This window comes from Poromitra crassiceps, assembly GCF_964638095.1.
Source record: "Poromitra crassiceps genome assembly, chromosome: 5".
In the NCBI taxonomy this organism is placed as follows: Eukaryota; Metazoa; Chordata; class Actinopteri; order Beryciformes; family Melamphaidae; genus Poromitra; species Poromitra crassiceps.
Genome location: NC_139642.1, coordinates 17,239,111 through 17,311,199, shown reverse-complemented (window position 1 = coordinate 17,311,199; position 72,089 = coordinate 17,239,111). Strand labels below are relative to the sequence as shown.

Genomic DNA, 72,089 nt, shown 5'->3' with positions numbered 1-72,089 from the left:
CAGCTATAGTGTGTAGAAGTCTGGAGTGTGGCTCTGCTGTTTCCACAGAAAGGAGAAAGTATTCCTCAGAAAGATCTGTATGGAATATCAATTCTGACTGTCTTCACTCTGGGTCTACACTGAGGAAGTGTATATCAGGACATTCTGGCTCCACTTCATCCAATATCCTGCAGATCACCTGCTCAGGTAACACCATCAATGACATCAACTATGACAGTAATGTTTCCAGTCTCTTCCTCCCTCTGTCACAGGGACAGTCGGTGGTTTACATTGGACTGAACTGTAAAGTTATCCAGGACAATGGCATCCTAAAGGGAAGAGAAGTGAGCTTGTTGCTAGAAGCTCACTGGTTCAAATCCTCCTCTTCTTTTTTTTCTTCTGTAGTGCCCTTCAGCAAGGCAGCTCCCGCTAACTGCTATAGAGAGCCAAAGTTGACGTCACTTCCTGCTTCAGCATGCTCACCAAGAGATTTCAGACAGATCGTAAAAGGCTTAGATAGCTTTCCTCCATCAAACCAAGTGATTCAACTACATTTGCAATCAGGAGAGACCATAGAACATTTCACTCGGACCAAAACTTAATAGCAGCTTAATAGCTCAATAGCAGGGGCCAGGCCCGGCGTTAGGGGGGGGCCTGACCGGGCCGGGCCCCCCCATTCCCCAAACTGCCCCCCCCCCATTAAATTTTTTTTTGGCTAAAAACGTTTTTCCGTTTTAAAGTTTTAAAGTTTAAAACGGAATCTGGCTGTCATTAGGCATTGATTAACTGAATGCTATTGCTAACTGTTACTTTGAACATCCATTTGCAATGATTCTGGCTGGATATTCACTATTGTAAATTTGTCACAATGAATGCAATTTGTGCACAATGTGTAAATACATTTAATATTAATTGTTTAGGCCTAATTATTTGTAAAGTCACAACACATTAGAGATGTGTGTAGTTCTTCATAGATTTAGCCTCTTCATTTTGCTCTCAAATGCACCAGGTTGACGAATTTTATTTTAAAATGTACAAAATCTTCTTCCGGGGGAGAATCCCCCGGACCCCCCTTGGGTAGCTTGGCCCCCCCAAGCTAGGGGCAGGCCCCCTCTTTAACTTGGGTCTGGAGCCGGGCCTGGCAGGGGCTGCATGAACTCAACTTTCCAACTGTCTGCTCATCTTATGATGTAATAGCTAATTATCATAAAGAACAAAACAATGTTGATGTTTTGGTGGAAATGTTAACAATTCTGGTTTGATTTAGTCAACAAAGGGGTAAACATGGGGTTAAAGTGAGGCACTAATGGTTGGAGAGGGGTGGTGTAGGATTCAAATAAGCACTGGGAACATCAGAATCAGAATCAGAAACACTTTATTGCCAAATGCATTACAAGGACACAGCAATTCATTCTGGTGAATCAGCACACTCGACAAGATACAAATAACAGACAGTGAAGACAAGACACTCAGTACATGAAAGAGCATGTAATAGCAATAGTTTTGACTAAAAAAGGCAACTATATGCACTCATAAAATACAACAAAATCACCAGAGACTAGGATAAAAAATCAAATTATAGAAACGCATGGATTTTATTAAAATAGTAGGATAAAGTGCTCTAAAAAGAGTGACTGGAACAACATGTTTTAATGTATACAAAGCTGGATGATATCTTATCAAATAGAGATGTGGACGGTTGAGTGTTCAAGGAAGAGACTGTATATGGCCTGACTCTCTGTACTGGCTTTTAAAGGAACTATGGAGGATGTTTATTCACAACCTGTAAATTTGGCCCTGCAGTCTTACAACTGTTCTACTCTCTCTCTCTCTCTCTCTCTCTCTCTCTCACTCTCTCTCTCTCTCTCTCTCTCCAGAGTCTGTGAGGCTGGTGAATGGGACTAGTCTGTGCTCAGGCAGACTGGAGGTGAAGTCTAACCAGACGTGGTCCTCAGTGTGTGAAGCTGACTTTGACCACCAGGATGCCGAGGTGGTCTGTAGGGAACTTGGCTGTGGCGCTCCTTCAGTCCTCCAGGGGGCGCTCTATGGAGAAGTGGAGGCTCCAATCTGGAACAAAGAGTTCCAGTGTGAAGGCAATGAGTCTGCTCTCCTGGACTGTGGAAGCTCAGGCTCAGCTAGAAACACCTGCTCACCTGGCAAAGCTGTTGGACTCACCTGCTCAGGTAGCAGAGGAGCTGCAGCTTGGATTTGGCTTCATTTCTGTTCTAATCAAAGTGACTTTAATTTACTTTCTTTTACTAATTACGCATTTACTCTTACTGTTGTCTCTGTTCAGAGCTTGATAATGTCAGGTTGGTGGGAGGAGCCAGCCGCTGTGCTGGTGGACTGGAGGTGAAACAATATGGAGACTGGAAACCAGTGAATGACAGGTTCTATAACTGGAACCTGACGTCGGCAGCTGTGGTGTGTAGACAGCTGGACTGTGGCTCTGCCGTCTCAACAACAAAAAAAAGCGACGATGATGGGATCAATGTCTGGACGATCATGTCTGACTGTCTTCACTCTGGGTCTGCACCGAGGGAGTGTGTACTAACAGACCCTTCCCTTGACATTAGCAGCCTGCAGATCACCTGCTCAGGTAACACCAACAATGACATCAACTACAGTATGACTGTCAGGTTTCCAGTCTCTTCCTTCCTCTGTCACAGTGACAGTCAGTGCTTTACGTTGGAATGAACTGTAATGTTATCCAGAACAATGGCGGGCATCCTAAAGGGAAGAGAAGTGGGCTTAAGCTCACTACTTCAAATCATATGTCAAGTATGAATAGTAATATAGTGTATTAATAATCTATACTTAAAATAATTATTAAATTTCTTTAACTCATTGAGTGTCAGAGCGTTTTCAGTGATTTCTCGAGGCCCACAGAATATTGTGTGATATTACTATGTAAACACCGAACACGCACAAAGAACGATGAGACTCTCTTCTATCATCTGCAAAAAAAAGTTTATTGATCCCATTTTCCGTTCTTTAGTTATGAGCCGGAGAAGATAGGCTGTTTTGAGCAAAAAGACACTTTTCAAATTAGAAGCTGAGTTATTCCGCCTTTTGTGAAATGCAGCATTTCAAGCACATTCACTGAGTCTGAAGATAATATTTTCTGATGTAGTGACGTGGTGTAGTTGTGTGGTGCCTGCGTGCCCCACCCCCCTCTCCCCCCCTCAGCTGCAAACTCCTCCCCACACTAACACACAGCCTAAACACGCACCCAGTCTATTTTCGGAGCTCTCCGTTTTTTTGTGCCGGCTCCCAGCGCGACACGGAAATGCCAAACCGGACTGCAGGGAAAGGTTTGGCCCTTCGGCGTCGGGTGCTGCCTTTCTGGCGGCTAATCGTGTGAAGAAACTATGCAGACAGACAGACAGAGGCAGAGGGGCTCAGTTGTGGGCGCGGATTGACTGATGTTCGCAGCCAACATCAGCTGCAGTCAGAGCCATCTATATGGCTCTGGCTGCAGCATGAGCGGTTTCTCTTTGATCACGGGGGTTTTTCCTGCTGTTTTCCGGACCTTATACACATTCAACATGCCCCAAAATTTTACAGGAGATATATTAGGCTTTGATCCACGTCCCACCGTCAAAAAACGCAATTGACGACAATCGTCGTCATTGGCACTCAATGAGTTAATTGTAAATATGAGTTTATGGATAAATAGGCTACTTAAGCATGGGTAGGATTAAATAAGTGTATACTTCTTCCTACACCTTTTTTAACATGTAATATTTCATTTGTGTTGTGTATGAGAATTTGCTCATTGCACTTTCCAAAGTGTCGTTTCCAAAGTGATGTGAGTCAGCCTCTGAAACGCTACCTCTCAGGTGACCCACACCCCAGGTCGCAATGGGCTGAATTTTGATATGAATGCACGCCACACTCCTAATGGATGCAGGATAGTGGGATACGCACGCGAACGCAAAAAGCGAGTGCATCTCTGACCTTAGTCTTATTACCACACCGTCCAGTATATACTAGGTTCGACCTAGTCTTGTTTTCTTATCTATTGTCATTCTTGCTTTTGTTTGATCTGCTTTTTATCTTTACATGTTCAAAATAAAAACGATCAAATCAAAATTCCCGTTCCACTTCAGCAAGGCATCTCCTTCCCCCTCTGGAGGTAACATCATAATGTATTACGTTTGTCAAGGCAGCAGTTTGTCTCGGAGTCTTTTAATGCATTTTGAAAAACAATAAGAGTCTATGAGTTCTAGCCTGCAGTAGAACAGACAGTAGGAGCTTCTGACTAATGGAAATACATCAGAGGAGATTTAGAGGTTTCATGGGACATAATGGAGACAGGAAAAAATGTATCTGGTATTATCCTTTCAACAAATAAGAACTGAATCAAGATCAATATTGCAACTTGACTTTCTCCCTGTCTCTGTTCATCTATCTGTTAAATTCCAAATTTGAAGCTTATCGAGCAAGTTTCAGGAGCAGGACACACCTCCTCTGCATTACCATAATCCATAATATACTTTCTGGTTAGAGTCCAAATAGTAGATGTCGGAGGTATGCTCTCAGAGCCCAAAAACCTTAGCCTACCTGTGGTGTCCCTCAAGGAACCATTATTGGTCCTTGATTGTTGGAGGCAGCTTATCCATGTTTTTGTATATGGATGATTCTGCTTTGTTGGTAACTGGAGAGTGCCTAGAATCAGTTTAGATTATCACTCGGTAAAGAGCCCCAAAAAGTAAGCAGTCGATGTTGGTTATCAAATAAGTTATCCTTTATTTATCCCCTTGGGGGGGAATTCATCCTCTGCATTTGAGCCATCCTCTACTAGGAACCTTCCTAGAACTAGGAGCAGTGAGCAGCCACTGTGCATCAATCAATCACAGTTATCACACAAATCCTCTCCCTCCTCTTTAATCTTGTATTCTGCGCCCCTCTCCCTCCCCTCACCCTATTCTCTTCATGTCTTTTCTCTCCTCTTCTTTGTAGCGTCCTGAGCATAGCTGCCACATTGACTGCTTTGGCCTGTTGCTGCGATACATCAACGTCGCCGCCATATTGAAGGGGCAAGTAAATATGGGAACTGCGGTTTTTCTGGATAAAAAAGCACTATAAACGTTTACATTTCTCAACCAATGTGAATGAGTGGTTTTATATTCAGGGGTTTATGATATACTCATTCACTTTGTAATACTGGTGGGGGGGGGGTTTATCATATTTTTAAGCGAGTGGAGTGGACTCTCACCTAAAAGCCTCCACAACACATTCAGCAAGCAGAAACATAAGCTCATCGATCATGTTCAATAAATCATTGAAACGAGTCTTGTTTTGGGTGTGCTCCTTGCTAGTGGAATTCTTTATTGTCATTAGTAAAGAAATGCATGTTGTAATAACAGTGTTGGGGGTAACTCTTTACAAAAGTAACATATTACATGTAATATATTACTTTTAGCAGTAACTCAGTAATACAACTCATTACTTATAGGATTTCAGTAATATTATACCAGTTACTTTGTCAAGTAACTCAAGTTACAAATTTAGTTACATTTTATTAACACGTTGACTGCCACTGACGTATTAATACGTCAAAAATACGTCGTTTTTTTTTTTTTGACGGTGCTACGTGGATCAATGCCCCCCGCGTCTCCTATGGAGATATTGGAAGTATTGAATGTGTATAATCTATTTTACCGACCAGCTAGGTGGCGACGGTCCTCTCCCGACAGAGATAAAGTCAACCAAAAGCAGCCGCCTCCCGCGGCTGCTTCCTCCATTCTCAAGGAAATGGCTTGGCGATTTTACAGTCAGAAACGAACGAGCCTCATTCTCATACTGTAGGCGGGGACGCTTTCGCGCTGCTGCGGTGGGGGGTTCCAGAAATGGACTGTGTGGGCAGCATAAAGCCTAGAGTCGCACGGGGCTTCATCGGGGCTCTCAAACCCAAGAGACGAGTGAGACCTATCCACACTCGCTGCCAGGGAGGGAGGCTGCTCAAACTCGCTGCCAGGGAGGGAGGCTGCTCAAACTCCCAGCAGCAGAGCACTCGCTTGTGACAAACGCAGGCTGAAAGCCACTAGACACGCCCACGGAGGGAGGACTTGAAGGAGAGGGCGTTCGGAACTATATTGTTTGGATGTCTGATCTCTCACTGATGCCAAAAATAAATGGTTAAAGTGACTGTTCTGCCTGTTTGATTGAATTTCACAAAACTGCGATTATCTCAGCTTTCACTCTCAGACGCTAAAACCATGCTGTACTCAACGGCTAATATCTACATAACTACTAACTCTACAAACTAACTCTTTTAGACAGAGAAAGCACACATTCTATTAGTACTTTTGTGAACTTTGTGTTGACAAACTCCAAGCAGAAAAGAATCCTCGGCTCTTGTAAAATGAGCCAGAATCCTCAAAAAAACGGCTTGGCAAAAGCTACCTACAGCAAAAAAAAAACGGCTGGCAGTCAATGTGTTAAATCAAATCACATAATAAAAAAGATACAATCATTTCCTAATCAAATTGTGTGTTTTTATGCAAATAACCACTATAGATGACAATAACAAAGGAAAAGAATAACATTTAGAATTTTGGATTGTTTACACTGACTTCAATATGGTTTAAATAATTTTTCGGGATGCTTCCGGGGCAGCAATGTCATTCTGCTGCTGCTGTTGTTTTAGTAAAAGTAATGCAAAAGTAGTGTAATAAGTAACCAGTTACTCTACACAGAAAGTAATATTTAACAAATTTAACACGAGAGGGAGGGGGTTGTGGGCACATTTACCACTGGTACAGGGTTGTGGCACGAGGCGAAGGCCGTGCCACAACCCTCGAGTGGTAAATTTGTTTTCTACAACAGCTACCAAATAATATAAAAAATACACAATTGTAACATCCAATTCATTTATTTACAATCATTACTGGTTTCAGAATACATTTATCCTTCCGCCACAGAATATAGTTCCATACACAAGATCAATGATTGCACTAAACATTTAGTTGCCTTTGAGCCAAAAAACAACTAACCTATTCCTTAACGGGATTCACAGTTATTGATACATTGCCTGTAAAAGTACAGTTATTTAAACAGTTATTTAAAGCAGCCCGTTTTGGTGGTGGTGTGTTGATATCTGGTGACGGCAGAGGGCGTTTGTTTGTTTGACAGTCCCAGGTTCGGGGTCCGGGCGCTAGTCCGACCTCCCGCTAGTCCGAACTCGTGACAACTCAAGCTCAGCCAGTTCTCTCTCCCCAATTTCACCATGTCGTTCTTTGTTCACTTCACCTTCATCTTCATCTAACCACTGCTCAAAACTCAATCCACCCAGTAAATCAAACGTTACTACGAAATCGGACATTTCCTTGTTAGAGATCGGCCATTTCCTTGTTAGACATTTGTAGACTGACAGGCTAACAGTGGGCGGAGTCAGCACAGGGAGCGGAGTCAGCATCAGGGAGCGGAGTGATACTGCGGTTGGAGCCGAACTGTAGATTGTTGGCCTATTTACCACTGTTGCTAGCCAATCAGAATCCAGTATTCACTCATGCTGTTGTAGAATAGCAGCTTTAATATAAATCCCTTATTGAACATGTTTTAGATCAATGGTTCCCAAACTTTATCTGTCAGGCCCCCCTTTTGTGATAAAGGGAACATTATTTAGCCGCCCTCCCGACAAGCTAGCATGGTTGGCACCAATGGATGCTTTAGGTCATCTAGTTTCATATGATACCAGAAACTTCATTCTGGCTTTAAAACTAAGCGCGCTACAGCCTCTGAAAAATAGTAACAGGATAAATGACCAAGTAAAGGTTAATAAAAATAGGGAGCAGGGATGCTTTCATTCATGGAGAATGAAAAAGGTGATAGATACCAGGGCCGACCATAAAACCACTCAGAGATCCTCCTATTTTGGGATGAAAATAGTGACTGTCACATAGACTAGTTTGCATCCCTGAGGGAAACTCCCGTGAAACTCGGGAGTGTTGCCCCCAGTTTGGAAGCCACAGTTTTAGATAATACAACAGAGCCTCTCTCTGGGAGAAGGGCCCGACAGCAGAGCCTCTCTCTGGCAGAAGGGCTTGACAGGAGAGTCGAGCTCGTGACCTGAGGGTTGTGAGCTTAAATCCCGACTAGGGAAAATGCGGAGTCCCAACAACAAATTAAACGCTTGGACCACAATTTCACTGTCATACCTAACCATAGGTAACTGAACCACTCAAATACAGTAGTCACTCACATCAATAGTGATCACGCTAGTTACCATGACAATAGACATGCTAACTGCTTTTGTAAGCTCCAATATTTGTCTTTAGCCTATTAAAGATGGCCGCCCTGTGCTGGAGTGGAACGACATGTTTATGACATGTCAGATAGTTGTTGAATATGATCATGCAGAATAAGTCATTAATAAGTGCTTTATCATGCTAACAAGCAGCTAGTAGTTAGTGGTTAATAAGTGTACCTTAATATAAAGCAGGCATGCAAAGTGCGGCCCACAGGCTGATTTTAAGTGGCCCTCGGCTTGTCTCTCAAAATATTCTGTATGTGGCCCTCCACACATTATTGGTTAATCAAGCAAGTTCACTTTGCGTTTTTTCCATTCACCTAACGATGAGAGCACTATTATACAGTTTGTAGACAAGCACCATGTAGGAACTACGCAGATGGAACTAATGTTTTCAGATGGTAAACAAAATCCTTAGACTACAATTGTATTGTATGTGATTTATTTTTTTAAATTGTCCATATGATGCGAGAAGCAGCTGGCCGGCCCCCGCGGTATTTTCACATGATCTAATCTGGCCCCCATTCAAAAAACTTTGGACTCCCCTGATATAAAGTCTTACCCATTTTTACATTTAAATTGTTTATTTTCAACTGGAATTCTGTAACCCCTGGAAATAAAATGTCATGGCAACTGCAAGGCTACACTACAGTATATTTAATGCGTACAAGAGGAGAGCGAGGTAATTCTTGCATGATATGCTTGTGTGTGTACAGTATATGCATGCACATGTATATATTTACATGTACTCATATAATGGATGTAAAAGTCTTGCTCTCCTGAAAGAAAATAGAAATATTTGATCACAAAAAAAGTATGTTTAATACTTGATGAATGGACTTCTAAACAACTTTAAAAATTTCCATTTGATTGTTCTCTATAACACATTAGTTAACATTACATTGTTATCAAATAATGCTGCCAAGTAGTCTGCGTCCATATTTTTTTAATGTAGAAACTGTGATAGCAGCATTAAACAAAACTCTGAACATCAAATCTCCTGATCTGAATGTCAACATATTAAAAGCTAATTTATTTGTTGATTTAAAAAAAAACGATTAATATACAAACATCTTTAGTTATTATCTTAATTTTCCAGGAGTATCGCACGAGGCTGATCATTGCTCTATTCATAGCTGGAGGTATTTTGAAGGTGATTGTCAGTTCTGCTATCATCCTTATGAACAATGGGGAAACTGCAATCCAGAAACATTGTAGAACTCAGCAGGGAAGCCATCCGAAAAGTATGGCTATCAACATTAAAGGAGACCTTAATTCCAGCTTAAAATATTATGTTTTACTCACCCAGATAATTTTGGTTTCATTCGGATCCCCATAGAAGATATTCAGCTCCAAGTAGAGTCCTGGAACTGGCCAAAATGGGCAAAAACAGGGGATATGTAGTACACACTGTAAATAACGTATTTTCTGCAACGTAGCGGTTCATATCCTCATAATATCGTTCATAAATGAACGTGAATCCATCAATTCTCCTTCGGGCTGCTTCAGGCAGCCTCGGTTTGCTGCAGGCGAACGGAGCAAATCACGTCATGTTCTAGACCGGACCTTGCACCCATAATTATTCTACAGCGGGGCATTCAAAAATAAGGTGGATAGCCCACCTTTTATGCTAAAGGTGCCTCTTTAGTTTATATGCTCTCTTCTCGACCGCAGCAGTCTATCGCTATTGTTGCTCTTACCTAGCTTAACTGTTCGCAGTAAGTTAGCCCTTACAAGGAATGCTAGTCTGAGCAACTGTAACCTTTCTACATGTCCCTTACCCGAAGAGAATGTTCAGAAGTGCCGCATCGATAGCAACCCCCTATCGTCTCTTCAGCTTCCCCTGAGGGAACTTGGACATAACCCCCCTTTTTCCCTACTCTACTCGTGGGATGTCTTCATCCTCTCTGTCCTGTCTCCCCAGGACATCTGCAGGGTGGCAAGTTGGGTCTGGGCTCTCTCTTTTGTCCGGTTCTATAGACTGGACGTAGACCTCAGCCCCATGCACCCCACTGCACAAGTGGTTTTAGCGGTCCCAGCACACGGTTCTGGCGTAGATATAACTTCTGTCTGAGGCCAAGCTGAGCTCTCAGCTCTGGTACTGTAACGTGTCCATGCATGTAGGCTATCAGGCTCTGCTGCAGGACTTTGACGATGCCATGTTCCTAAATAAATAGGTAAATATTTGGTCTGATTTGTGAGTCAGAGGCTGAATCAATAGAAACTCTGGAGTATGTCTCTGTGTTGTTGTGTTGTCCTGCCTCCAGCTTGCCGGGTCAAGGTAAGCACAGGGTCCTAACCAGGATTTTAGAAATACTGAGGCCATGAATCCTAATCCCACTAGAGGCGGTTTGGGGACATGTGGAGAAATATGAGGACATGACCTGACTGGAGAGAGAGAGAGAGAGAGAGAGAGAGAGAGAGAGAGAGAGAGAGAGAGAGAGAGAGAGAGAGAGAGAGAGAGAGAGAGAGAGAGAGAGAAGGGACAGATAGCACAGGGGTTGGAGGTTTGGATCATGATGGAGCCAATATCTAAACCAGCTGCTGTTCTTCTGCTGTTCCTGCTGCAGACCTGCCTGGCTAGTTATTACCGGCCAGTATTTGTCGATGGTAAGGAACATTATGGTTGTTTTATTATTAATAGCAGGCTACTAAAAGCAGTCATATCAGTAGTAATAGTATGATTAAAGTGCTATTTACATAGCACTTTTCTAAGCAATTACAATGTGCTTTCCAAAAATAAGATAACTAGGCACTCTGAGAGTGCAGACATCCACCAAGGACTGCCAAGGTCTGCTGTGATATGCTAATTCCATGAGTCCAATTGGATCTTTTTTATGCTAATTCCATGAGTCCAATTGGATCTTTTTTATGCTAATTCCATGAGTCCAATTGGATCTTTTCCTAAATGTAACGGGTTCTTTCCTTGGCCCATGCTACACCCTTCATGAAAATCCACCCAGTCGTTTTTTTTTTGTAATCCTGCTGACAAACAAATAATAACAAAGAACCTGAGACCAGAGTAGATAAAAAAGGAAACCAGACATGGGAATAAAGACAAAATAAAATACAATGACAAAGAAACAGACGTGCAGGGTTACAAACTGGGATAACATAGAACATAAAAGAACATTATAAAAAGGCTTCTATAAATGTACTTTGAGAGGTGCTTCACAAGATGAGAGTGATCTGGCTATCTGGAGTTCCTCCAGCAGGGACGTCCAAAACTTTGAGCTCCAACAGCAAAGGCCCGGTCACCTTTAGTTACCAACCGCCCGAGCTGCTACAATTCATGGAATGCACAATGGTTCCAACAGATAATTGAAATGCTTGCATAACACAACAGGGTGTTCAGTGCACCAGCGTTTCTGTTTAAATAAACATTTTGCTCCATTCTGCCGGGGCTGAACGTAGGATGAAAGCCATGTATGGACAGAAATAATAGTGTCACTGAAACTGAATTTGAACTATTTACATGAGAAAACGAATCATCAAATCATGATACAATTTTTTTTTTCTGCTCAGGACCCCAGCCTGAAGAAAACCAAACAGGTAAATATTGGAATAAAAAAAAACTGCAAATGCCTGGGTGTTCACCTCAACGATAAACTGGACTGGGATGAAGAAAGTTGATCTGATCATCTGATCTGATCTGATCTGATCTTAATGGAGAATAGTTTTTTTTAGAAACAGCTGTCTGATTTGGTTGGATTCCCCCCCGCCCTCCCAAAGTAAAGTTACTGATTACCTTTTAACAATTACTCTCTTATCTGTTGAGATGTGAGGTTGGTGGGAGGAGCCAGCCGTTGTGCTGGTCGACTAGAGATGAAACACCAGGGAGACTGGAGACCAGTGGATAGCCAGGACTCTGACTGGAACCTGAAGTCAGCAGCTGTAGTGTGTAGACATCTGGACTGTGGCTCTGCTGTTTCCACAAAAAGCAAAGAGGATTCCTCATCAAGATCTGTATGGAGGATCAAATCTGCCTGTCTTCCCTCTGGGTCTACACTGAGGGAGTGTGTCGAACCCCAGTTTCTAGATAAGCCATATTATTCCTCTTCCATCCTGCAGATCACCTGCTCAGGTAACACCATCAATGACATCAACTATAACAGTCATGTTTCCAGTCTCTTCCTTCCTCTGTCACAGTGGCGTTATTTCGAATCGCACATAGGTTACGCAAAAACCACGCCCTGTGCCCCTTCCTACGCAGCAGTCAAGCGCCGGGATTGGCCAGGAGCAAGTCTTTTGTCTTCTTTTGACAGCTGGAATCTCCCACACCACAACCACTGCACGGCACGCAGCCCAGTGATTTCATGAACCAACTGAATTGCTCTTGATAGCGGACATTGAAATTAATTATTAGTGTATTAACGCTAATGAAAACGTAACACACAAGCTTTTCAAACAAACATTTCCCACACACCAAAAAACACTGTGCCCAGCCTTACCCCGCTAGCCGGGCGCTTCTCGCTCATACTGAGCATTAGCGCCCGGCGAACGTCAACGCATTTCCCATCAAACAATTGTGCTGCTCTCACGTCTAGGTATAAAAGATAACTCTTACCTGAGCCAAAAACGTGAAGTGAAGACGCTATCCGATGCGCAACATCCTCTTCTTTTAATGACATATAGTTGACTCTTCCAAATTGTTGCATAAAATCCACTTTTCTGTCTTTGAAAAACCGAAAATGTAGGTGCAATACCATTTTGGAAGTGTGGGGGGCATTAGTGAGTATACAGTGAGTAAACAGTGAGTCGTCGTTCCGGGTTGCTCCAGATGAATGATTTTCGGTTTTTCAAAGACAGAAAAGTGGATTTTATGCAACAATTTCGAAAAGGCAACTATATGTCATTAAGAGGATGTTGCGCATCGGATAGCGTCTTCACTTCACGTTTCTGGCTCAGGTAAGGGTTGGCTTTCATACCTAGACGTGAGAGCGGCACAATTGTTTGATGGGAAATGCGTTGACGTTCGCCGGGCGCTAATGGTGAGTATGAGCGAGAAGCGCCCGGCTAGCAGGGTAATGCCCAGCCCAGCGATTTTATTAACCAAATTGCTCTTAATAGCGGACATTGAAAATAAATTACTGTAATAACGCCAATGAAAACACAAGCTTTTAACACACAATCGATGTTTAAACATTTATTTCAAAACATCATTGTAAAATTCAGGCCTTTAGCCAAAGCTTAAATAACAGAGCTCAGCTGCTAACCTGCAAATGAAAAATATAAAAAATATAAAATTAAAAATACAATAGGCTACAGCACATAGGCCTAGCCCCCCCCCCCCCCCCTTTCCCAGGCCAGCCGTTTGTTCCAGGCCAGTGAAGTCCCAACAATCTACAAAAACAAGCAATAATATAAAATCATAGATAAAAAGTTGAATCATACACAATAAATAAAAACAAAAGTAAAGGGTTAGCCTTCCCAATGGCCAAGGGCAGCATCTGTTATTTTGGCCTCATAATAAGCACTGAGGCGGGTGGTCAGAAAGTCAAATAACATTAAAATACATTGTATGCTTTGGTGCGATGTAGGATTTTGTCTTTCAATATCCTCATTGCAGCCTCGCTTGGTGACGTTGCTTCTCACAGGAATGGTGTCCCTGTAACAGAGAGCCCAACATGAGCATGAGCGCCTGGCCAACCCCGGCGCTTGACTGCTGCGTAGGCGGGCACAGGGCGTGGTTTTTGCGTAACCTATGTGCGATTCGAAATCACGCGTCACAGTGACAGTCAGTGGTTTACGTTGGACTGAACTGTCAAGTTATCCAGGACAATAACATCCTAAAGGGAAGAAAAGTGGGCTTGTTGCTGGAAGCTCATTAGTTGAAATCCCCCTATTTTACTGTAATGCTCTTCAACAAGGCAGTTGTACCCCCCATCTAATATACAGGGTTAATGCACGACGAGGTGTCCATTATCACTTTTTAAGGGACGACGCAAGAAGCGTGAACCGGTCTGAGGCGCCAGCCGACACCTCAAAGTGCATTAACGCGCTTATACCATGGTCACTTGCAAACAAAACAAGACCATTCATTTATATTTTCATGTGTTTTGCAATCAAAATTTAGTTTTTATAACCTTGGAGATGATTTAAGAACAGCAGAGAAAATAGTCCCCTCGCTCAGACCGCAACATGGGACATGATGCTCACACGTGTTCAGAGGGCAGTTTTTATCAGCTGATAACTGTCAAAGGCCTTTGCAGCAACCTGCGCGAGCGCCGGGCTCGCCCCCGCAGGGCGCAGCTCGCCCCCGCTCAGCTTGCAGAGGCACGCGCGTCACTTAATGGCTCAGAGCCGGCTTCTGTCAGGGGAGGGAAATCTCCGAAACGAAAATCTAAATTGTAAATACGAGTTATTTTTGATAAACTGAGCACACAGGTGATTTAAATACTTACTTTGACCGACTCAATTTTTTTTCTCAACTTACAAAAGTGCCATATTAAACCTTAACGGGGGTATCTGCTCAAACTGCTCTCTTGATAACACTGTTGAAACTATGGCGCATTGATATGAATGGTGAACAGACCATTTGGCTGAACCACTTTACCAACTGTACATTATCACTTTTTAACACGTTGAGTGCCAAGGACGAGATATCTCGGCTTACATAATCCAACCGTTGAGTGCCAAGGACGAGATATCTCGGCTTACATAAACATTTTTTTTTTTTGACGGTGGGACATCGATCAACCCCTTTTACGTCTCCTATACCACTATTGGAGGAAGAGAATGTGTATAATCTATTTTACCGACCACTAAGTGGCGACAGTGCCCTCCAGACAGAGAGAAAGCCGAGCAAAAAACAGCCACGGGTCCGCGGGAGAAAGCCATTCTAATTTTCAAGGAAATAGCTGGGCGAAAACTCTTTCGATTTCACACACACACACACACACACACACACACACACACACGCGCGCGCACACACACACACTCGAGTACCTTTGCGCATAAATAAGACCAGAATCACAAAAGCTTCTTCAAAGCTCTCAGCCGACACCTCAAGAAACGAACAAGCCCGTTTTACAGTAATCCAGACTGCCCGAGAGCGCCAGCAGGAGCCAGCAGCAGCAGCACAGACGGAGGGAGGAGTTTGGAGACACACACACACACACACACACACACACACACACACACACACACACACACATTCTGTATTCTGGTTTCAGAATACATTTATCCTTCCGCCACAGAATATAGTTCCATACACAAGATCAATGATTGCACTAAACATTTAGTTGCCTTTGAGCCAAAAAACAACTAACCTATTCCTTAACGGGATTCACAGTTATTGATACATTGCCTGTAAAAGTACAGTTATTTAAACAGTTATTTAAAGCAGCCCGTTTTGGTGGTGGTGTGTTGATATCTGGTGACGGCAGAGGGCGTTTGTTTGTTTGACAGTCCCAGGTTCGGGGTCCGGGCGCTAGTCCGACCTCCCGCTAGTCCGAACTCGTGACAACTCAAGCTCAGCCAGTTCTCTCTCCCCAATTTCACCATGTCGTTCTTTGTTCACTTCACCTTCATCTTCATCTAACCACTGCTCAAAACTCAATCCACCCAGTAAATCAAACGTTACTACGAAATCGGACATTTCCTTGTTAGAGATCGGCCATTTCCTTGTTAGACATTTGTAGACTGACAGGCTAACAGTGGGCGGAGTCAGCACAGGGAGCGGAGTCAGCATCAGGGAGCGGAGTGATACTGCGGTTGGAGCCGAACTGTAGATTGTTGGCCTATTTACCACTGTTGCTAGCCAATCAGAATCCAGTATTCACTCATGCTGTTGTAGAATAGCAGCTTTAATATAAATCCCTTATTGAACATGTTTTAGATCAATGGTTCCCAAACTTTATCTGTCAGGCCCCCCTTTTGTGATAAAGGGAACATTATTTAGCCGCCCTCCCGACAAGCTAGCATGGTTGGCACCAATGGATGCTTTAGGTCATCTAGTTTCATATGATACCAGAAACTTCATTCTGGCTTTAAAACTAAGCGCGCTACAGCCTCTGAAAAATAGTAACAGGATAAATGACCAAGTAAAGGTTAATAAAAATAGGGAGCAGGGATGCTTTCATTCATGGAGAATGAAAAAGGTGATAGATACCAGGGCCGACCATAAAACCACTCAGAGATCCTCCTATTTTGGGATGAAAATAGTGACTGTCACATAGACTAGTTTGCATCCCTGAGGGAAACTCCCGTGAAACTCGGGAGTGTTGCCCCCAGTTTGGAAGCCACAGTTTTAGATAATACAACAGAGCCTCTCTCTGGGAGAAGGGCCCGACAGCAGAGCCTCTCTCTGGCAGAAGGGCTTGACAGGAGAGTCGAGCTCGTGACCTGAGGGTTGTGAGCTTAAATCCCGACTAGGGAAAATGCGGAGTCCCAACAACAAATTAAACGCTTGGACCACAATTTCACTGTCATACCTAACCATAGGTAACTGAACCACTCAAATACAGTAGTCACTCACATCAATAGTGATCACGCTAGTTACCATGACAATAGACATGCTAACTGCTTTTGTAAGCTCCAATATTTGTCTTTAGCCTATTAAAGATGGCCGCCCTGTGCTGGAGTGGAACGACATGTTTATGACATGTCAGATAGTTGTTGAATATGATCATGCAGAATAAGTCATTAATAAGTGCTTTATCATGCTAACAAGCAGCTAGTAGTTAGTGGTTAATAAGTGTACCTTAATATAAAGCAGGCATGCAAAGTGCGGCCCACAGGCTGATTTTAAGTGGCCCTCGGCTTGTCTCTCAAAATATTCTGTATGTGGCCCTCCACACATTATTGGTTAATCAAGCAAGTTCACTTTGCGTTTTTTCCATTCACCTAACGATGAGAGCACTATTATACAGTTTGTAGACAAGCACCATGTAGGAACTACGCAGATGGAACTAATGTTTTCAGATGGTAAACAAAATCCTTAGACTACAATTGTATTGTATGTGATTTATTTTTTTAAATTGTCCATATGATGCGAGAAGCAGCTGGCCGGCCCCCGCGGTATTTTCACATGATCTAATCTGGCCCCCATTCAAAAAACTTTGGACTCCCCTGATATAAAGTCTTACCCATTTTTACATTTAAATTGTTTATTTTCAACTGGAATTCTGTAACCCCTGGAAATAAAATGTCATGGCAACTGCAAGGCTACACTACAGTATATTTAATGCGTACAAGAGGAGAGCGAGGTAATTCTTGCATGATATGCTTGTGTGTGTACAGTATATGCATGCACATGTATATATTTACATGTACTCATATAATGGATGTAAAAGTCTTGCTCTCCTGAAAGAAAATAGAAATATTTGATCACAAAAAAAGTATGTTTAATACTTGATGAATGGACTTCTAAACAACTTTAAAAATTTCCATTTGATTGTTCTCTATAACACATTAGTTAACATTACATTGTTATCAAATAATGCTGCCAAGTAGTCTGCGTCCATATTTTTTTAATGTAGAAACTGTGATAGCAGCATTAAACAAAACTCTGAACATCAAATCTCCTGATCTGAATGTCAACATATTAAAAGCTAATTTATTTGTTGATTTAAAAAAAAACGATTAATATACAAACATCTTTAGTTATTATCTTAATTTTCCAGGAGTATCGCACGAGGCTGATCATTGCTCTATTCATAGCTGGAGGTATTTTGAAGGTGATTGTCAGTTCTGCTATCATCCTTATGAACAATGGGGAAACTGCAATCCAGAAACATTGTAGAACTCAGCAGGGAAGCCATCCGAAAAGTATGGCTATCAACATTAAAGGAGACCTTAATTCCAGCTTAAAATATTATGTTTTACTCACCCAGATAATTTTGGTTTCATTCGGATCCCCATAGAAGATATTCAGCTCCAAGTAGAGTCCTGGAACTGGCCAAAATGGGCAAAAACAGGGGATATGTAGTACACACTGTAAATAACGTATTTTCTGCAACGTAGCGGTTCATATCCTCATAATATCGTTCATAAATGAACGTGAATCCATCAATTCTCCTTCGGGCTGCTTCAGGCAGCCTCGGTTTGCTGCAGGCGAACGGAGCAAATCACGTCATGTTCTAGACCGGACCTTGCACCCATAATTATTCTACAGCGGGGCATTCAAAAATAAGGTGGATAGCCCACCTTTTATGCTAAAGGTGCCTCTTTAGTTTATATGCTCTCTTCTCGACCGCAGCAGTCTATCGCTATTGTTGCTCTTACCTAGCTTAACTGTTCGCAGTAAGTTAGCCCTTACAAGGAATGCTAGTCTGAGCAACTGTAACCTTTCTACATGTCCCTTACCCGAAGAGAATGTTCAGAAGTGCCGCATCGATAGCAACCCCCTATCGTCTCTTCAGCTTCCCCTGAGGGAACTTGGACATAACCCCCCTTTTTCCCTACTCTACTCGTGGGATGTCTTCATCCTCTCTGTCCTGTCTCCCCAGGACATCTGCAGGGTGGCAAGTTGGGTCTGGGCTCTCTCTTTTGTCCGGTTCTATAGACTGGACGTAGACCTCAGCCCCATGCACCACTGCACAAGTGGTTTTAGCGGTCCCAGCACACGGTTCTGGCGTAGATATAACTTCTGTCTGAGGCCAAGCTGAGCTCTCAGCTCTGGTACTGTAACGTGTCCATGCATGTAGGCTATCAGGCTCTGCTGCAGGACTTTGACGATGCCATGTTCCTAAATAAATAGGTAAATATTTGGTCTGATTTGTGAGTCAGAGGCTGAATCAATAGAAACTCTGGAGTATGTCTCTGTGTTGTTGTGTTGTCCTGCCTCCAGCTTGCCGGGTCAAGGTAAGCACAGGGTCCTAACCAGGATTTTAGAAATACTGAGGCCATGAATCCTAATCCCACTAGAGGCGGTTTGGGGACATGTGGAGAAATATGAGGACATGACCTGACTGGAGAGAGAGAGAGAGAGAGAGAGAGAGAGAGAGAGAGAGAGAGAGAGAGAGAGAGAGAGAGAGAGAGAGAGAGAGAGAGAGAGAGAGAGAGAGAGAGGGACAGATAGCACAGGGGTTGGAGGTTTGGATCATGATGGAGCCAATATCTAAACCAGCTGCTGTTCTTCTGCTGTTCCTGCTGCAGACCTGCCTGGCTAGTTATTACCGGCCAGTATTTGTCGATGGTAAGGAACATTATGGTTGTTTTATTATTAATAGCAGGCTACTAAAAGCAGTCATATCAGTAGTAATAGTATGATTAAAGTGCTATTTACATAGCACTTTTCTAAGCAATTACAATGTGCTTTCCAAAAATAAGATAACTAGGCACTCTGAGAGTGCAGACATCCACCAAGGACTGCCAAGGTCTGCTGTGATATGCTAATTCCATGAGTCCAATTGGATCTTTTTTATGCTAATTCCATGAGTCCAATTGGATCTTTTTTATGCTAATTCCATGAGTCCAATTGGATCTTTTCCTAAATGTAACGGGTTCTTTCCTTGGCCCATGCTACACCCTTCATGAAAATCCACCCAGTCGTTTTTTTTTTGTAATCCTGCTGACAAACAAATAATAACAAAGAACCTGAGACCAGAGTAGATAAAAAAGGAAACCAGACATGGGAATAAAGACAAAATAAAATACAATGACAAAGAAACAGACGTGCAGGGTTACAAACTGGGATAACATAGAACATAAAAGAACATTATAAAAAGGCTTCTATAAATGTACTTTGAGAGGTGCTTCACAAGATGAGAGTGATCTGGCTATCTGGAGTTCCTCCAGCAGGGACGTCCAAAACTTTGAGCTCCAACAGCAAAGGCCCGGTCACCTTTAGTTACCAACCGCCCGAGCTGCTACAATTCATGGAATGCACAATGGTTCCAACAGATAATTGAAATGCTTGCATAACACAACAGGGTGTTCAGTGCACCAGCGTTTCTGTTTAAATAAACATTTTGCTCCATTCTGCCGGGGCTGAACGTAGGATGAAAGCCATGTATGGACAGAAATAATAGTGTCACTGAAACTGAATTTGAACTATTTACATGAGAAAACGAATCATCAAATCATGATACAATTTTTTTTTTCTGCTCAGGACCCCAGCCTGAAGAAAACCAAACAGGTAAATATTGGAATAAAAAAAAACTGCAAATGCCTGGGTGTTCACCTCAACGATAAACTGGACTGGGATGAAGAAAGTTGATCTGATCATCTGATCTGATCTGATCTGATCTTAATGGAGAATAGTTTTTTTTAGAAACAGCTGTCTGATTTGGTTGGATTCCCCCCCGCCCTCCCAAAGTAAAGTTACTGATTACCTTTTAACAATTACTCTCTTATCTGTTGAGATGTGAGGTTGGTGGGAGGAGCCAGCCGTTGTGCTGGTCGACTAGAGATGAAACACCAGGGAGACTGGAGACCAGTGGATAGCCAGGACTCTGACTGGAACCTGAAGTCAGCAGCTGTAGTGTGTAGACATCTGGACTGTGGCTCTGCTGTTTCCACAAAAAGCAAAGAGGATTCCTCATCAAGATCTGTATGGAGGATCAAATCTGCCTGTCTTCCCTCTGGGTCTACACTGAGGGAGTGTGTCGAACCCCAGTTTCTAGATAAGCCATATTATTCCTCTTCCATCCTGCAGATCACCTGCTCAGGTAACACCATCAATGACATCAACTATAACAGTCATGTTTCCAGTCTCTTCCTTCCTCTGTCACAGTGGCGTTATTTCGAATCGCACATAGGTTACGCAAAAACCACGCCCTGTGCCCCTTCCTACGCAGCAGTCAAGCGCCGGGATTGGCCAGGAGCAAGTCTTTTGTCTTCTTTTGACAGCTGGAATCTCCCACACCACAACCACTGCACGGCACGCAGCCCAGTGATTTCATGAACCAACTGAATTGCTCTTGATAGCGGACATTGAAATTAATTATTAGTGTATTAACGCTAATGAAAACGTAACACACAAGCTTTTCAAACAAACATTTCCCACACACCAAAAAACACTGTGCCCAGCCTTACCCCGCTAGCCGGGCGCTTCTCGCTCATACTGAGCATTAGCGCCCGGCGAACGTCAACGCATTTCCCATCAAACAATTGTGCTGCTCTCACGTCTAGGTATAAAAGATAACTCTTACCTGAGCCAAAAACGTGAAGTGAAGACGCTATCCGATGCGCAACATCCTCTTCTTTTAATGACATATAGTTGACTCTTCCAAATTGTTGCATAAAATCCACTTTTCTGTCTTTGAAAAACCGAAAATGTAGGTGCAATACCATTTTGGAAGTGTGGGGGGCATTAGTGAGTATACAGTGAGTAAACAGTGAGTCGTCGTTCCGGGTTGCTCCAGATGAATGATTTTCGGTTTTTCAAAGACAGAAAAGTGGATTTTATGCAACAATTTCGAAAAGGCAACTATATGTCATTAAGAGGATGTTGCGCATCGGATAGCGTCTTCACTTCACGTTTCTGGCTCAGGTAAGGGTTGGCTTTCATACCTAGACGTGAGAGCGGCACAATTGTTTGATGGGAAATGCGTTGACGTTCGCCGGGCGCTAATGGTGAGTATGAGCGAGAAGCGCCCGGCTAGCAGGGTAATGCCCAGCCCAGCGATTTTATTAACCAAATTGCTCTTAATAGCGGACATTGAAAATAAATTACTGTAATAACGCCAATGAAAACACAAGCTTTTAACACACAATCGATGTTTAAACATTTATTTCAAAACATCATTGTAAAATTCAGGCCTTTAGCCAAAGCTTAAATAACAGAGCTCAGCTGCTAACCTGCAAATGAAAAATATAAAAAATATAAAATTAAAAATACAATAGGCTACAGCACATAGGCCTAGCCCCCCCCCCCCCCCCTTTCCCAGGCCAGCCGTTTGTTCCAGGCCAGTGAAGTCCCAACAATCTACAAAAACAAGCAATAATATAAAATCATAGATAAAAAGTTGAATCATACACAATAAATAAAAACAAAAGTAAAGGGTTAGCCTTCCCAATGGCCAAGGGCAGCATCTGTTATTTTGGCCTCATAATAAGCACTGAGGCGGGTGGTCAGAAAGTCAAATAACATTAAAATACATTGTATGCTTTGGTGCGATGTAGGATTTTGTCTTTCAATATCCTCATTGCAGCCTCGCTTGGTGACGTTGCTTCTCACAGGAATGGTGTCCCTGTAACAGAGAGCCCAACATGAGCATGAGCGCCTGGCCAACCCCGGCGCTTGACTGCTGCGTAGGCGGGCACAGGGCGTGGTTTTTGCGTAACCTATGTGCGATTCGAAATCACGCGTCACAGTGACAGTCAGTGGTTTACGTTGGACTGAACTGTCAAGTTATCCAGGACAATAACATCCTAAAGGGAAGAAAAGTGGGCTTGTTGCTGGAAGCTCATTAGTTGAAATCCCCCTATTTTACTGTAATGCTCTTCAACAAGGCAGTTGTACCCCCCATCTAATATACAGGGTTAATGCACGACGAGGTGTCCATTATCACTTTTTAAGGGACGACGCAAGAAGCGTGAACCGGTCTGAGGCGCCAGCCGACACCTCAAAGTGCATTAACGCGCTTATACCATGGTCACTTGCAAACAAAACAAGACCATTCATTTATATTTTCATGTGTTTTGCAATCAAAATTTAGTTTTTATAACCTTGGAGATGATTTAAGAACAGCAGAGAAAATAGTCCCCTCGCTCAGACCGCAACATGGGACATGATGCTCACACGTGTTCAGAGGGCAGTTTTTATCAGCTGATAACTGTCAAAGGCCTTTGCAGCAACCTGCGCGAGCGCCGGGCTCGCCCCCGCAGGGCGCAGCTCGCCCCCGCTCAGCTTGCAGAGGCACGCGCGTCACTTAATGGCTCAGAGCCGGCTTCTGTCAGGGGAGGGAAATCTCCGAAACGAAAATCTAAATTGTAAATACGAGTTATTTTTGATAAACTGAGCACACAGGTGATTTAAATACTTACTTTGACCGACTCAATTTTTTTTCTCAACTTACAAAAGTGCCATATTAAACCTTAACGGGGGTATCTGCTCAAACTGCTCTCTTGATAACACTGTTGAAACTATGGCGCATTGATATGAATGGTGAACAGACCATTTGGCTGAACCACTTTACCAACTGTACATTATCACTTTTTAACACGTTGAGTGCCAAGGACGAGATATCTCGGCTTACATAATCCAACCGTTGAGTGCCAAGGACGAGATATCTCGGCTTACATAAACATTTTTTTTTTTTGACGGTGGGACATCGATCAACCCCTTTTACGTCTCCTATACCACTATTGGAGGAAGAGAATGTGTATAATCTATTTTACCGACCACTAAGTGGCGACAGTGCCCTCCAGACAGAGAGAAAGCCGAGCAAAAAACAGCCACGGGTCCGCGGGAGAAAGCCATTCTAATTTTCAAGGAAATAGCTGGGCGAAAACTCTTTCGATTTCACACACACACACACACACACACACACACACACACACGCGCGCGCACACACACACACTCGAGTACCTTTGCGCATAAATAAGACCAGAATCACAAAAGCTTCTTCAAAGCTCTCAGCCGACACCTCAAGAAACGAACAAGCCCGTTTTACAGTAATCCAGACTGCCCGAGAGCGCCAGCAGGAGCCAGCAGCAGCAGCACAGACGGAGGGAGGAGTTTGGAGACACACACACACACACACACACACACACACACACACACACACACACACACAATACAGTATACAGACTTGCCCAAGGGCACCCATAATCACAGGCACGTGAGGTGGTTCTAAAAATCCATTTATCTCAAAACTCTCTGAAAATCTCTGAAACCATGCTGTACTCAACGGCTAATATCTACATAACTACTAACTCTACAAACTAACTCTTTTAGACAGAGAAAGCACACATTCTATTAGTTCTTTTTAGATGATTGGTGTTCACGAAGTCTTAACAGAAAAGAATCCTCGGCTCTTGTAAAATGAGCCAGAATCCTCAAAAAAAAACTGGCACAACTTACCTACAGCATTGAAAAAAGGGCTGGCAGTCATGTTAATGGACACTGCAGCCAATCAGAAACGAGTATTCACCCAGACCATGGTATATATATATATATAGGCAAACATCCCCTTTCTCTGTCTGTCTGTCTGTCTGTCTGTCTGTCTGTCTGTCTGTCTCTCTCTCTCTCTCTCTCTCTCTCTCTCTCTCTCTCTCTCCAGAGTCTGTGAGGCTGGTGAATGGGATTAGTCTGTGCTCAGGCAGACTTGAGGTGAAGTCTAACCAGACATGGTCCTCAGTGTGTGAAGCTGACTTTGACCAGCAGGATGCAGAGGTGGTCTGTAGGGAGCTCGGCTGTGGGGCTCCTTCAGTCCTCCAGGGGGCGCTCTATGGAGAAGTGAAGGCTCCAACGTGGACCAAAGAGTTCAAATGTAAAGGCAGTGAGTCCGCCCTCCTGGACTGTGGAAGCTCAGGCTCAGCTAGAAACACCTGCTCACCTGGCAAAGCTGTTGGACTCACCTGCTCAGGTAGAAGGGGAGCTGCAGCTTCATTTAAGTTCTAATCAAAGTGTGGTACAACTACAAAGTGACCACTAGCGAACTCTAGTGGGAATAACGAACATAAACCACAAGTGCAGACAGTTTGGACTGAGTCATTAGTGGTCAATTTGTGGTCACTACAAAAGTGACTTTAGTTATTTTACCAATGACTCTCTTGTCTCTCTTCAGCTGATGTCAGGTTGGTGGGAGGAGCCAGCCGCTGTGCTGGTGATCTGCAGATGAAACACCAGGGAGACTGGAGACCAGTGGATGACTGGTACTCTAGCTGGAACCTGAAGGCAGCAGCTGAAGTGTGTAGAGAGCTGGAATGTGGCTCTGTGGTTTCAACAGAAAGGAGAGATGATTATTCCTCACCCTTAAGAGATATATGGAGGATCACTTCTTCCTGTCTTGAGTCTAGGTTTACACTGAGGGAGTGTGTAGAAACAGAGCCTCTCTCTTCCCGTCGCAGCCTGCAGATCACTTGCTCAGGTAACACCATCAATGGCATCAACTATGACAGTAATGTTTCCAGTCTCTTTCTTCCTCTGTCACAGTGACAGTCAGTGGTTTACATTGGACTGAACTGTCAAGTTATCCAGGACAATGCCATCCTAAAGGGAAGAGAAGTGGGGTTGTGGGGTCTAGAAGCTCACTAGTTCAAATGCCCCTCTTTTACTGCAGTTCCCTTCAGCAAGGCAGCTCTCCCTAACTGCTATAATGGAGCTGTTAACATAATGGTGCATTACGTTAGTCAAGCTAATAGTTTGTGTCTGAGTTTTTTTTATGTATTTTGGAAAACAATGGGAGTTCAAGCCTGCAGTAATACTGACAATATGAGCTTTTGACTCTGGAAATACATCATAGGATTTAGAGTTTGGGCAAGCATGTTGGACAGACCACAAAGACCTGACTATCCCAGAGAACGGGCGGCGGTTTTTACCGTCCACCAACAGTCCATAGGTGCACAGAAATCCATGCCAATAATGCAAAACCTTATGACAAAATATCAGCCGTTCCCTCAAGGCACAGCTCCACATACCTCCTGCTGTAGCTGCGGATGGCGGTGCTGTTAGCACGTTCCAATAGGGGGGCCTGTCCACCGGTCAGGCCGTCAACACTATAAACACGGGCAGGACGCTCTGCTGTGCACCTGTGTCACAAAGGAAAAGCCATCCAGAGATGGTGTCGATGACGAACAGCTGCCTGCGAGCGGCTGGAGTGAAAGCCACCTTGTGCCACTAGAGCAGAGATACTCAACTTGCTTTGCCCGGGGGCCACTTTCGTGAAATGATAGAAGCCCAGGGGCCAGTTAATAAACAAACAATATACATTTTTCTGTAGCGGATTGTAGGTTTTTGGGGTGTCAGCCGGAGTTTAGTCTGACAATGTTGTGCACACCGGATAGTTAGTTAGGTTAAGTTAGTTAGGTTAAGTACATACATAAGTGCCTGGGTAGCAAGCAGACGGCAGTATTTGACAATTTAGCAGCTAAATCATAGATTATTGAAAGATATTCCATATTCCAGACTGAAATGTTATAACAGAAGTGGAGTATTGGCCAGAATGACATGAACTTTTGGACACTTATTCAGCGGGTATCTTGCATGTTGCGTTCAGGTCACTGTGTAAAAATTGCAATTCCATCGCGGGCCATGAGCTCTGAAGGCTTGCTGTTACCGAAGTCGTGCATAGAGAGAATCTGTTGAGCTCACTCCCCCCTCTCTTTCTCTCTCTCCAGAGTCTGTGAGGCTGGTGGATGGGGCTAGTCTGTGCTCAGGCAGACTGGAGGTGAAGTCTAACCAGACATGGTCCTCAGTTTGCGAAGCTGACTTTGACCAGCAGGATGCAGAGGTGGTCTGTAGGGAGCTTGGTTGTGGGGCTCCCTCAGTCCTCCAGGGGGCGCTCTATGGAGAAGTGGAGGCTCTAATGTGGTCCAAAGAGTTCCAGTGTAAAGGCAATGAGTCCGTTCTCCTGGACTGTGGAAGCTCAGGCTCGGCTAGAAACACCTGCTCACCTGGCAAAGCTGTTGGACTCACCTGCTCAGGTAGGAGAGGAGCTGCAGCTTGGATTTGGCTTCATTTCTGTTCTGTTCTAATCAAAGTGACTATGTTACTAATGACTCTCTTGTCTCTGTTCAGAACTTGATGATGTCAGGTTGGAGGATGGATCCAGCCGTTGTAATGGTGCACTGGAGGTGAAACAACATGGAGAATGGACACCAGTGATTAACTGGGCCTCTCACTGGAGCCTGAAGTCAACAGCTGTAGTGTGTAGACAGCTGGACTGTGGCTCTGCTGTTTACACAGATAAGGGAGCGGTTTGGTCACGAAGATCTGTATTGGAGATCAGGTCTCCCTGTCTTCAGTCTGGGTCTCCACTGAGGGAGTGTGTATCACCAATGCGTGTCACTTCCCAATTCACCCTGCAGATCACCTGCTCAGGTAACACCATCAATGACATCAAGTATGACAGTAATGTTTCCGGTCTCTTCATCCTCCCTCTGTCAGATTGACAGTCAGTGTGTTACATTAGACCAGGGGTGGCCAAACTTTTTTGGTTGTGGGCCGCATACAGAAAAATATAAGGAGTCGCGGGCCAAACAATATTAAGCGCGTCAGTTTTCACAGCAAAAAAATTGGACCAGAAAACCCTTGTGCCATCAAAAATTTAATTTCTACCTAAATAAATATAGCATATGACACATAGTTTATTGATGCGCTCACCTATTACAATGGGTATTTCTGTATGTTATCAAATTTTATTTTCCTGTGCCAACAGGTTAAGACAGAGATAATTTAACATAACATTAGTATTAAACATTAATTCAGTATTTATTTTTTATTTTTTATAAATAGACCAGGTCAGGGTGCCCAAGTATAACCCATTTTCAATGATTTTAAATTGAAAAAACGAAATGGGGGGAATCCGTTTTTTTGTTTTTGTTTTTCAGTTTCTTTCTCTCAATGTTTTTGTTTTTCCGTTTTTTCCCCCGTTTTCGTTTTCGTTTTCCGTTTTAAACTTTGAAACAGAAAAACGTTTTGAGAAAAAAAAAAAAAAAAATTTTTTTTTTTTTTTCTTTACATTTTTTTTTCTTTTCCTAAATTCATGGCGGGCCACTTAAAAACGGGCAGCGGGCTGCAGTTGGCCCGCGGGCCGTAGTTTGGCCACCCCTGCATTAGACTGATCTGTAAAGTGTAAAGTGTAAAGTGTAAGAACCTTAAGGGATGCTGCAGAGCTGCTCTAACCCAAGTATTGTTATTACTGTAATTTTCACTATTATCACAATTGATGTTAAAGAAATAACCTGACCGGGTCTGAACTTTGACCTGCACAATGAGGAAAAACCCACATGCATTTACAAGCCCCAATACATGGAGAGATTGAGCAGGAAAGTATGTTAACCAGGTTATGTTACTTTGATTACGACCTTATAATCCGATAAAGATTTTGAGATGTCAATTAGACAAAGTATTGCTGGGTTAAGATTGAATTATTACTGTGAATGTAATCACATGTATTGCCACACAAGATTGTAATTTAGTTAGCTAATGAGGAGTGTGTTTGAGCTTTCTCATGTGAAATGTGTGTTCTGACGTGTGGTGAGTTTTTGTGTGTTTGTGTGTTGAGAAACAGTGGAATATAAAGTGACATAGAAACCAGAGACATGAGAAAACAAATCATGTTAATTTTCTGCCTTTTTTCCTCAGGACTCAAGGCTGAAGAAAACCCCAATTCAATAGGTACATAGAGGAAAGAAATAGAGATTATTATTATTATTATTATTATTTCAAATCAAAGTATTTTTTTTACTAATCACTCTCTTGTCTCTATTCAGTTGGTGTTGTCAGGTTGGTGGGAGGAGCCACCCGCTGTGCTGGTGGACTGGAGGTGAGACACAAGCGAGACTGGAGACCAGTGGATATCTGGTCGTCTGCCTGGGACTTGAAGGCAGCAGCTATAGTGTGTAGAAGTCTGGAGTGTGGCTCTGCTGTTTCCACAGAAAGGAGAAAGTATTCCTCAGAAACATCTGTATGGAATATCAATTCTGACTGTCTTCACTCTGGGTCTACACTGATGAAGTGTATATCAGGACATTCTGACTCAACTTCATCCAATATCCTGCAGATCACCTGCACAGGTAACATCATCAATGACATCAACTATGACAGTAATGTTTCCAGTCTCTTCCTCCTTCTGTCACAGTGACAGTCGGTGGTTTACATTGGACTGAACTGTAAAGTTATCCAGAACAATGGCATCCTAAAGGGAAGAGAAGTGGGCTTCTTGCTAGAAGCTCACTGGTTGAAATCCTCTTTTTTTCTCTTTGTTTTTTTCTTCTTCTGTAGTGCCCTTCAGCAAGGCAGCTCCAACTGCTATAGAGAGCCAAAGTTGACGTCACTTCATCTGCCATTCATTTTTCCATAGACAGATCGTAAAAGGCTTAGATAGCTTTACTCGATCAAACCAAGTGATTCAACTATATTTGGAATCAGGAGAGACCATAGAACATTTCACTCGGACCAAAACTTAATAGCAGCTTAATAGCTCAATAGCAGGGGCTGCATGAACTCAACTTTCCAACTGTCTGCTTATCTTATGATGTAATAGCTAATTATTATCAAAGAACAAAACAATGTTGATGTTTTCGTGGAACATTTGAACAATTCTGGTTTGATTTAGTCAACAAAGGGGTAAAAGAGAGGGACTAATGGTTGGAGAGGGGTGGTGTAGGATTTAAATATCTGAGTGTTTCTGGTAAAGGTAAAGTTTTATAGTTTTTATCAGTTTTTATAATTAAGCACTGGGAACATGTTTTAATTTCTACAAAGCTGGATGTCTTATCAAATAGAGATGGAGACGTGGACTGTTGAGTGTTCAAGGAAGAGACTGTAATGGCCTGACTCTCTGTGCTGGCTTTTAAAGGACCTATGGAGGATGTTTATTCACAACCTGTATGTTTGGCCCTGCAGTCTTACAACTGTTCTTTCACTAACACAGATCACACCATGGTTAGAAAAGGGAGCCACTGAGGGAGGGGGACAAGCCGCGGAGGCAGAAGGAAGAGGCTGAGCGGGGAGGGAGGGGTGGGCTGCGTGTGCGCGGGGACCCGGGAGAGCGGGTGGTGGACAGAGGGAGGCAAGAAAGGCCGACAATGCATCATAAACAGAGGGGTGATGGGGAAGGGGGGGGGGGGGGGGGGAGATTATCGGAAGCGGGTAGAACAGTAGGAAAGTCGCCGTGGGCTGCGGAGGCGGCGGGTGGCTGCACGGGCCACTGAGGGGGGGAAGACGGGCCGGGGAGGCTGACGGAAGAGACTGCGGGGGGAGTGGAGAAGAGGATGCGTGTGCGCAGGAGGCTATGGGTGCTGTGGCCCCACCGTACGACGGCTGGAGGGCGGAAAGGAGGTTGAGCAGGAGGAGGGAAGGGGAGGCTGCGGTGGCGTGAGCCTGCTGGGATAGGAGGGGAGGCGGGAACGATACCTGAGGCCCGACAGGGGCAGCAGCGGCGTGATCCGAAGCGAGCTGGGCAGACCCGGGTCAGGTGTGCCGTCATGGCCCCGACACTCGCCCCGAGGACTCCTGGAGCGGCGGTGCGGGGCACCACTATTGCGGCGATCGCGGGGAGCTGGGTCGCGATGCGGCTCGCTACCCCTGGGGCTCTGTGACGAGCGGGAAGCCTGGCCGGATCCAGGGGAAGGCTGGCCGGATCCAGGGGAAGGCTGGCCGGATCCAGGGGAAGGCTGGCCGGATCCAGGCGAAGGCTGGCCAGATCCGGGGGAAGGCTGGCCGGATCCGGGGGAAGGCTGGCCGGATCCGGGGGAAGGCTGGCCGGATCCGGGGGAAGGCTGGCCGGATCCGGGGAAAGGCTGGCCCGGATCCGGGGGAAGGCTGGCCGGATCCGGGCGAAGGCTGGCCGGATCCGGGCGAAGGCTGGCCGGATCCGGGGGAAGGCTGGCCGGATCCGGGGGAAGGCTGGCCGGATCCGGGCGAAGGCTGGCTGGATCCGGGGGAACCCTCGAACAGCGCGCCCGGGATAGCGTGGACCCTCGGAGCGCACCCGGCTCTGTCCCGACGTGGGCGACTGTCCCGGCGAGGAGATGCCGTGCTTGTGGCTCGGCCGTTACGTTCGACGCGGGGAACAAATCCTCGTCGGACAAGCCGAGGAAAAGCTTGTCACGGTCTGCCATGGCTTGAACAGAACGAGCGGCCAGGTAGGAAAAGAAACGAGCAAAACAAGCAAACGAGCTATCTCGGGCTAAAACAACTTGAACAACTAATACTTCTGACTTTCTTCTCTTAGATTCTTTTCTGCTTTAATTATTACTTGAATTCGGTGCAATCGGTTTTGAGTGTCGGTGTCGTGATGACGGGACAAACGGGAGAGAAGTGGTATGGCAGTGTTTAGGCTACAGGTGATTGAGCTGATAGAACGCTGGTGTGACTCAGTGATTGGATTGGAGGAGTGCAGGTGAATGGGTGAATGGATTAGAGTAGGTGGACATGGTGTGATCTTGTGTTCCTGAACCTCAGTTATCAAGCTAACTCCATAAGTGGCGAAAATCCCATTTCTCTCTCTCTCTCTCTCTCCAGAGGCTGTGAGGCTGGTGAATGGGACTAGTCTGTGCTCAGGCAGACTGGAGGTGAAGTCTAACCAGACGTGGTCCTCAGTGTGTGAAGCTGACTTTGACCACCAGGATGCAGAGGTGGTCTGTAGGGAGCTTGGCTGTGGAGCTCCTTCAGTCCTCCAGGGGGCGCTCTATGGAGAAGTGGAGGCTCCAATGTGGACCAAAGAGTTCCAGTGTGAAGGCAATGAGTCTGCTCTCCTGGACTGTGGAAGCTCAGGCTCAGCTAGAAACACCTGCTCACCTGGCAAAGCTGTTGGACTCACCTGCTCAGGTAGCAGAGGAGCTGCAGCTTGGATTTGGCTTCATTTCAATTCGAATCAAAGTGACTTTAATTTACTTTCTTTGACTAATTACGCGTTTACTCTTACTGTTGTCTCTGTTCAGAGCTGGATAATGTCAGGTTGGTGGGAGGAGCCAGCCGCTGTGCTGGTGGACTGGAGGTGAAACAATATGGAGACTGGAAACCAGTGAATGACAGGTTCTATAACTGGAACCTGACGTCGGCAGCTGTGCTGTGTAGACAGCTGGACTGTGGCTCTGCCGTCTCAACAACAAAAAAACGCGAAGATGGCGGGATCAAAGTCTGGACGATCATGTCTGACTGTCTTCACTCTGGGTCTGCACCGAGGGAGTGTGTACTAACAGACCCTGCCTTTGACATTCGCAGCCTGCAGATCACCTGCTCAGGTAACACCAACAACAATGACATTAACTATGACTGTCATGTTTCCAGTCTCTTCCTTCCTCTGTCACAGTGACAGTCAGTGCTTTACGTTGGAATGAACTGTAATGTTATCCAGAACAATGGCGGGCATCCTAAAGGGAAGAGAAGTGGGCTTAAGCTCACTACTTCAAATCATATGTCAAGTATGAATAGTAATATAGTGTATTAATAATCTATACTTAAAATAATTATTAAATTTCTTTCATTGTAAATATGAGTTTATGGATAAATAGGCTAGTTAAGCATGGGTAGGATTAAATAAGTGTATACTTCTTCCTACACCTTTTTTAACATGTAATATTTCATTTGTGTTGTGTATGAGAATTTGCTCATTGCACTTGCTGTTTGCTGGACAGGATTGGCAGCTGTGCTTTGTCTGTAGCTTGGCAGCTCTGTGCGAAACCACGTGGCGAAATGCACAGGTGATGATTGGCTGGGGTAGGGTCAGAGGCGGGCCGCATACACAGAGAGAGAGAGAGAGAACGTTTTTTTTCTCCCTAAGTGTGTGTGTGTGTACGGTCGGGTTCAATCTTTCCTCGCAAATGTTCCCTATTGCTCTCCACCAGCACCGCGGGCGAGAACTACACGTAAAACAGACTGGGAATGATGCCGACTCGAGCAGGCTCTCTGAAGTGATGGATTTGGTAGTTTTGTCGTTTCCAAAGTGATGTGAGTCAGCCTTTGAAACGCTACGTCTCAGGTGACCCACACCCCAGGTCGCATTGGGCTGAATTTTGATATGAATGCACGCCACACTCCTAATGGATGCAGGATAGTGGGATACGCACGCGAACGCAAAAAGCGAGTGCATCTCTGACCTTAGTCTTATTACCACACCGTCCAGTATATATACTAGGTTCGACCTAGTCTTGTTTTCTTATCTATTGTCATTCTTGCTTTTGCTTTATCTGCTTTTTATCTTTACATGTTCGAAATAAAAACGATCAAATCAAAATTCCCGTTCCACTTCAGCAAGGCATCTCCTTCCTCCTTCCAATTGGTAGATGTCGGAGGTATGCTCTAAGAGCCCAAACACCTTAGCCTACCTGTGGTGTCCCTCAAGGAACCATTATTGGTCCTTCATTGTTGGAGGCAGCTTATCCATGTTTTTGTATATGGATGATTCTGCTTTGTTGGTAACTGGAGAGTGCCTAGAATCAGTTAGATTATCACTTGGTAAAGAGCCCCAAAAAGTAAGCAGTCAATGCTGGTTATCAAATAAGTTATCCTTTATTTATCCCCTTGGGGGGGATTCATCCTCTGCATTTGACCCATCCTCTACTAGGAACCTTCCTAGAACTAGGAGCAGTGAGCAGCCACTGTGCATCAATCAATCACAGTTATCACACAAATCCTCTTCCTCCTCTTTAATCTTGTATTCTGTGCACCTCTCCCTCCCCTCACCCTATTCTCTTCATGTCTTTTCTCTCCTCTTCTTTGTAGGGTCCTGAGCATAGCTGCCACATTGACTGCTTTGGCCTGTTGCTGCGATACATCAACGTTGCCACCGTGGGGGGGGGGGATGTATCGTATTTTTAAGCGAGCAGAGTGGACTCTCACCTAAAAGCCTCCACAACACATTCAGCAAGCAGAAACATTATGCTCATCGATCATGTTCAATAAATCATTGAAACGAGTCTTGTTTTGGGTGTGCTCCTTGCCAGTGGAATTCTTTATTGTCATTAGTAAAGAAATGCATGTAATAGCAGTATAGTATACAGTGTTGGGGGTAACTCATTACAAAAGTAACATATTACATGTAATATATTACTTTTAGCAGTAACTCAGTAATATAACTTATTACTTATAGGATTTCAGTAATATTATACCAGTTACTTTGTCAAGTAACTCAAGTTAGAAATTGAGTTACATTTGATTAAATCAAAGCACATAATAAAAAAGATACAATCATTTCCTAATCAAACTGTGTGTTTTTATGCAAATAACCACTATAGATGAATAAAGGAAAATAATAACATTTAGAATTTTGTATTGTTTACACTGACTTCAAGGTGGTTGAAATAATTTTTCGGGGTGGTTCCGGGGCAGCGATGTCATTCTGTTGCTGTTGTTGTTTTGGTAAAAGTAATGCAAAAGTAGTGTAATAAGTAACCAGTTACTCTACATAGAAAGTAAGATTGTAAAGTAACTTATTACTTTCAAATGAAAGTAACTAGTAATATGTAGTATATTACATTTTGAAAGTAACTTGCCCAACACTGATAGTATATCAGATCAGTTACAGATCAACATTTCCACATTAAACCCCACTCTCCCTTGTATCTTACTCTTCTCTGCCCAGCGAGCACAAACCGTTTTTTCAAAATTGATTTTTAGTTTAGTTTAGTGGGTGTTGATATTAGGTTTGAATGTCTAAGACCTAATTCCACCCTCTTTTCAACCGGCTAAAATGCGGTTACAATACAACATCAACGTGTCAAAAAACAACAACAATTTGGTTAATCATATTGTTAAAACGTTTGTCGTAGCTTTAAATAGAGGCAATATTGATACTGTGTGAATTGGTATTTGTACAATTCATTCTGTAACAGAGTTCAAATCTGGTCTACACAAAAACTACATTTCAACGCATTTTATGTCACATGAAATATCATAAATATGGAACTACAGTATATAGGCTATGTGCTGCCAGCAAAAAGCTTCCAGGACACAACTATGGTTAATACTTTAGCACACTATAGAATAATGAATTGAGTATGTGCCTGGCACCCCATATCTTTTCAATGAACAGATAGCTCAGTTGGTAGAGCACAGTGACCTGAATGTCAGAGGTTGGTGGTTTGAATCCTGTCTGAAGTGTTGCATTTTTAAATTAAGATCCTGGTGAAATATGGTCTAAATGTGAACGTTCAATCGTCTGCAAATAGTGGGTGAAAAAACGTTAACTTTTGAACCTGTCTTGCACGTTTTTTCAACGTTGAACCTAAACGTTTTTTAAACGTTTTTTCAACCAGAAAATGCTCGCTGGGTGGGCTTACATTCCTGCTCATGACAACTTTTTTCAATCTCTAGTTGATGGTCACTGAGCAGCCCATGCAGATAGGTTGGTGATGTCTGGACCAGGGTGGGAGTTTCAGCATTTTAGGGGCCAGACCATTTGGCCTTCGCGTCACACTTTTTAGGGCACAAGGTGCACATGCCAGGGCACAAAGGCCATTGCTGCGGCTCTATTGACATCGTGAAGAGCCATTTTTCTGAAATTTGTGTTAAAATGAGGTAATTACACATCTTTTACACAGGCTACATTAAACTGAGACCACTGACACTTTTAAAGCAACTGACAGTAGCAGGCTGCTAGCAGGGCACAGCTAGCCCTAAGGCATTATGGCCAGTGGTAGTTATGCAGTACAACTTGTATCATTAAAGTGGCTAAAATCCATAAAAAATAAAATAAAAAAAGATAATACAAATAACACTTTAGTATGATATGTAACAGCTAGCAGCTATAATATAAATCCCTTATTGAACATGTTTTAGATCAATGGTTCCCAAACTTTATCTGTCAGGCCCCCCTTTTGTGATAAAGGGAACATTTACCGGCCATTATTTAGCTAGCATGGTTGGCACCAATGGATGCTTTAGGTCATCTAGTTTCATATGATACCAGAAACTTCATTCTGGCTTTAAAACTAAGCGCGCTACAGCCTCTGAAAAATAGTAACAGGATAAATGACCAAGTAAGGGTTAAAAATAGGGAGCAGGGATGCAAAGTCATGGAGAATGAAAAAGGTGATAGATACCAGGGCCCAACATAAAACGACTCAGAAATCCTCCTATTTTGGGATGAAAATAGTGACTGTCACAGAGACTAGTTTGCATCCCTGAGGGAGCCTCTCTCTGGGAGAAGGGCCCGACAGCAGAGCCTCTCTCTGGGAGAAGGGCTCGACAGCAGAGCCTCTCTCTGGGAGAAGGGCTCGACAGCAGAGCCTCTCTCTGGGAGAAGGGCTCGACAGCAGAGCCTCTCTCTGGGAGAAGGGCTCGACAGCAGAGCCTCTCTGTCTGGGAGAAGGGCCCGACAGCAGAGCCTCTCTCTGGGAGAAGGGCTCGACAGCAGAGCCTCTCTCTGGGAGAAGGGCTCGACAGCAGAGCCTCTCTCTGGGAGAAGAGCTCGACAGCAGAGCCTCTCTCTGGGAGAAGGGCCCGACAGCAGAGCCTCTCTCTGGGAGAAGGGCCCGACAGCAGAGCCTCTCTGTCTGGGAGAAGGGCCCGACAGCAGAGCCTCTCTCTGGGAGAAGGGCTCGACAGCAGAGCCTCTCTCTGGGAGAAGGGCTCGACAGCAGAGCCTCTCTCTGGGAGAAGGGCTCGACAGCAGAGCCTCTCTCTGGGAGAAGGGCCCGACAGCAGAGCCTCTCTCTGGGAGAAGGGCTCGACAGCAGAGCCTCTCTCTGGGAGAAGGGCCCGACAGGAGAGTCGAGCTCGTGACCTGAGGGTTGTGAGCTTAAATCCCCACTAGGGAAAACGTGGGCGGAGTCCCAACAACAAATTAAACGCTTGGACCACAATTTCACTGTCATACCTAACAATAGGTAACTGAACCACTCAAATACAGTAGTCACTCACATCAATAGTGATCACGCTAGTTACCATGACAATAGACATGCTAACTGCTTTTGTAAGCTCCAATATATGTCTTTAGCCTATTAAAGATGGCCGCCCTGTGCTGGAGTGGAACGACATGTTTATGACATGTCAGAAGAAACGTGACATCTTGTTGCTACAACTGGGAATTGTTTCTGTTAAACTCGTCTATTAAAAACGGACTTTTCTCGGGAAGTTCAGGTAGATAATTGTTGAAATTATTTTGTATTTGCCAACAGGAAAATTAATGTGGAGTGACCTCAGCCAGGGGGCGGAGCTAGCTGTCACTTCCTAGCCTATCATCAGACTTTCTGATTCTCCACGATGACCTGAGCACTGCTAACATCAGCTGTCGTAACAATAATAACAATGCATACGTATGTAGTTAAATAGTTTAAAAAAAAGAAATACTGTACTATATTAATATAATTTATTATATATTATATTATATTATATTAAGCATTAGGAATGTGTTTTTATACTGTAACTATTTTTTGTCAGGCATCTGAACCTCTAATGCTACGCAGCTGCCGCAAAGCTGTCAATTAACTGTCGCTAAACGTTACGATTCAGGCTGTTCCCCCAAACTTTTACCGCGGTAACTCGGGACAATTCTACAACGATTTTACTAAACTGTTACCATGGTAACTCAGTGGTACTTAAGAAGGAATAGTGCCAAAGTCACGCCCTCTTCCACGTTCAGCATACGAAGGGATTTAATCCGCCATTCATTTTTCCATCTACCGTACATTTCGTAAAATGCTTATAAAAAGCTTTTCTTGGTCAAACCAGAGCCGTGTAGATAGAAGAGTCGCGACATCTCCATTCACTCCAATGGACCAGTTTTTTACTCTCAAGAGTTCCAGGAAGTAAGGTCCTGGATTAAGCAGCACTGTCGAGTTGCAGCAAAATGGACAGTTTGTGATGTACTTTGGAATTATTATTATTATTTTTTATCAAATTGTACATTATCAGCTTTATTTTAGTCTTCAAAAGTAGCGCGAGACCCCTTCCTGGCTGTTCATTGGCTAATGAGTCACGCATTTTGGTCCTCCGCTCAGGCCCGGTTCTACGGGGGTGCAAAAGCATGCATTGCACCCTTATTTTAATTGTCTGCATGCTCAGCTGAAAAGTAAAAAAAAAAAAAAAAAAAAAAAAAAAAAAAAAAAAAAAAATTAATAAATGCTACAGCTGCACACTTACTGTTTAAACTTGAATTATAGTTGTTGTTTTTCTTTGTTCTTTGATGTGATTTTATGGCTTTTTGGCACCTATATGTAACCTTTTAAGGTTGAGATAATTGTATTATCATTATATGGTCCAAATATTTCAGTAAAGCACTTGAAACACTTGAAATATTCTTGCTTGGTTGGTATCATTCTACTTGAAATGATGGTCAAATGCATTATTTTTAGTAAAATAACATGTCAAATTTTTCGGCCGGCCACGCGAGTGGGCGCGGCCTTTGGCCGGGCATCTGCACCCCTTCCTATCTAGGATGCACCCCTAGTCATCTTGTTCTGGAACCGGCCCTGCCTCCGCTGACGCCACTCTCTCTCTAAATTGCTCTGGGTCAAACCAAGCGATTCAGCTATATTTAGAATCAGGAAAGACCATATAGCATTTCACTTTAACCAAAAATATAAAACAGATTTTTCAACGTTTTTATTTTTCAGAGGTGCAGCCGCTTCTATAAGTGGTCTCTCCTGATTCTAAATATAGCCGAAACGCTGCTTTCCATCAAGTAAAACAATTTTGATCTTATGGAATGTAGATGGGAAAATGAATGGCGGATGCAATCCCTTGGTTCGTAGGCTGAACACAGAAGAGGGCGTGAGTTTGGCGACACCTCAGTGGTATTCCAGAGGTTTTACTGTCACCACGAGACTCTGTGGTGCGACGGGCTTCTGTTACTCTCAAGTCTTTTCATCAGCGTGTCGGCTGTTCACCATTCTCCCTCCCTCCCCCTTTCCTCCTCCCCCCTCCCCCTCCCCCTCCTCTCCTCCTCGGCTGAACGTGCGCCGGCTCAGCCTGTCGGGGTCGTGGGACGCCATGTCGCTGAAGTCACGGAAGATGTCCTGAAATGTCTCGTCATCACCTGGAATGACAGACCATTTACAGTTACTGCTAAATACACAGGAACACCACAATCTACACCCCAGTCACTTGTGTTTTAGTTGCGTTTTAACCTAGCGGCAACCTCCGGGGCTGAAAAAAGAAGCCAACACGGAAGTGCCAAAAACTGCATTTCCTCGAAAGGCCACTTAAGGCTGACTGCAAAAGTGAGTCAATCCCCATAGACCCCGCATGTTAAATCAGAAATAAACATGTTTACAGCCTGGTTCAAAACAAACGAAACAAAAGGTGTTGGTCTCTATAGCAAATTTGCCCGTTCATGACAACTGAACTGTTATATAACTCATTTATACGATGTATAGCTGCAAAAATAAGTGATTGTATAGAAGTCAAATGGAAAATTATGCGACTTCTTGATTTATGACATCAGTAAAGACTTTACTAATGACTTCATGGTTTCAATTTAATTCTAGTTTCAAGTCTTCTTCAAAACAGCATGTTTGTTTTGTAAATGATGGTCCCATTTAGAGTCAAATAGACGACAAAGCAGACTCTGCTTTGTGATAGACCCTTCTCACGGGGGCCATTTTGTGTCGAAAAGGCAGAATAAACACAGGTGCGAGCAAAACACTAATGAGGGTTTCCACATTCCAATCATGGAAGTTGGAAACCCTCATTAGTGTTTTGCTTGCACCTGTGTTTATTCTGCCTTTTCGACACAAAATGGCCCCCGTGAGAAGGGTCTATTGTGCTGAGGCTCTTCTTGTCCAAATATGGCCCCCTTGTGGTCACTGAGACACACAGCAGAGAAACTATGAGCAGACTTATCTCTACTTCTAGAGCAGCCATTCCCAACCTGTGGGCCCTTTTATGTATGTATGAGAATGCATTCCTCCATTGTTGAATGATACGTAAGGGTTAATGCACGACGAGGTGTCCATTATCAGAAATTATTGGACGACGTGGAGGCGTGAACCGTCCGAGGCGAAGCCAGGTATGTTTTATGCAAGGACGTCTATCAGTGTGTTGCTGTTAACTGCCCATTTCGTTGTTTTCTTTTTGTTGATCTCTTTTCCTCTTCGACTTGATTTGTATCAGTGATAAGAGGCAGCGCGCGCTCTCCCAGAGCGCCTGGCTGCTGCTTGCTGCAAGTTGTAAACAGAGGGTTTGACAGTTGACAGCCCGGCTTCTGTCAGCTGACCAGAACGAAAATCAGATTTCTAAATAGCAGTTATTTTAATAAACTGAGCACTCAGGGGTAATCTAAATAGTTACTTTGACCGACTACATTTTTTTCTAAACTTATAAAAGTGCCATATTAAGCGTTGGTACGGTGGTATAGAGCTCAAACGGCTCTGTCGTGATCCTGGCACATTGATATGAACAGTGAACAGACCATTTAGCTAGGTGTACATTATCACAAATTAATGGACACCTTGCAGCCAATCAGAATCGAGTATTCACCCAGACCATGGTATAACGTTACTTAATTTGTAATCAACTATTCATTAATTAGCCTATTGCAGACATCCCCTCACTTTTAGTTTCTGCTTTCTGTGTGGTGCTGATGGACAGCTCCTCCAGCTATTGTAAAAAAATGACACATGATTTGACCTCCGTACTGTTTACGGTCGGCTGTGAACATTTTTGAGATTTTCAAGAGTGTGTTTTTTGTTTTTGTTAGCTTAGGACAGGGGTTCCCAGACTTTTCAGACCAAGTACCACTACAGTATACAGTATGCAGCAGTAAGCAGCCAGGCATGAAGTCAATGCAAGTTGTGGGGGGGGGGGCAGGGCAGCGGCGGACAAACGAGAGCAGGGCGTGGACAAAACAGAGTGCTTCTGGTGTGAATGTCAAGGCTCCTGCTAGAAGCTTCAGTGAAGCACTGCTTCTGAGATGTCTATGGTGTGAACCAAGGGTGAGCCCTGGTTCACACCGTATGGTGTGTTCGGGCTGTTTGGCTATATCAGACGGTTTCTTGTTTAAATGTTCTACGTCTATGCATCTGTCCCTATTGAAATAAACATTGAAATGAAATTGAAATCTGCTTTTCCACAGAGCTGTTCTTACCCATGGATCCAAAGAATCCCTCAGAGTCTCTCATCTCCTCGTTCATCCTGGCCATCCGCAGTCTGAGACACAAAGTCAACATCACACAATGCTGCGGATACATTCTCCGATTAATTATTCCTATTATACTTTCATTATGACACAATTTAGTTGTATTTTAGAACTACATTATTAGAACACAACTTTAACTCAAAAGTAAAACCAAAATTCCCTCAAATCCCAAATTCAGCTTCTGAAACATAGATTTTTTTTACTCACAGCGTGACGATGTCGGCATTGGCCATTTCCACGGCGATGGCCAACGGGTCCTGTCCTCTCTCGTCTACAGCATACTGATTGGCTCCTCTCTTCAGGAGCAGACACACCTGTCTGCAGCAGCCAATCACAGTTAAAAGAGTATTGATTGATTGTGTTTGTGTGTGTGTAGGGTTGGGGGTAACGGAACGGAATACCTACGTTACTTAACTTGAGTAATCTAATGGAATATGTTACAAATTACATTTTAGGGCACGTACTCAGTCATCTGTAGTGGAATACGTTTTAAAAGTAACCTTCCCAACATGGTGTGTGTGTGTGTGTGTGTACCCGGTGTGTCCTGCGGTGGCAGCAGAGTGCAGCGCTCCTTGTCCTCTCAGGTCTCGGTGGTTGACGTTGGCTCCGTTCTGCAGCAGGAACTCGCAGCCCAGCAGCGACCCCTGCAGGCAGGACAGACACACCTCAGCACTCTGACCATTGGCACTTTTGGCCGTGCCGAGTCAAGTTGACTGGCTGATTTGCGTTTCCATGACCAGTTTAAACCTACAAAAAAGTCCCTTTAGTCCTTAAAAAAAAAAAGATTTATATTTATTTATTTTAAGTATAGTACTTAAAAGAGCCTCAACTACCCATAAAGGAGCCGCATGTGGCTCTAGAGCCTCGGGTTGAGTATCACTGAGGCATCACACGATCACATGTCTCTGCTTTGCTGCTGTGATTGGTCAAAGATTTTGATAACCGACAACTAATCTGTCGGGGTGATAAATAGGGATGGAGAGTCAACTCCAAATGAGTCTCGATTCTTGATTCATTGCGCCAATTCTGAGAATCGATTCTATTAATAAACGTAATCTGAGTGGACTCCAAAATGTGTAATGCATTTGTTCAGATTCAGGCCTATCTAAAGCTGTGTTTAGATTCAGGCCTATCTAAAGCTGTGTTTGAGCTGCAGTGTTTTTACCCCGACGGCGGCTCCTATGAGCGCCGTGCGTCCCTCCTCCTCCGCCACGCTCCCGTTCACCTCCGCCCCCCGGGCCAACGCCGCCGCCATGGCGACCGGGTCTCCTAGCAACGCCGCCTGGTACAGGCTCCGCCCCGCCTCCGCCTTTCCTCGCTCTGGAGAAGGCATCAAAGACACAAAGAGTTAAAAACACATTCAACAAAAACATCCCGTCTCGTGCTGCTGGTATGAAAGGCTCGCACCCGTTACACTGCTGCTAATGTCTGCAGCTTTCACTACACACTAGCAGGAGGTGGCTTGATGGGGGGGGGGTCCGTGTTCTCATTTGTGTCAGTTTAGGGGTCTGAATGAATGAATGAAATTTATTTGGTGATAAAATAAAATAACACAACAGTACATATAGTAATGAAAGAACAGACAATATATCAATCACCGAGGATAAAAAGACAAAAAAGTCCGAGGGCTTATTTCCATTGTGGTCCTCACATAAAACATATAGTAAGACGAGGCATAAAAAACATAAAACACTTAAAACAACTTAAAAGAAACATAAAACAGAGGAGAGCAGGTTACATTAAAGGAACTCAAGATAAAATAAATAGCAGCAGATCAAGCAAATAGCAGCAGGGCAATGTATCACTTGTAAAAAAATAATAAAAAAAAAATAATAATAATTGTCCTTTGACAACATTTAAGCAGAAGCCTTTAGATCAGAATGGCTTTAAGAGCACGAAACAGAACATTCAGCGGGATGTCCAGACTGGTGACTGGTAGTGTTTATATATATATTATGACTGTTATTTCACCTCATACAATACTCATTTTACGCACAGAGGTATAAAGAAGAATCATTATGATTACATATTACATCATTTAGCAAACGCTGTTGTGCAAAACAACTTACAATAGTACAAATCCTGCTAAAACGAAATATCTTAGTAATTTAGAGATGACATGACTGAGATGAGTGACTTTGTTGTAGCGGTGCGACTGGCTGAGCAGACTTACGGGTGTCGTCTCTGTCCTGGACGAATCTCTTCTCCACGTATTTCTCTTTGATCCACGTCTCTTTCTCCGGGCTGAGAGGGAGAGAGAACCACAGCATCAGCCAAACGTTAGGGGTCACATAGACACGTCGACGTTACTACCACCAGTCGACGCTCTACGGCATACATGGGCAAACTACGGCCCGCGGGCCGGATGCGAGAAAGAGCGTAGAGTCTACGCTCTTTCTCGCTATCAAGAGTACTTTTATTGTTTTGCGAGCAGCGCCCATTGTACGGATGTGCAGGGATCAGCTGGGGTGTGTTCACAATGAAAACAGTGTGCACCGTTTTGCTACGGTGCATGATGCTAAGCACCAGCGTTTCAATCAACATTTAACTGCAGGGTGTCCAGAGTGGGTCTGAGTGTAAGAAAGGCAGTGGAGGGTACAGTTATCTTACCGGGGGGTGTCTGGAGTGGGTCTGAGTGTAAGAAAGGCAGTGGAGGGTACAGTTATCTTACCGGGGGGTGTCCGGAGTGGGTCTGAGTGTAAGAAAGGCAGTGGAGGGTACAGTTATCTTACCGGGGGGTGTCCGGAGTGGGTCTGAGTGTAAGAAAGGCAGTGGAGGGTACAGTTATCTTACCGGGGGGTGTCCGGAGTGGGTCTGAGTGTAAGAAAGGCAGTGGAGGGTACAGTTATCTTACCGGGGGGTGTCCGGAGTGGGTCTGAGTGTAAGAAAGGCAGTGGAGGGTACAGTTATCTTACCGGGGGGTGTCCGGAGTGGGTCTGAGTGTAAGAAAGGCAGTGGAGGGTACAGTTATCTTAAAGGGGGGTGTCCGGAGTGGGTCTGAGTGTAAGAAAGGCAGTGGAGGGTACAGTTATCTTACCGGGGGGTGTCCGGAGTGGGTCTGAGTGTAAGAAAGGCAGTGGAGGGTACAGTTATCTTACCGGGGGGTGTCCGGAGTGGGTCTGACTCGTCCTTCCTCCGGACACTGAGCCTCATAGATCCGGTTGACAACGTCATTTCCCAAAACACACAGCAGCTGAGGAGGAGAGGGAAAGGCAGAGTTATTATAGTTTTGTATTTTTCATTAATTTTTATTTTTTATTTTGTTTTTAATTTAGTTTCAATTCAGTTTAGTTTCCAGAGTGGCTTTTCTCTTCTTTTTTTTTTTTTTTATTAGTTTGAGTATTAGATTTAGTGTTGTTTATTATTATTATTATTATTATTATTATTATAATATTAGGGGCATTTGTCGGGGGCAGATTTAATAAGTTAAGAATAGGTATTACAATAAACATACTGTATGCACCAATGCCTCTTCATGCGTATTAGGTTGACAAATTTGACCACAGTGACAAAGACTAAAAGTAAAGACTATTTCTTCATGTTTTTATTTGATTTTAGTTTTAGTTTTTTTATGTACACCACAGTCAAGTCTCACTCTCCTATATAAACATCCCCATTTCTCGACTCAAGGTTCCTACACATACATAAAAAAAAATAAACTCAATTTTTTCCATCCCTTGATTTGTTTTGAAGATGTTGTTTGGTGTTCAATATGATTTACATATCCCTCTATCTGAACATTATTCTGATCATAAACACAAACTATGGACTCAAAGTGACTCTACAACAACATCAAAGCTTTCTGTGTGTGTCAGACTTGAACCTTAACATCTGCCTTCTTTTTTTCCAAATCCTCAAACTATTAAAGAAGACCTGGAAATGAGCAAATTACTTTTTTTGATACTTTTCCAGACCTGCTGCCTAGGAACCCTGTCTACTACTGCTGTGCTATTTTTGTGGTTTTACTTAGTTTAACTTTTACATCATTTATTGTTATGTCTCTCCTTGATTCTTTTAATATAGTATCATTGCTGAAAAGTGTACTGAGACACCATGGTGGTGTGATGTTGGTTTTTAAACATTCTTGACATTAAGAACACCTTTACTAACTGACTTCGACCCACTCCTGTGTTAGCGTGTCTGTGCTACCTTGAGCTGCTCTGCCTCCCAGGAGTCCAGAGTGAGAGAGCGCACTTTGGACACATGGACGCCCAGACTCCTGCAAGCATGTCATCACACATTGAACACTATGACATCACGTCATGTGACTGTAACATTCTGACATCACACAACAACACCTTCACACAACGTCACTTTCACATCGGAGACAGGCTACAACATAAAACGGAAATGCAGGAAGTAGTGCGGTGCTGGTTAAACCCAGCCTCTACGTGACCTCTACGTGACCTCTATGTAGTAATCAGTCATAGCCTGTGACGTCACACTGAAGGCTGGGTTTAGCCAGGCTAGCACCACATGGCCACAGTGCAGATTTCAGCTAAAAGCAGGGCGTATAGGATGTCTTTTCCAGTCAACTTGGCATCTCAGGGCTTGTGGAGACTTGGATTATGCCAGGTGAACAGTATGGAGTCATTCTATGTGTTGTTGTTTTGAATGTTTTTGCTCGTGACCCTGTTCACACTGAGCTCTACTTGTCTGACGCGTTTCTCCAAACTGGGACCGTGCCGGCTGCATTCTACTGCATGTAGGACACTGACTGTCAGCAAGTACCTCATACTAACCCACGTGAAAAAATCTGAACTATCCCTTTAAAACACTTTATATAAAGATTTTCTCTTTCGGAACCAGAGCTGCGAAAAAGTTGAGCTCTATAGATAGTTTGAAACCGAGCTTATTTCCTGTCAACTATTGTATTAGCAAACACTGCAACAGGAAGTAAAGCTAGGTGCAATTTAGAATGTTTATGTTGTCAAGTTAAAAGCGAGCTAAACATGGGCAGGGTGAGGGACAGGGTCACCTGTGGATGCCAGAGCACTCGATGCACATGGTGATGCCCAGGTTGAGGGAGGCCCAGCGAGGCTCGTCCTCCCCGCAGTCGCAGCAGCGCTGGTTTCCCGGGCCGGACAGGGCCACGCCCAGGGCGGGGGGTCTGCCCGGGGTCTGGCCGGGCTGGGGGTCCCCGCCCGACGGGGGCTGGGGAGGGGCTTTAGGCTGGAGACACAGAGGGGCGTGTGATAGAGAGCCAAAGTGGAACGTCACTTCCCGCTTCAGCACTGTACCAGAGATTTTCATCCGCCATTTATTTTCCCATAGACATTTTGTAAAATGCTTATAAAAATAGTTTTACGTGTTCAAACCAAACGGTTCACATATATTTAGACACAGGAGAGATGGCATAACGTTTCACTGGGACCAAAACGTTAAAAAATGCGGATTTAAAGAACATATTTTTTCGATGTTGTTTTTTAAAGTTTTGGTCCGAGTGAAATCTCTCTCGATTCTAAATATAGCTGAACCGTTTGGTTTGACCAAGTAAAACTCTTTTTCTAAGCATTTTACTAAATGTCTATGGGAAAATAAATTGCGGAAGAAAATCTCTGGTACAGTGCTGAAGCAGGAAGTGACATTCACTTTGCCTCTCTATGGGACAAATTGGTATTATTGGGGTAGGGCCATATATGGTATTATACAATATTATATCGGGGTTCCCACACCTTCTTAAACATCAAATTGAAAGACATTCCAGGTCCAATTCCCACACGGCCTCGTTTTGAGACACGGATCAAAGTTCATGACTGTTACGACACTGAGAATGTTTACGCTGAGGACTAGCAGGCTTTACAGAAGCTCACAGACGACTATTAAAAAGAGAGAGGCTTGAATGCATCAACACTTCTCAACTGTGCTGTGTTACACATTGAACATCAAATTTATGTTCTCGCACAAAATACATCAATTCAAGCACTTTCAATGACCCATGTTATTTTATGTCTATTTTCAAAAACTTTCAAGGCCTTAATCCCTTAAACCCTCCCCTTCCAAATTCATAACTTAATAAGGACCTGTGGGAACCCTGTGTATTATATGATACAGTGATGTGAGACGTCTAGATATGTCATCTCAGTCTAACTGGAACCTCCCACTGACAGCTGCAAAACCACACACTGATGTTTTTTAAATTGACTGTTTTAATAATGCACAGTGCACACACACACACACACACACACGTCATTATTCTATCATCGTCATTCACTGTGCATACTTTTTCTATCAATTGTTTTATGTATTTTGAAGTTTCATTTCTTTTTCCTTAGCTGTTGTAAAGTGTCCTTTGAGCACCATGTGAAGCTCTTACACGCGTAGTGACTTCCTGTGTGGGCGGAGAGACTGACCTGCGGCTGCTGAGACTCCACCCTCTCTCTGTAGGCCAGGTCGATGCTGCCCTGCACCGCGCTCAGCCACGCCTGACGCAACACCTCAGAGTCTGCCTGCAGATCACAGCACCTGACACACACACACACACACACAGTAAACACACACCCAGTAAACACACACACCAAACACACACACACACACACACACACACACACACACACCCAGTAAACACACACACACACACACACACACACACACACACACACACACACACACACACACACACCCCAAACACACACACACACACACACACATAAAAAAGACACATACACACACCCATTCACATATACAGTAAACACACACACACCCCAAACACACACACACACCCCAAACACACACACACACACACACACACACACACACACACACACACACACACACACACACACACACACATACACACACACACACACACATCACATACAGTAGCATAAGCCAATGAAGTTACAATAACCACCATTCATATGTAAACATGTAATAATTTATGACAAAATGTGGGGAATTTATTCCATATTGTGTCCAAACTATGTATTACAAAATGAAAATTAAATTGTATGACATGTTGTCTTGTTATTACGATACATCATGTGTGGTTACAGTTGTTTAAATCAGTGCTGACCAATTTGGGGCCCGCGGGCCAAGTTTGGCGCTCTGTTTGTTTTGGCCCGCCACGGATTTGGAAAAAAAATGTTTTTTTCTTTTCTTTTCTTTTTCTTCTGTGTCACACTGTCTGTGTGTCACACTGTGTCTGTCTGTGTGGTGTCTTACTTCTGGACGGACAGCAGCTGGAAGCAGAAGCGGCGCTCGATGTGCTCCAGAGGTTTGACGGCACACAGCCTGAGATCCTCAAACACAACCAGAGGCTCCTCCTGCAACACAAACATCATGTGCCACGTTACCCTGCATAGCTGCTCCACACACACACACACACACACGCACACACACATGCACACACACACATGCACACACACACGCACACGCACACGCACACACACACACTCCACACCCAGCTGCACCGCACACACACACACGCACACGCACACGCACACGCACACACACACACACACACCACACCTAGCTGCACCACACACACACACACACACACACACACACACACACACACACACACACACACACTCCACACCCAGCTGCACCACACACACACACACACACAGCATTTTGGGATGAAACCCTTTCACTGTTAAATGTTTTATAATCTTAATGGTTGAATTGAAATTGCTCAGTTGCTGTAACAAAATGATGACTCTCACCTTATGAGACTTTCTGTAAAAAAGCTGGTTGTCTCTGATGGAAAACCAGCATCTGAAACAAGAACATGGGGATTGAGCTCCATGTGGAGAGTCTTTTTAATCTTCTCTTGTATATAACAGGAGGAAATAAATGGCAATCCACCAAATCCAAACATAAACAAAGCCTCCGTCTCACAGCAGTAGTATGGTCGATGCTAGAATGGATCGTCCAGAGGGACACGAGGAGTGGTTAGGGTTAGGTCCCTCCGGCCGATCCATTGTAGCATCAACCCAGTAGTATTGCTAGTTCTAGTGTTTCTCCACATTAAGACTACATTTCCCATCAGCCCCGGCGCTTCCTTTCTAATACTGACTGATTTGTCACAGACCCGCACAGAACCATGGTCGTATCTCCCCTTTACCAGTGGAAACCATCAGAACGCGTCTCTGCACCTCTTCCAGGTTTTGCTTTTCCTCCTGGAGCGCTTGAAGAGGTAACCCTGGATGATGTCATCACTGCCTGGACACGGACTGACGACTGGCTCTCCCGACGCATCCTACACACACACACACACACACACACACACACACACGCCGCGCACACACACACACACGCCGCGCACACACACACACACACACACACACACACACCAAGTCTCTGCGTTGGTTCTGACTGAACACAGACATTCAGGATACTCGTCGAATGTCAGAAATCCCAGATCATCCTCCTCGTCAAAATCAAATCAGTTGTTCCTCTGCTCAAATGTATTTAATTGGCGGTGACAGTTATTCCACACATCATTGCTTCTAGTATGAAAAGCTTGGGTGGGAATCCCTAACAGTAACCACGGTTTCTCTTTAAGAAAGCTAGGTATGCTGAAATGGCAGCAGAGGCAGAGCAGCGAGGTTGGAGGGCTCGAGTGCGGCCTGTAGAGGTGGGCTGCCGTGGTTTTGTGGCAAAGTCCGTTATTGCCTTACTAACTGAGTTGGGCATTCGGGGACGGAGCCTGAAGCTTACGGTTAGCAACATGTCTCAGGCAGCAGAACGAGCAAGTGAATGGCTGTGGATAAGGAGGAAACATGCTAGCCGGGGAGCTCGCTAAGGTCAGATTGACTGATTGCTTTTGTTGGTCGGTCATGATTGACGGTCCGCATCAACAGGGCTGAATCATTGACAGTGGTGGTGTAGTTAGGAATGTCATACCGAACCGACCTGGATAGCTAGGCTTAGATAGTGAGGTAATATGCAGTTGTGTGGTGGTAGCATGGAGGGGGAGTTTCCAGGACGCTGGATTACACGTTAAGCCTTCTTGAGGTGTCGTGGGCCTAACTTAACGAAACGTCGGTGAAGGAAGGTGCCCACTTGAAAACCCCAATGACATGCTTCATACTGCTGTTGGCTAGGGTAGGTAACTGGTGATTTGTGTCTTGTTTATTAGTTTGTTAGCTTGTTTTATTCTGGATTGGGCTTCTAAATGTGTTTTTCCTCGGATTTTGGCACAAGGGATAGTAACATCTTGTCCTGTGTATTTATTAATATTTATCAAGCCCTTATTTGCAACTTACCTCTTTGTTAAATTGGTCCTATAGTCACTATTCAACTCGTTCAAGTGATTAGCTAATGCTGGAGGTACCATGTACATAACACTGAATTTGGGAAAATTTGGGACAAATGTAATGGAATTCCCTTCCTAGGTTTTGTACGTTTCTTCCTGAAAGACAGACAAACTAACGAGGTGAAGGTGATGGTGAACACAGGTAAACATAAACATTACAAAAGGTTTGACAGATGAGTGGTACTTACTCTCTGCTGGACCAGCAGGTGTGCGTTCTCTAGATCTTTCCTCTTAGCTGCACAGTCTACGGAGAGCTGGGACAGCTGCCATGACAACACACCAAAACAGTTTACCATCCGCACCAGTTAACACTTTACCATCAACACCAGGTAACACTTTACCATCCACACCAGTTAACACTTTACCATCCACACCAGGTAACACTTTACCATCCACACCAGGTAACACTTTACCATCCACACCAGGTATCACTTTACCATCCACACCAGGTAACACTTTACCATCCACACCAGGTAACACTTTACCATCCACACCAGGTAACACTTTACCATCCACACCAGGTAACACTTTACCATCCACACCAGGTAACACTTTACCATCCACACCAGTTAACACTTTACCATCCACACCAGGTAACACTTTACCATCCACACCAGGTAACACTTTACCATCCACACCAGGTAACACTTTACCATCCACACCAGGTATCACTTTACCATCCACACCAGGTATCACTTTACCATCCACACCAGGTATCACTTTACCATCCACACCAGGTAACACTTTACCATCCACACCAGGTAACACTTTACCATCCACACCAGGTAACACTTTACCATCCACACCAGGTAACACTTTACCATCCACACCAGGTAACACTTTACCATCCACACCAGGTATCACTTTACCATCCACCCCAGTTAACACTTTACCATCCACACCAGGTAACACTTTACCATCCACACCAGGTAACACTTTACCATCCACACCAGGTAACACTTTACCATCCACACCAGGTAACACTTTACCATCCACACCAGTTAACACTTTACCATCCACACCAGGTAACACTTTACCATCCACACCAGGTAACACTTTACCATCCACACCAGGTAACACTTTACCATCCACACCAGGTAACACTTTACCATCCACACCAGGTAACACTTTACCATCCACCCCAGTTAACACTTTACCATCCACACCAGGTAACACTTTACCATCCACACCAGGTAACACTTTACCATCCACACCAGGTAACACTTTACCATCCACACCAGGTAACACTTTACCATCCACACCAGGTAACACTTTACCATCCACACCAGGTATCACTTTACCATCCACACCAGGTATCACTTTACCATCCACACCAGGTAACAGTAAACATAGGGTTCAAACTTGGTTCAGATGGCACTTGTGCCTCCTGTAGCAATTTAGTAGATTTGGGTTATTTTGGTTAATTTTTTTTCTTTTTTTTCTGATTTCCCCCCTATTTTTCTCCCCAATTGTACTTGGCCAATTTCCCCCCTGCTGCCCCGGTCGCTGCTCCACCCTCTGCCGATCTGGAGAGAGCCGTAGACTAGCGCCATGCTTCCACCGACACATGCGCAATTGCCGACTGCTTCTTTTCACCTGACAGCAGAGAGCTTCACCGGCAGGATGTAGCACGTGGGAGGATCACGCTATTCCCACCAGTTCCCTCCCCCCCGAACAGGCGCCCCGACTGACCAGCTAGTGCAGCGACCAGCACAAATACCCTCAATCCAGCTTCCATCGTTCATTTTCTCATTGTCTATATGATATAATAAGCCCCTGCGTGTCGGAAAATAAGCTATTTACAGGACGTAAATACAAGCATTTCACATGCCCCGTTTTCAGGTCGCAGTTCATGACAAATGATCGTTTCAGTGCATGGGAATCAAACCAGACTTATCAGGGTGACTTAAAAATCATATTTAAAGCTGGAAATAAGTGAAAAAGCAGAATTATTTTATCCCCATTCCAGTTAGCAGAGGGCTAACCCGGAGGTTTCTGATGCACATGCTCAGTCCATTCAAAAGGCCAGGATGTTGCACCAGACACACCAGATTACAAACTCCAGTCTACTGTGGAATACAGAGAGTTATTGTGGTGCTGGTAGTGCTTGAATGTAATGGATGTTCACTTATATGTTAAAGTTCTGCAGTATTCACCTTATGTAGCCAAAAAAAAAAAAAAAAAAAATGGCTGGCTGCTCCAATATCATCTAACTCTGAATTAACTAATAATTTAGCCAATTGTATGTAACATACCAAATAAAAGCAAACGGCAATGTCTGAGAATGCAACGCCATGTAACTGGCTCGTTAAGTCTCGCATTCCAGGGAATTACGTTAACGTCTGCAGGTCTTATTGACGTAAGTGGCTCGAGCGCTCGGAGGAGAGAAAACTATCTGAAGCTTTCTTTGTTGGAGTCCAGGTATGTTTTACAAGAAAGTACTCGTCATTGTCCACGATAACGTTATCTGACCTGGCTAACAGTGGATACTCGCTTGCTTGCTGTGTACCGAGCTCAAAGTATTAGGCTACGTTCTTTGTTTTACCCCCTGCACTGTCCGCTGCAAAAACAACTCTCTTCTTCATGACGTTCTTTTGTATTTCGCGCCGTGACCGCCGGAAGTGTTAACACAAGCCGGAAGAATTTGGCCCACCCCTGCGTCTGAACATAAGGTGATTAGCTTTGATATTCTTTGAGTCGCAGATGGGTGGAGTTTGGTAGGAAGGACTATACACTGAGAAGTCTGCTCTGACCTGAGCTGCCATCGTCTTCATGGTTGGCTCTAGGTCTCTCAGCAGGTCGAAGCCTTGGTGGAAGAAGGTGAACTGAGCGTGGAAGTAGGAGAACACCTGACGACACAGACAGGAACTCTCAAGAACAAATAGGCTGGACCACAACTACTGCTGCTGCTATACCATCAGATTGATCATAATAGATGCAGTAGAATACCAAGATACATTCACGTTCTAGAGAGCAGCTTGCAGTCCAACTCACAGAGTTTAAGATGTCAATCTTCTGCTGAGTCTTGAAGGTATTAAGCTGAAAGAACAATGGAAAGAATATCTATGTTAGTGTTGGATAATGACGTATGCAACAAAGAATGTGAGTGTTACTCACATTACCTACACATTTTCACTTTGAGGTATTTCGCTGGTGCTCTGATCTTATCCAGAGAGACCTCCAGTGAGATCAACAGCTGAAGAAGCTTCCATTGCTCAGGCATCAACATTCCAAGTAGTGATGGGACGATATATCAGAATTCATTATATTGTGATACATGAACATGAAGGTGATATCAGCTTCATGTTATTCTTCTGTAGTCATCTCTGACGAGACTCTTGACCATCACAGTTCCACAAGCTCTCCATCCAAATGATATTACTAACGCAACGTTACTTTTAATAAAGAGTCAAAACCATCTTGGTAACGTAACTAGTTGCTATTTAGGGCAAGTAACAAAGTCAATTCACTAGTTTGTTTACAAAAGGAACTTTCCCCAACACTGTTTTCAGAGTCATTTGTAGCATTTGCTTGTGATTCTCCTGACATGGGAAAGTGTGGCAGCTCCCCGGGTCACTGGGACAGGCGGCGTTACCTGCAGGCAGTAGTCCAGGGCGAAGTGCTGGTGGCACTTGCGCGTGGCGAGCAGCAGGTGGCTCTCTCGCTCTGCCTCGCTCGCTTTGTGCCGAGAGACCTGAGCGCTCCTCTGCCCCGCCGCGTCCACATCCTCCCCGATGCGCACCAACTCACGACGCGTCTCCGCCAGCTGGGGCAGGAACCTCACACACACAACACACACACACACACACACACACACACACACACACACACAACACACACACACACACAACACACACAAACACACACAACACACACAACACACACACAACACAACACAACACAACACACACACACACACACACACACACACAGTTTCTTCATCATCATTACATTCCCTTCCTCTCTCTCTGCTTCCTGCTGCTCATCTCCTCATACCTGACATACAAGTTATTTTCTATTCACATTATTCTAAATTATACAACAGTTAGTTCCAGCCGAGCAATTTGATTGGACAGAGGCCTTCCACGAGTGCTGATATACAGTGATATACAGCACTGTCTGGACGCTTCACAGTATGTATCCCTCCGCCTCACAGCTGTTCTAATGTAACCAGTTAGTTAGTTCACAGTGTTTTTCTGTGCGCACCTAGTAGGGACAACGATATGGATACATTTGGGTTTAATTATGAACGGTAAGCTGAAATAGTCTGTGCCAGAGCCGTATAGATAGAAGAGTCCCGACATCTCCATTCACTCCAATGGACCAGTTTTTTACTCTCAAGAGTTCCAGGAAGTAAGGTCCTGGATTAAGCAGCACTGTCAAGTTGCAGCAAAATAGACTGTTTGTGTTGTACTCTGAAAGGGTTTTTCATCCCTTGAATCAAATTGTACATTATCAGCTTTATTTTAGCATGCAAAAGTAGCCGCGAAACCCATTCCTGGCTGTTCATTGGCTAATGAGTCTCGCATTTTGGTCCTCCGCTGACGCCACTCTCTCTCTAGACTCTAGAGCATACATGGGCAACATGGGCGCCCCCTGTGTGGCCCGCGATGGAATTGCAAAAAAAAAAAAAAAAAATTTACAGTGCACTTGAACGCAACATGCAATATACCCGCTGAATAAGTGTCCAAATGTTCATGTCATTCTGGGCAATACTCTTCTGTTATAGCATTTCAGTCTGAAATATGGAATATCTTTCAATAATATTTATGACTAAAAGGCTAAAAGTAATCTCATGTGTAAGAAATGACTGTTCTACATTGAAGTAGAAATTTAAATAATTAACTTGTTGGTTTTGGATTTATTTAGCTTCAAGAGTGCATTTTTGTTCTTGTGTGACCCTCAACACAGGCTTTGAGAATCCCGGGCCACTTACTGATACATAGGAGTGAGTGAGGAAAAGGATCAAATATTGGTGGTTAAGACTGAATAATGACATCACAATTGTTAATTTAAAATGAGTTATTCCTCTAAACCTGGCTTCAAATGCCCCAAATTTTTCGTGCTGGCGCCGTTCAGCCCTCAGCAAAATCTGGTAGCGAGGACATTTTTTTGTGGCCCTCTCTATCATCAAAGTTGCCCATCCATGGGTTACGGCATGACAATATTTGTTCGGCCCCCGGCAACAATCTGGGTTTCTCATGTGGCCCCCCATGAAAAATAGTTGCCCACCCCTGCTCTAGAGAGTGTCCTCCGAGTCTAGAGGACACTAGTCTGTGCTAAAAACTCAAAATAGCTGGCGTTAGCTTAGTTAGCTTGCAGTCGGGAGACAGCTTACCTGTTGCCTGGCAACACTTGGTAGTGCAATCCTAAGGGAACTGTTTTTGTTGGCCGAGAGAGACAAATAAAAGGCACAAAGTGTGTGTGTGTGTGTGTGTGTGTGTGTGTGTGTGTGTGTGTGTGTGTGTGTGTGTGTGTGTGTGTGTGTGTGTGTGTGTGTGTTGAACCTACTGGGTGAACAGGTTGGTGAGCTGGTGGCTAATGGCTCTCTGAGTCTGATCAAGCAGCATCTGAGGAAGAAGAAATTATTACTACTGCAACTGCTCTTCCTATAGTGGAGCAGATGAAAGAAAAATCGTTTCACAAATACTCCTTGGGGATTGTTATTTTGATCAAACCTATTAGCCATACAAAATTGCCCAATATGACTGATCTTATGAACGATCTGAATGATCAAACCATATATTTATGACCGCAGAGAAGCCAGATTTATTCCACGCAAATTTAAAAAAATGGCTGCCATGTCTGCCATTTTCTTTACCATAACATTTCATTCATCAAGGAAAGGCCCCCGAAAGCACCAAGGCAGCGGTAAACAAAACATCCATGTGGTTAAACGAGATGGGACGCCTCGAATTCTTGGTCCATATACAGTAAGGTGAATGATGTCACCAGAACGAGTAGGAGATTCCTCTCCGCTGATGGTCAGAAAAGACAGGTTCGTATTTCCCCCCGGTGACGAGGCCAATCCAGTCGTGATCGTCATGATCTAAAGTTAAAGCTAACAGTAGTAGCCTAGTAGGCTACATGAGGGAGTCAAGTGCCGGACATGTGATCTGCAAAAGCGGGGAGGTTTACCTGGACTGCAACGATCGCACGGACGGCAGCTCGCACGACACTGCTTCATTTAAAAGTCAATATAGCGTGTGAAATGTCGGGATCTCTAAATAGCAGGAAATAATTTGCTGGGATGGATGGCGGGCGGATGGTTTATGCATACTTACATACGGATTAGGACGATGGCATAAAAGCTCATCTGCGCATCTACTGTGTTAATATTGACTTTTTAATTAGCTCTGACTCTGAATGGTTGCTCCTTCAATTCAGATTCATATTGAAATGGTCTCTAAGAGAGAGTGATGTTGCCTGACAATAATAAGCAGTTGTCAATTCATGATACTTTCTCCTCTCTTAACTTTAATACTTATTATACAATGTTGTTAGGAATAGCCAAATAAAATAAATAAATAAATAAATAAATAAATAAATAAATAAATAAATAAATAAATAAATAAATAAATAAATAAATAAATAAATAAATAAATAAATAAATAATGCTACATGATAAAAAAGGAGGCTTCAATCGACGCCGTGATCGGTGATATCGGTATCGGAAGATACTGATTCCAGCGATCGGTGATCGCCCCCAAAAATCCTGATCGGAGCAGCCCTACTTACATTATCACTATAACTACCACTCATATTACTGATACGACCACGACCATCTTCATAAATTAGGCCCCACCACTTTAAAGCAAGGGCGATGAAACAGACAATACACAGTGTGTGTGTGTGTGTGTGTGTGTGTGTGTGTGTGTGTGTGTGTGTGTGTGTGTGCGCGGCGTGTGTGTGTGTGTGTGTATGTGTGTGTGTGTACCACTCACAGTGTGGAAGCTGACCATCTCCTGCAGACCCAGGTTGAACTGGTTCAGGCAGTTCTATGATGAAAGAAACAGGACGTTAGGAACAATAATTTAACCAAAGGAAGAAGAATCGGCGAACGGGAAGACAAAAAAAAAGCCGATATTTAGAGAGCAGGGTGGCCGATGGCCGATATATAATGCAGATTTTTTTTTGCATTCGATAAAATACAATTTAAATATAATAATGAATGAGAGTATTCGGGTAAAAAAACAAGTAGCCTATAATTCCATTGTATTTGTTATATTAGATTTTCAATGTGCATGAATGGATATGTATAATAGGTCGACTTCTAATCGTTATATCGGCAAAACATCCAATACAAATCCCTAGTTTTACAACAGGTTTGCTCCATACCGTTATGATGCTGTCCTTCTTGTTGTACATGGACAACTCAGCAAGGCTGGCCAGGAAGAGCTGATTGGCTGTGTTGTATGCTTGTCCCGCCTCCACCATCTTACCACACAGCTTCATCACCTGCTTGGCCAAAGATGCAAATGACAGACCAATAAGCTCTCTTCAGTCAGCACCGTCAGCGTGTGACCAGTAGCAGTACGTGTAGTAGCATTACTTGTACCTTTGTCACCTGTGTCTCCAGCAGAGTGACATCTGTCTCAAACTGCTCCAGAGTCTGTCTGCAGAGACAGAACAACATGAGGACCTACATCACAACACTGACCCAGACCAGCCTTCAGGCAGCTACAGGTGGGCTTCGGTGTGGAAACCAGCGAGAGCAAGCCCGTGATAAGATGTGATAGACAGATGATTCGTCCAATCAACTGCCAGCTATTTTTTGAAAGTGCCTGCCCTTTGAAACGGTTTCCCGAGCAACTCATTCCCAGATGGTCATGTGAAAACAAACTACCTGGCAGTGTCAGGTTAACAAATGTGTGGAGGAAAGGATTCCAAGGACCCGTGGGGACTTTGGAGAGAGAGAGAGAGAGATTTAATTTAAAACATAACTTTGCATGTCAAGAAAGTCACAGTTTGTCGCCAAACTGAAACGTAGGGGTTAGTTTCGTATAAAAACTCGTGGCATGTCGCCGGTCTTCAGCTGTGCCAGTAGAGAAAGTGACGTCACTTAGGCAAGAGTGCGTGTAGTCTTTCTGATTTATAACTTCTAGTACAACAGTTTGGCGACAAACTGCGACTTTCTTGACATGCAAAGTTATGTTTTAAAATGACAGAATTAACGTTGGCACCCCGTGGCACAATTCAAACGGGATCAAAAAAGTAACATTATTCTCCGTCCACCGCCATTCATATTTTTCGCGGCACTGGTAGAGGGAGAAAGCAGGAAGTGACGTTTCACTTTGGCTCTCTATATCACAATATACTTCTTCATATGAGTCGATATGCGCACTCATTCGTAGCTTCACGTGTTCATTTCTAGGTCGCAGCGTGCTAATTTCTAGCATGCTCCGCCTCCGTGCTCAACTGCGTGAGCAATTGTGCACCGCCCCCCCCCTCCCTATTATAGTAGTGAGAATGAGATATTAGTCAATTAGTGTGTTAACGCTATAAAGAATATAAGAAAATATATCAAGAATATAAAGAAAAATTGTAAGAATGCCAATTTATGTAATGATGTCTGCACAAAACATGTCTGAAAAATGAATGTGCCAACTCCAAGTCTATTGCACTCTGCTTGAACGCATTGCACTGAGGGCGCTGCACCGAGTCAGTGACTGACTGATGCTGCAAATAATGCATAGCCTATTGAAAACATCAGAAATGCATTCAAACATATATCCTTGCTATTAAGGCATATTTTATTGCGATCGATGATCATACTGATTTATCACCCATCCCTACCTGTGTATAGTAAGTAACGTACCTGTGAATATTTGTGAACTGCTTTGGCGACATGTATTTGGTCATGCCAATAATAAAACATTTAATTTGAGAGAGAGTGAGAGAGATATATAGAGATAGGGATAGAGAGAGAGAGAGTGAGAGATAGAGAGAGAGTGAGATAGAGAGAGAGTGAGAGATAGAGAGAGTGAGAGAGAGAGAGAGTGAGAGATAGAGAGAGATAGAGATAGAGAGTGAGAGAGTGAGAGATAGAGAGAGATAGAGATAGAGAGAGATATTTGAGAGACCAACCAACCTGAAATCAGGAGAGTCTTTGATGCACTCTTCAAAGTCCAGGGAAGTCTCCATGTCAGTTGTCAGCAGACCTCACAGTGACTCGAGTTATTAATTCAACAGTGGCATAACCTTAATGTAATTTCAATAATGTAACTATAAGTATCTCCTCTCTCTCCACTCTGACACATATATTGAGCTGACCGTAATGTAACTAACTACCGTAACTCTCCACTCTGGCAGATAGCCTATATTGTAACTTTGATTCCATGTAAACCGTAACGTAGTAACTCTTCTCCACCTGGTAGCAGGCTGCAGCAGCCTCTCCCTCTGGATCACGTCATAACGGGACAGCAATCAATAAGCTTCATCCACACACACTAGATCGACACTCTCACGCGCGGAGATCAATCAAACATCGCGAACGCGCATCGGCCTGTCATGCGTGTCGCCGTAGTTTGGATAAACCATTAATGTGGTGGCTGTTTTAGTCCAACAGCTGTACAACCGCTGCTGTTGGTCTCTGCTGCTGTTGCTAACCGAACAACTTCCGGTCGATATCCGGACCGGGTTGACGTTAGGAACCTATAAAGAAGGAAGAGACATCCCTCATGTCACAGTGTACTTTGAACGGTTCGAACAGCAGAATTTGGTGCCAGTTCTACTGAAGTGAATCAATCCATAAGGTTACTCTGGAGTTACTTCCGGTGTTGTTGCTACGCAACACTGGGGGTACAGTGCTCGTTCTATTATAGGTTACGCCCACTGACGCCAAACACAATACAAAAACCGGTCCGTTTTACTGTTGTCACTAAGTGCGGCCAACTGCAACAGTATATGACTTTAGACCTGTTATGAATCAATGGGGTATTTTGTCATAAGAACTGGCCCCCAAGTTGGCCCCAATGCAAAATTTGAATGCTGTGACGTCACGTGAGTGATGCCTTTTCCTTCTTTATAGGTTCCTTGGTTGACGCCAAGTCGCGTGATTTACAGCGACACCTGGCGGGCAGGAGGCGCGTGACAGCTGCTCTTGTGAACATGATGATGAAGTGTAAAATATACAATTAAATTTTGGTCTGATTTAAATTATCTTCTTAATATCACTGTGACTCTAGTCTTAAATATATAATTTGTTATGTTCTCTCTTAATTTTGTTGTCCAGCCCTGTTGATCTGTTTATTAATGTTTCATTTTTAAAACAGCAGGCAAGATAGGCTACTGCTATTACACCTTTTAATTAAACAAACTGATTTGTGATTTAGCTAAAATTATATTTCCCCCTGCACAATCTCTTGTTCGACCCTCCAGCCCAGTTGGTGGCGGTAAAGGCACCTCTTACCTGGTTTTCCAACCGCCAAAAAACACAAAAGAAGAAGTGTTATTATGGAACCCACGGCGGTTTTGGGCAGACCACGCCCTGTGCCCGCCTACGCGAGAATTGACAAGCTCCGGCTGCGCTTCCAGTTGGTGATCCATCTGGCAGCGTCAGGTTAGATTCGAGTTGTCAAAAGGCAACAAAAGGCTCGCTCCTGGCCAATCCCGAGGCTTTTGACTGCCGCGTAGGCGGGAACAGGGCGTGGTCTGCCCAAAACTGCGGTGGATTCCATCATAACCCGTTTGTTTGTAGTCTCACGTGGTCTAGTCTCACGTGGTCAGACCCACCGTTGACGTCAGCATCAACAAGCTTCCAGAGATGGAGGACGGTAGATCATCTACGGCTGGCACTGTACAGAGACTAGTTGGGTTGTTTGCTGCAGCTGCCTGATCTTGATGCTGGTGGTAGCCAGCCAACTCATGGCGCTATGTGGTACTGAGCTGTCTAGTGTGTGTATCTGTTTATAACGTAAGGTGATAGCCAGGCAATCTGCCAGGCTTTTGACAGTTTGCTAGCTGAGTTAGCTTCATACGCTAACACATACAGTGCAAGTGCCCGGTGCAGGTGCAGCTATTTGGCTAACTGGCTACGGCCCGGTTGCGTTAGCTCGCTAGCTTCAAAGCTAAGCATTCATTCAGCAGAATGGATCTGTTTGACGACCTGCCAGAGCCCAGCCAGCCCTCCAGGGCGTCCCGGCTCACCCAGAAACTAACAGGTACTCTTTTCTTTCTTTCTTTTCTTTTTATTGATTCATCCAAAGCGTCAATCATCAGATAGACAAGTATATCAATTCATAAATAGGAAGAAAAAAAACATGTTAACAGTTTTAATGGCTTCACTGTTCTTGAGACCAAATAAAAAGTTCCAATATAGGCTAGTGTCCAAATTCGACTTTGAATTGTTGTATGTGTGGTTTCTTTGTAGTCCATTTGCATTTATGAATGTCATATTTTCCATAATAAAATAACTAACAGGTTAAATGACAAAGGGAAGAGCTTATCTGACTTAATTAGGACACACTTCCCTGCTCTCCTGCTGAATTTACAGCAGGGTGTGTTTGATCTCACTATCATGGTGCACCGCAAACAACACATGCAGTCACACAGAGACGCTTCTGTGGTGAAGCCAAAGACAATTGTCCATATTTGTAAAGCCATTCCATTTTCTCAATCGGTCAAGTTAGTTTTCTTACTGAATGAACGGACAGGGAAACACTGCCTGTCACTGTGTTTGGTATCATGTGTTTGTTTAGGTGCGGTTTCAGCAGCAGTTACAGTTCAGCCACAGGTGACCACCGAAGAGGAGGAGGAGAGGAGGAGTTTGAAAAGGAAGCGAGTGGCTTCAGAGCCTCGGACTGCTGGAGGAGAGGAGGAGGAGGAGGAGGAGGAGCGGGGGGAGATGAAGAAAGTTTGTAAAGAAGGTTTTCAACTGTTCCACCACCATGTTTGTTTGCTTCTTTTCCTATCATCAAAGCAATCGGACCATAAAATAAGGCCCAATCCCATTTCTTATTGCTACCCCTACCTTTTCACCTGTGCCCCTCAGAACAGGGTTACAATGGGTGCTGCAAAATGCGGCCCCAGGGCCGGACCTGGCCCCTGGACCATCTCAATCCGGCCCCCACGGTGCTCAAAGAAAAACAAAACTCAGTAAAAGGCAGAATTATGTTAATAAATCTCATCTGCTACATCCGTTGGATTTGCATCACTATTATATCGGGAGATTAATGAGAAATTACCAATCACCAACGGGAGAGAGGGTTAAAAATAGGGAGACTCCTGCCAAAATCAGGAGTGTTGGCAGGTATGATGTCCGATGTGCTGCCCTTCGCTTACTTGATGTAAGTCAGTATGGCCCTCTGGAAAGAAATGTTGCTCACCCCTGCTCTATGGAATGGGACAACCCTTCGAGGCCCTGATATGTTATCAATAGTCAGACAGATCTCCTGATGCGTCATCAATAGTCAGACGCGGCGACTTTGTTGCCAGACATCAAATATATTTCTCCATCAAAGGGGCAAATGCGTCATGGAAGTGGACTGTCGTGCACAAATCAGCCCTAAAGCAATGTTGTAATGCTACCCAGCTAACGTTACAACATTGTTGTTGTTGGCTGAGTGTGCGTGACCATTTCCGAGACATCCGCATACTAGCGTTTTTGTTTGTTTTGTTTTGCTTGTTATAAAGAAAAGCTCTATAATACATTGCAATGACATGAAGCTAAGATAATACAATGGTTACCATTTTTTTTATCTCGTCTACCATTTTTAAATGTCGCATGCGGCCCACGGGCCGTAGGGGCAAGCGCTGTGTTGGGATTGGGCCAAAGTGTGCGTGAGGAGAGAGCGAGCGAGATCAGTGTTTGTGTAAACTAAAGAAAGATGGCTGGATTTGCAGCGTTTATTTAGTTTAGTTTATTAGGATCCCCATTAGCTGCAGCAAATGCTACAGCTATTCTTACTGTGTGTGTGTGTGTGTGTGTGTGTGTGTGTGTGCGCGTGTGTGTGCGTGTGCGTGTGTGTGTGTGCGTGTGTCCAGGCATCCCCGTGCTGAAGGGATTCGTGGCGGCGCGACGTGGCGAGCGGGACGAGATGCAGGACGCTCACGTGCTGCTGCCTGACCTCAGCAGCTGTCTGTCGGCTCTGCCCAGCCAAGTGTGAGACCCCCGCATTCCTGCACAACCACCTGTAGAGGGCGCCGAAGTACTCTAATGCGATACCGATAACCAATTAGAGTACGTCATTCGATACCTTTTTTTATAGCCACACCTTTGAATGTTTTGTGTGCGTCGTTGTGTCTCCAGGTGTCGGGTCTCGTACTTCGCCGTGTTCGACGGTCACGCCGGCGCTCGCGCCTCTCGCCACGCCGCCGATCATCTGCACCACACTCTGGCCAGCAGGTTCCCCTGCGGTGAGTCTAAACAGGCTGTCTGTCGCTCCTCGAAAAGTCTCACAAGTTTATTTCCTTTTCCATTCAGGGTCACACTCCATTGAACTAAACACACTCTTAATCTTATTAATCAATCATATGGATTTGTCTCCATCTTGACGCTGTTCAGCTAGGGGGCGACATTGGCAATAAATGGGAATGACCCAAGGGTGGCGATATACATCACCGGTGCGGGACAACATGTTTACTATCCGCTGTCATGTATCGAGATCAATTTAATTTGGGTCAAAATAATCATATTAAGAGGTGACACTTGTGAAGCTGCAATCTGGGCACCCATCGGTTAAACAAAAAACAGAAAAATATGTTTTTCTCTAACCTCTGGGGGCAGGCTCGTTTCATGTCGGAATAAGCGGAACTCAAGGGGCTCCGTCGGCAGCGGAAGAAAATCCCTTTCCGCTCACTGCAAGGTCTGCCATTGGCTCCGTCAGGCAAGTAGAGCTGTCTGCTGAGAGTGAACAGGGTCGCAAGCAAAAACATAAAAAAAAAAAATATGTATTAAAAATGCTTTCATACTGCTCACCTGGCGTAATCCAAGTCTCCACAAGCCCTGAGATGCCAAGTTGACTTGAAAAGACGTCATTCACACTAGTGCTGCACGATTAATCTAATCGCAATCGCGATGTCAGCACGTGCGATTACATAACCGCAAAAGTGTGCGATTATTTGTGTGTGTGTGTGTGCCTCTAAACTAACGTTACACGCGACGCAGCAAACACACGTTTCTCTGCCATCACACTGGGCATCAACACTAGCGGGAGACGTCTCCCATGCACTCCCGCAAATAAGTAATGTTATGCGCAGCACGGTTCACAAACATAACATTTTACCGAGAGGGAGAGAGAGAACATCCATGAACATCCATGAACAGCGAGCTATGCTAATAACTAGCTAGCCGCTCAGAAAAGCATGTAAACAGCCGTGTGATTAGTGAGAAAGTCAGTAAAATAAGGAGAGAGCTGCAGGCGCTTATGCAGAACTAGTGCACGTTTAAGTGCACAGTGGGTAATGACCCGCTGTGATGAAGAATATAGCGAGATTAACAAGGTTGATAGCAGAGAAAACACTGTTGCAGCTGCCAGCAGCAGCACCTCCAGGCTAACTAGCCTGTCACATGACGCCTTCATGGTCCCTCGATAAAGTCTGCAGATGCACGTTACCTCGCCTCTCTCTCAAGAAGCGTCACGTGAGTGTGGCGTTTAAGGCCATCTGTCGCTACAAAAGAAATAAACGGGGTGTATCATTGTATTACTGGACAGACATGTAACTAACTTTGCACTCTGAGCCATCTTCTATGTGCTGTAACACAGTGCAGTTTCTATTTTTCTGGTGTTTCTTTTTTACATGTTTGGGACAGGCAAATGTCTCAAAATGTTTTATTTTTTAAAGAAAATTTTATTTCAAATTGTTTTATTTATTTAGTTTTAATATATTTTAAATTGTAATATATTTCATGTATTTTAGTCTGTGACACGTGAAACCGTGGTATTTTTGTCCAAGGTTATCATACCGTCAAAAACTCATGCCGGCACATCCCTAGATACCATTTGTTTATTAATATCGCAATCGCAAATCGCAATATTGTCCACCATAATCGCTAATCGCACCTTTCCCCCAAATCGTGCAGAACTACTTCACAGCCTGTTTTTAGCTCAAATCTACACAGGTGCTCCAAGAAGTGGTGCTCTCATTTGACTTCTCTTTCCCGGAGCAACGTGCCAGTGCAGATTTCATCTAAACACAGGGTATAAATGGCGTCTTTTCAAGTCAACTTGGCATCTCAGGGCTCATGGAGACTTGGGTTATGCCAGGGGAGCTGTATGGAAGCATTTTATGATGATGATGATGTTGTTGTTTTTTTATGTTGTTTTTTTTATGTTGTTTTTATTTTAATGTTTTTGCTCGTGACCCCGTTCACACTCAGCAGACGGCTCTACTTGTCTGACGCGGCCGGTCTCCATTTCTCCAAACTGGGACCGTGCCAGCTGCACTGACTGTCAGCAAGTACCTCATACTAACCCCCCCCAAAAAAATCACAACTATCCCTTTAATTATTTATGAGACAAAAGTGAGGGACTGTGGGAGCTGGAGGGGGGATGTGTGTCTCTTAAGCTGAAGAAAGGATCTGCTAGAAGCTGCACAGTCAGCCATGTTGTCTCCTTCCTTCCACGGTTCCAGCTGTCGTCTCTTTTCAGGAGAACCGGAGAATCTGGACAAGCTGATCAAGAAATGCCTGCTGGACACTTTCCGCCAGACGGACGACGACTTCCTGAAGAAAGCCTCCAGCCAGTAAGATGCCTCTGCACACAACACCTGAGCCCCCCAGCCTGAAGTCAACAACACCTGGGCTCTCATTTAGATTTGAGGATAGCCTTTTTTCCTATCTTTTTTCTGAAGACTAAACTTAAAGAAATGACATAAGAGTCACATTCAGGAAGTTCACCGGCAGGACGTAGCACGTGGGACGATCACGCTATTCCCACCACTTTCCCTTCCGCCCCCGAACAGGCGCTCCGACCGACCAGAGGAGGCGCAAGTGCAGCGATCAGGACACACGCCCCTAATCCGGCTTCCCGCCCGCAGACACAGTCAATCGTGCCTGTATGGACGCCCGACGGAGCCGGAGGTAACACGACGGGGGGGCGTGAACCTGCGACCCTCGTGTTTGTAGGCAGGGAATCTACCGCTACACTACCCAGACGTGCGTTACGTTACGTTAAAGGTAAATTCCCAGCAGCCTGGGTTCACTGGCCGTGTGTGTGTGCTGTAATGTAACTGGCCTGCAGGTGGCAGGATTGCCCAAACCATGGACAAATGTTGCTCTGTATCAGTGATAAATAACTGACATTCACCACATTTGGAGGAGGCGCCACTTCATATATCTATAGACTCAGGCTGGATATGTGTTGTCCTGACATTTCCTGAGAATTTGTTTGTGCATCTGTCATTGGTTGTGTTGAAGAATTCTTGTCTAGATGTGAACACAAATAAAGATATGAACGTACATGCGTGCGTGCGTGTGTGTGTGTGTGTGTGTGTGTGTGTGTGTGTGTGTGTGTGTGTGTGCGCGCGCGTGACAGGAAGCCGGCGTGGAAAGATGGCTCCACAGCAACCTGCATGCTGGCGCTGGACGACATGGTCTACGTGGCAAACCTGGGAGACAGCAAGGTGAGTCTCCTAACTTTGTTTTATTTAGTTGTTTAGTTTTCATCAGTACAAATAGGTAGTCGACAAACATTTTTCATCATAGATTTCGTCAACGGGAGTTAACACTCGTCTTGTCTCTGTGTTCACCGCTAGCTTCTGCAAAACACCTGTAGGAAGGCTCTTGATTGGCTGAACGGACGTACCATTATATATTCCCTACCTTTTCATGTAGGCTGTTATGTCACTGAGTGAAAGCGTTTTGATGCAAACACCCCCAGAAGTCTGCATGTATGTGGCGCGCACATACCCGGTACTGATCGCACATACCTGGGTACCATCTCTCCCTCTGTGCAGGCTGTGTTGTGTCGGATGGAGGGAGGAGGAGGAGGAGGAGGAGGAGGAGGAGGAGAGAGGCAGCCGGTGGCCCTGTCTCTCAGTAAGGAGCACAACCCCACGATCTATGAGGAGCGCATGAGGATCCAGAGAGCAGGAGGCACCGTCAGGTAGGACCTGCCTCACTTACTTCTAAGGTTGCAAAATTCTGGGAATATTAAAAGTTGGAAACTTCCCCATGGGAATTAACAAGAATATATGGGTATTCATGGGAATGAATGAACTGGAGGTAATTTATACTAACTCTCTATGTACCTTGTCCGATACAGTCATACATATAAACAAACATTTATTTTTGTCATAAGCAGACATGCATGCAAACATTTCTAAAAAAAAAAAAAAATGTAAATTACATTTTTGACTACCGGTATTTGTGAGTAGGACTTGAATAGATTTTTTCATTGAACAACAACAAAATGGTCCATTTCCTCCATCACATGCACAGGTGTTTACCAGAAGTTTTCCGCCCCTTTGCAACCCTAGTTACTGCATCAGCAACATTACAGGGCGCCAATAGTAAGGTGTGTGTGTGTGTGTGTGTGTGTGTGTGTGTGTGTGTGTGCGCGTGTGCACGTGTGTGCGCGCGTGTGTGTGTGTGTGTGCGCATGTGCACGTGTGTGTAGGGAGGGCAGGGTGCTGGGCGTGCTGGAGGTGTCTCGCTCCATCGGAGACGGGCAGTACAAACGCTGTGGAGTGATTTCAACCCCCGACCTGAGGAGATGTCAGCTAACCGCTAACGACAGGTACGCAGTACTGACTCGTACTATGATTGAGATGGGCATTTTTAAGTCATTTCAAGGACTCAGATTAAATTATGAACAAGCACTTGAGTACTGACACACACAAACAACTCTGGCAGTTGATTGTGTAGTAGGCTATAGGCCTGTAAGAATATCTGTTATGCCTTTTCCATACAAATGTGATGGCCTTGCGCAGCAGCCAGCGCGGCTGGGATTAGCATTTCCATGACGACAGGGCTACCTGATTGAAGGTGTTTCTTTTAACTGACTTGTGATAAAGCAGTGGGCTGTAATCTTACCGTCATGCCTGTAGCTAGTGGTCATTATTGTAAAAGAGAATGTGTTCTCAATAATCTTGAGGATGAAAAAGTGTCGCACACTCACTGCTCCATATGCAAAAATTTTTAATGAAATGACGTTTCGGCCTATGGCCTTCTTCAGATTTTCAATAATCTACCTGGTAAAATAAAGGAAATGATGATGATGAAAAAGTTGCGGCTAAACGGTGGAGAAACATTGCATTTCCTACAAGGTCTTCACAATAAACAGCCTTCCATTAGTTTGTCTTCGAGGTCGACCGATATGGGTTTTTCAATGGCCGATGCCGATCTTTAGAAAGCAGGGCGGCCGATGGCCGATATATAATGCCGATTATTATTATTTATTTATTTTTCCGATAAAATACGATTTAAATATAATAATGAATGAGAGTACCGGTATTTAAAAAAAACAAGTAGCCTATAAACTATATTTCCATTATCCATTCAATATAACAATAACATTTTACTGTACATCTAATATAAGATGGTTATCTTAGCCAGTACAGTAACATGTTTGCCATGCCCACTTTTGGCCAGTGGGCATGGAAAGTTCATCAGTTCCCATGACTGCTTTTCTATCAAGTTTGGTGCAAATCCGTTCACAACTTTTGAGATATCCTGCAGACAGACAGACAGACACACAGACAGACACAGACAGACAGACGTAATAACAATTCTCTCTCTCTCTCTCTCTCTCTCTCTCTCTCTCTCTAGGTTTATCATTCTGGCATGTGATGGTTTGTTCAAAGTGTTTTCTGCAGATGAGGCTGTTAAGTTTGTCCTCGGCATCATACAGGTAAGGAGTGTGTGGAATCCAGTCCTCTCTCTCTCTCTCTCTCTCTCTCTCTCTCTCTCTCTCTCACAAACACTCTCATAAGCTCTCTCGCCACACACATGCTCTCTCTCTCACTCCCTCTCTCTCCCTCCAGGATGAGAAGGAGGAGGAGGAAGTGCGGTACGAAGCCGCCTGCCAGCGATTGGCCAGTGAGGCAGTGAGGCGGGGCTGTGCCGACAACGTCACTGTGATCCTAGTTTCTATTGGCTACTGAACACACACATCATCAACCCTCACACACACGCACACACTATGGACCCTGACACACACACACACACACACACAGAGTTTTGCTGAGTGTCTTATGTGATTTACAAATAAATGTAATTTTCTTGAACGTTGCTATTGTCAGTGGATCAACCTGTTTACGACTTTATCACTTTACAAAAGAACACACGTAACACGCAATTTTGTTTAGCAGACGACTTGAAAGTCCCGAATGTCACACTTTCCCACTGCACACTGCACATAACACACTCACTATACCAGGGGTCTCAAACTCAAATGACCTGGGGGCCGCTGAGTGTCCAGTCTTGTCACAAGGGGGCCACTTCATGTATTTAAAAAAAAAGAGAGAAAAATGCAACCGTTCGAATTATCAACAGTAACAATTTATTCATTTATTTGAGGGACAATCTATTTTTTACATTAACAATTTATTTGTTTATTTGAGGGACTTTGTTTTCTTTTTTTAGGGACAATGCACATTACTAAATTAGGCAGTGTTAATTTTCAACTGTCCCTTGAACTCCAGCTAGAATTAGAACTGATCATAAATGTCGCTTGACAGCTCAGTAATCCGCTCTGCCACTGTGTTGGCTGAAAGGCTGATGTGACTTTTTTTTCTGGACAGACGATATAACATAACAGAAGTGGAGTATTGGCCAGAATGACATGAACATTTGGAAACTTATTCAGCGGGTATCTTGCATGTTGCGTTCAGGTGCATTGTAAAAAAAAAAAAAAAAAAATTGCAATTCCATGCGGGCCACACAGGGGGCGCCGGCAGGCCGCATGCGGCCCGCGGGCCGTAAGTTTGAGACCCCTGCACACTGTTTACAGGCTCTACACACTCACTATACACACTGTATACAGGCTCTACAGCTGCACACACTCACTAAACACACTGTATACAGGCTCTACAGCTGCACACACTCACTATACACACTATATATAGAGAGGCAAAGTGACCGCCTACTTCCTGCTTCAGCACTGTACCAGAGATTTTCATCTGCCATTTATTTTCCCATAGACATTTTGGAAAATGCTTATAAAAATAGTTTTACTTCGTCAAACCAAACGGTTCAGCTATATTTAGAATCGAGAGAGACCATAGAACATTTCACTCGGACCAAAACAAAAAAACAACAACACAGAAAAAAGATTTTCTTTAAATCCGTGATTTTTTAACGTTTTGGTCTGAGTGAAATGTTATGTGGTCTCTCCTGTTTCTAGATATATCTGAAGTTCGATACGGTTCAGATTCTGAACCGTTTGGTTTGATCAAGTAAAACTATTTTTATAAGCATTTTACGAAATGTCTATGGGAAAATAAAGTTGCTAACCCTAACCCTAACCCTATCTCTGGTACAGTGCTGCTGAAGCAGGAAGAGACGTTCCACTTTGGCTCTCTATACAGGCTCTACAGCTGCACACACTCATGGTATCACATTAATGTAAGTCTGTGAGGGCTCAGTCCCTGGACTTTAGTATTGGGTCTTTCTCTCTCTCTTTCTGTCTCTCCGTCTGTGTGTGTGTGTGTGTGCACGTGCACGTGCACCTGGAATTGTTAATCCGGTCCCTGCTGATAGGACAGGAAACAGCATATCACTCCAGCATGAAGCCCTCTCTCTCTCTCTCTCAAATAAAAAAAAAGCTTTATTGGCATGCATGAATGGTAATGAACCTTATTGCCAAAGCAAAACAATAAAGAATTATCTAGTATACACACACTACACATTCACATATGGTATGTACACGACATATATACATACATGCATGCATACATCCATTAATACAAATATTACATATGTACGTACATACATTTATACATAATAAATACATACATACCCCCCTCTCCCTTGCTCTCCCTCTCTCCCTGTGTGCGTGGGTCTGCAGCTGGAATTGTTTCTCAGTCAGGTCCCTGCTGATAAGACAGGAAACGGTGTATCACTCACTCCAACACAAGGCTGTGTGTGTTTGCAAGACGCTTTTGAGACAACTGAATGAACTGATATAATAGTATAGTATATATAACATTTTCCTGAATCCCTGAAACGTACAGTGCAGACATTTTTCTGATTGCCAATTAAGAAAAGAACATAATTCATTGATTGTGCTTTCACTGCTTTGAGATTGTGTAATAATAATGTAATTACCGTAAATTCCGGACTATAAGCCGCACCTTTTTTCCCATTTTTTTGCCTTTTTTGGCCCCTGCGGCTTATATAACGGTGCGGCTTATCTATGGATTAAAAAAAAAAAAAAAACTCTTTTTTAGCACTCTTTCTAACTATAAATCCTATATAACTATAATAAGTTTTAATTTCCTCTCTTGCCCTCTTTTCACCACACTATGACACTGTGTGCACTGTAAAAAACAACACAGGTGGTGTTGTGTTATGTTGTTTTGTTGAAATGTTAATAAATGGGAGCTTCCTCAAACAGCCATCTCTTTCCCGACAATCCCCTCTGTGCATGAACCCTTACATATGGTAATTAAACATTAAAACACAAAAAAAAAATACCATTAAAACACCCGCGGCTTATAGTCCGGTGCGGCTTATATAAGAAAAAAATAGTCAACTTTGCAGGTGCGGCTTATACACCGGTGCGGCTTATAGTCCGGAATTTACGGTACTTACTTACAAATTAATAATGAAATTAGTCAGCAACAAATTCAGATGTGGATAACAAAATGGTTATTAAATCTTCAAACTAAATAAATTAATGAGATAACATACAAGTTTTCAAAAAAACTGACCCCTAAAAGTTGCAAAATGCCAATTTCCTGGTCAAACAGCGATTAGGACACATCAGTGACTGTCATCATGATCCTAAACATCTCATGGATTTAGACCATCATGTTTCATAATTTACTCACTTCAGTTACAGTACGTGTG

The 72,089-nt window shown here is 44.0% G+C and overlaps 2 protein-coding genes across 2 annotated transcripts; one reads left to right on the top strand and one right to left on the bottom strand.

Annotated features, from left to right (window-relative positions):
- Positions 1-38,593: 38,593 nt before the first annotated feature.
- Positions 38,594-59,281, bottom strand: LOC310776350 (arf-GAP with coiled-coil, ANK repeat and PH domain-containing protein 2; the record flags this gene model as incomplete). Its single annotated transcript, XM_083636546.1, has 22 exons — positions 38,594-38,775; positions 40,825-40,886; positions 41,083-41,193; positions 41,410-41,519; positions 42,041-42,195; positions 43,049-43,119; positions 43,974-44,068; positions 45,025-45,094; positions 45,854-46,047; positions 47,229-47,340; positions 48,040-48,140; positions 48,543-48,594; positions 48,975-49,078; positions 50,326-50,400; positions 52,891-52,986; positions 53,132-53,176; positions 53,733-53,916; positions 55,649-55,707; positions 57,082-57,135; positions 57,476-57,595; positions 57,696-57,749; positions 59,225-59,281. The coding sequence occupies 22 exons, from the start codon at positions 59,279-59,281 to the stop codon at positions 38,594-38,596; spliced, it is 2,163 nt and encodes a 720-aa protein (XP_083492672.1).
- Positions 59,282-60,961: 1,680 nt separating this feature from the next.
- On the top strand, positions 60,962-69,255 carry ilkap (integrin-linked kinase-associated serine/threonine phosphatase). Its single transcript, XM_083637965.1, has 10 exons — positions 60,962-61,299; positions 61,837-62,004; positions 63,122-63,239; positions 63,387-63,493; positions 65,728-65,821; positions 66,613-66,700; positions 67,034-67,182; positions 67,696-67,815; positions 68,847-68,928; positions 69,062-69,255. Exons 1-10 carry the CDS (start codon positions 61,227-61,229, stop codon positions 69,179-69,181), a joined length of 1,119 nt encoding a protein of 372 aa, XP_083494091.1. The 5' UTR covers positions 60,962-61,226; the 3' UTR covers positions 69,182-69,255.
- Positions 69,256-72,089: the final 2,834 nt, after the last annotated feature.

What these genes read in the sequence shown, in the direction of transcription:
- ilkap (XM_083637965.1), top strand. Translation starts at nt 61,227, where the DNA reads ATGGATCTGTTTGACGACCTGCCAGAGCCCAGCCAGCCCTCCAGGGCG. An exon ending in CTGAAGAAAGCCTCCAGCCA is followed by an intron (nt 65,822 to 66,612) that starts GTAAGATGCCTC and finishes CGCGCGTGACAG; the next exon opens with GAAGCCGGCGTGGAAAGATG. An exon ending in CAAACCTGGGAGACAGCAAG is followed by an intron (nt 66,701 to 67,033) that starts GTGAGTCTCCTA and finishes CCCTCTGTGCAG; the next exon opens with GCTGTGTTGTGTCGGATGGA.